Raw genomic sequence first — 72,089 nt, forward strand, 5'->3', positions numbered from 1 at the left:
AACATAATTTCTTCTCGACTGAACAAAGAAAAACATCAACATTTTGGATGACATGGTGGTGAGTAAATTATCTGGATTTTTTAAAGAAAATTGACTAATCCTTTAACGCAATGCTCCATCACTGAGCTATAAAAAATCTGTTTTTTAATTATAAGGAATGAATGTTTAGGGAGGGTCAGGGGTAGTCACAAACAAATAAATAATTAATAAATAATTATAATTAATTTGTTACATTTATATAACGCTTTCTGCAGCACTTTACATATGAAAGGGAGATTCTTCTCAACCACCACCAATGTGCAGCATCCACCTGGATGATGCTACGGCAACCATATTGTGCCAAAACGCCCAGCACACACCAGCTTATTAGTGGAGAGGAGACAGCTAACGCTAAGCAAACAGGAACTTTTTGGGGGGGTCCAGACCAGGGAACCAAGAGCACCAAACTACAAGTATGAACACTGCCTTACATTAAATAAAGATAAAGTATGTGCAAAACAAATCATTTTGATTACTCTTTAACTAAAGCATACTGTGACAACCAGTGTACCTATACTGTATATAAAAACAGCTCTAACAAAAATCCCTATCCATTACTGGTTCTGTTAGTTGCTCTTTTTGTCTCCCTCCACATAATCATTTCATACCGATGCCACACAATGCTTCACTTAGTTCAATCCGCACTAGCCACATACTGACATCTGATGGTTAAATAGGGTAAATTAATTTATTTAGCCCTTTTTTTCTCTGCCTCTCTCTTCTCCTTTTTAGCTCCTGTCGTGGATGGACGATAGCTCAGCTGTCCAGATGGAGGGTCAGAACCATATTCCATTACTGGATTTGCCACAGTATGATTGGAAAAGTAAGGCAAATGCTGTTAGATGACGGGATTGTGCAGGAATGAGGCAGTACGGGAAGTCAGCCTTGACAGATCTCCGCCGTAACAGTAGACAGTTACCCAGCCGTACTGCAGTTCTCAGCTCAAGATGGGCTTGCACAAGAAGCTCTTCAGAGCCATCTGTACCACATCCAAAAAGGCAAGTGTTGCAAAACTAATTGTAAACAAGAGAGAAGTTTTAAGTTAGCGTAACGATTTGCGCTCTGATTGCGGTTTGTGTCTTGCAGTTTCCAGTTCTGTCTGTTTATTTGATAGGTTTCTCAAGCATACCTCATAAATCACTACATTTGCAAATTGCAGAATCCCATCAGACAAATTTAAGGTTAGTTTGATGACAATTACGCCCGCTAACCAAATCAAAATTCGACCCCAGATATAAAATGAACAAACCACATCACTGTGTATGTTTGCGAGTCAACTCTGCATTCATCATGCAAAGATTTTCCACTTCTCGTTTCAACATCCTGTGAATTTGTCTGACAAATGCAGTTTTCTTATATACATATTTCCAACTGAATCAAGAGGTTTTGGCATGACTTATCGAAAGGCTCTTATTAGCCAGTCAGTTTTAGTTAGGTCACACATGGACCATGTTTTGCTGTAACTCAGTGTGCAGGTGATTTTAGGGACTGGGGAGAATCTATATGAGATTAGATGAAAATCTATACAGTGCTAGAGAACTGATTAATATGTATGTTTTTAAAAGATGTACATATACTGTAGATGAGCGAAATCCCACTCATGTGGTCTTTAAGATACACACTTTGATGCATCGGCAGTTCTAGGCACATGACAGAATAATTGTCTTCTTCATTTCTGCTGAGGTGTCTCTCTCCCCCTGTAAAATACAAGACAGGACCTCCGGGACTCCAGCTTATCTTAAATTTTGTCCTTTAAAATGATGGAAGTGAACATATCACTATGGTTGTCAAGGGATGACTGTGACCGCGTTTTCGCAATGGGAACCGTTCTCATGCCTGTCACTGATGTTTGATGTAGCAAGGGGAGAGCAGTGGGACTCAAAGCAGCACCATTTGAAGCTGTTTTAACGACTTTAACCGATGTCAGAGTCAAGGACTCCAGCAAGTAGAGCTCCGACAGCTACCTCAAACCAGCGGAGCAGCCAGACAAACATCAAATTAATGATAATTGACTTGGATCATGTGGTCTGTCTCGTGAGCCAATCTTTCTGCTCCAAATGTGTGGAAACACAGGCAAATCTTCTAATTAGAATCAGCACAACCCCATCGCGCAGTCGAATGAAGGTCTGTGACTGCGCAACCGCATGCCCAATTATTTTAATACCACGCCCGCTCCTCCTGAGCAACTGCTCCCGGGGTCTACAGTATGAGAAAAGATAAGGCAGCAGAAGACACGCACTTCACTGTCTGGAAACGGAGCCAACTCTGCTGCTGCGCGGCCCGGCTTCTGCCTCGCTGCCCCGGGGCATCTGCTCCGCTGGCCCGACTCCTCTAGGCTCCGGGAGAGCTGCCTAAAATAAGATGTCAGGGGATTTCACAGGCAGTTGTCAGTATTCCCGGAGACTGTGGATTAGACAATGCTATCATTTATTTACAGAACTAACCAGGATGGACAGTTATCCGTGACACCGGGAATGGTTTGTAGGAAAGTGAGCAAATGTGACACCTAGGCAACTTTTCTGCAGGTTTAAAATGCAAAGTGAAAAAAAAAACTTTTTGACATTTTTGTCGACAATATTGCAGTTCTGCATATGGATAACATTATTTATTATTAAACACAATAACCTGTATCAATCTTTTAATTGCTGAAAATGCTGTATTAGTTAATGAAGTATAATGTGCACCTCCAGATCACACACATTTTCCAAAACCATCTCTTCATTTGTGCTGAATGAGATGTTGACAGCCCTTACTGTGCGTGCACACCAGACGCGGAAGAGGCGGCAAACACAAGTGATTTGCATGTTAAGTCAATACAAAGACGCGAATCGGCATACTGCGGTCCGAATTGCGTCGAACGCACGAATTGAGGGTTGCTGCTGGAAACGCGCAAGTTGAAAAATCTGAACTTTGGCAGATATTCACGCCGCATTAACCAATCAGGAGCTTGTTTAGTAGTGACATGATTACAGGAAGCAAGCGTAATCGCAAAATCCCCTCCCATGATGCAAATTTCCACTAGAATTTGACTAGAATTTTATGTGCTGCTTTCACGCGCGAAACTCAAAATGTTCAAGCGTCCAACTACGTGTGAAAAGCGAGTTTTTGCCACCTCTACGGCGTCTGGTGTGAACGCACAGTTCGGCTGCGAAATCAGATGGTTAAACCATTACTGGAGCTGTGTGGTGTTTTCTTAGGACTGTGACATCATCTGTAACTGTTATTACACCTTGGTTCTGTGTCCGACGCAGTCATTAAAGGGTAAAATCACCTGAGTTATTAAACGGCTCATTGCTTGATTTTGATTGGCCAGTCACAACATTTGTAGGCTTGTTATTCCCAGATAAAAATTGCTCAAAACTAATAACACACTGTAACCCGGATGCAAATTATTTTGAAAGGGACAGTTTAATATTACACAACAATTAAATATAAATAATAAAATAAATGACATTATATTTACAAATGATTAAACCAAATAGTGTGTTTATGACATCTGAACATCTTGTCTTATCTTAATGAAGTAAATAGGTTTTCCTCGCAGAAGGTCTGCATTCGTTAAAGGAACAGTATGTAAGAAATTTATATAAATTTGCGGCCCTCAACTGATGTTTATGTTGTCATTTTGTGTATTGGCCCCAGTTGTGTGATCGCAGTACCAGTTTTAGCCACACGTTTTGTGATTGCAATACCAGTTTTGGCCACAATCCTACATACTGTTCCTTTAAAAATGAGCAAATAAAATATTTCAAATCCATATTTAATTTTCCTTACCTTACTTATGAGGTAAATAGACATGTAATAAGCAGGATAATGCACAGGCAGCTGGTTGTTATCGCAAAAAACTCCCTTCAGTGTTCGTGTCGAGTCCTGATCACACTATTATTTCTGCGATATCAACTGGCTGCCAATACATTTTCCCTTACATAACATGATCTTGTTACTGATTATTGGCAGGCACTGTAGGTTGAACAATACCCCTTTCCAAAGTCATACTGGAGCCGGTTGGTATTTAGCAGATAAATACATCTCCATTGACTTGTAAGCCAAATAATGATATAAATTACCATTTGCTCATCATATCCATGCCCACAAATAAACATGCTGCATTCCGGTTTTTGTTTATGGGTCTGTCAAGTTTTTAATCCTATTATCATTCCAGGTCATGTTTCAATGCCAACAAATGCTGCTTTTATAGAAAATGTCAAAAGTTATGACATATAAAATCCATATCAATCCATTCACACGTATAAATTACAATTTATATACGAACGGAGCAAAATGTCTGACGTTTATAGCCTTATGGGTTTTGTGAATGTGTGTAAATGGGCGAAACAGGCTTAAAGGTCCACAAGACAACCTCAGTCCAAGGTGAAGACTGGCTCTCAAGCGTGCACTTTCCAGGCAAGTAAACCAATAACAAGTCTGGTTCTCAGGGAAGAACGCAAAGCCATTTTTTATTACACAACACAGAACCCGCTCCCCCGAGCGAAACTACATTCTCACACCGTTGTCACATACATCTTGTTTTATTGAGACGGTTATTTTGGAAGCGCCGGCTCCTGATGTATACCTCAAGGATGCAGGCAATTATGTGAAGTGAAATGAGAGATCATGAGCAATAACTTGTGACCGCCTCATTCTGTTCCTCAAATCTCAGAGCGGAGTTTGTTTTTGAAGTAGTACGACCGTATGCTTTCAGAATGAAATTAAACATTAAAGAATGGACGAGATTAGCAGACTCACATTTTATTTTCAAGCTTGGAGTGTGAACGAACGAAAAGCGAAACGTCTCGGTTACGTATGTAACCCTCGTTCCCTGAAGGAGGGAACGGAGACGTCACGTCGTGACCGACGAATTGGGAACTCGCTTAGAGAGACCAATCTGCTTCGTACTCTACTAAAACGCCAATGAACTTGGCATTGAGATATTTGCATAATGCTGGCGCCGCCCCGCCAGGTGCGTATATAAGCAGCAGGTGCAAATAGGGAAATTAGCTTCTTTTTCGCTGAGAAAGCCGGAAAGTGTGACCGGCCGATAAACAGCAGGGAGCAGCCCTGTGGCGACGGGACGTGACGTCTCCGTTCCCTCCTTCAGGGAACGAGGGTTACATACGTAACCGAGACGTTCCCTTTCAGTCGGTCACTACGACGTCACGTCGTGACCGACGAATTGGGAATCCCTACCAAAACGCCACTGAGGGCTGACCTCTTCCAGTGTCTGCGTAAAGCCCTCCGGTTCCACTTAAGGATAAGGAGAATTAGGTTTTAAGGCAGAAGGCCGGGCACTAGATGTTCCTTTAACCCCACAGTAGTGCTAGCGACTGGGAAGCGCCCTATCAGAGCGGTATAGGGACGCTGCGGAAGCCACCGCCCCGTTAAGGGCTATTGGTGGGCGAAAGTCAACCGTAGTTGAGGTATAAATGACAGCCGTGGCTGTGTAAGCAAAGCAGTGCTCTGCTGAGGGAAACGTGGGCTAGTAGGATTAACCCCACGGAAAATACTCACAAAGGAACCCGGTGGGACGCAATGTGGATGCCCGAGCCAAACACAGGTTCGCGAGGATGCAGCTAGTGAGAGGCTGGCAGCGGATGCTCCGCAACATCAGGCTGCCAAGGCAGCGGAGGAAGGCAAAACAAATTATTACGCGTTTTTGCCTTGGTGGCCTTCCATACTGAGCTCAGTTTGGAGCAGCAGTCGGAGGCTGCAAGCCGACCTGCGAGCCTGTTCTCTGTGCTTCCCCTAACGAGGAAAGGGCACGAGAGGAGACAGGCTCGACACGAACACTAAAATCTAATGAACGTATTAGGTGTCGCCCAACCAGCAGCTCTGCAGATGTCTGTTAGCGAGGAACCACGAGCGAATGCCCAAAATAAGGCAACACTTCTAGTAGAGTGAGCTCTCAGATTAAATGGACAAGGAATGCCCTGCAGATTATAAGCAAGGGCGATAGTATCGACTATCCAATGAGACATCCTCTGCTTAGTGACAGCTTTCCCTCTCTGCTGACCACCGTAACAAACAAAGAGCTGATCTGAGGTCCTAAGGCTTTGTGTGCGATCCACGTAGATGCGTAACGCTCGTACGGGGCATAATAAAGCCATGGTTGGGTCTGCCCTCCTCCGGGGGGCAGCGCTTGCAAGCTCACCACCTTATCTCTGAAGGGAGTGGTGGGAACTTTGGGCACGTAGCCTGGTCTGGGTCTCAGTGAGACAGCAGGACCAAACTGAAGGCACGAATCGTCAACAGAGAATGCATGTAAATTCCTTACTCTCTTCACGGAGACCAATGCTAGCAGGGTCAGAGTTATCATTGACAAAAACTTCAGACTCGCAGACTGCAAAGGCTCGAACGCGGAACCTGTAGTAGGGCTTCAGCACCATGGACAGGTCTCAGGAGGAATAGAGGGAGGGCGCGAGGGGTTTAGCCTGCGAGCGCCTCTGAAAATCTAATAACCAAATCATGCTGCCAACTGATCTGCCGTTAATAAGCGAGTGATGAGCAGAAATAGCGGCGATATCAACTTTAATGGTGGAGGGTGACAGCCTACCATCTAACCTATGTTGAGGATATATAAAAGCACAATGTTAAGCATTCTCTGGGGTCCTCGCGTTGCGAAGAGCACCAGGTGACGAAAAGGGTTTCATTTAAGCGCGTAAGCCCGTCATGTGGACGGTGCTCGTACCGCGTCGATGGTGTTAGATACCGCTAGCGATAAATCACCTAAACCTTGCGCGCACTCAACGACCATACATGGAGATCCCACAGGTCGGGGCGCGGGTGCCATAATGTGCCCCTTCCTAAAGAAAGAAAGTCCTTCCTAGGGGAATTCGCCAGGGAGGGGCTGTCGCGAGGAGCGTTAACTCTGAAAACCAATTCCTGGTCGTCCAGTATGGGGCGACTAACGAAAGGCTCTCCTCGTCCTGCCTGACTTTGCACAGTGTCTGTGCAATTAAGCTCACTGGAGTGAATGCGTATTTTCGCGTCCCCCGCGGCCAGCTGTGTGCCAACGCATCCACGCCGAGGCTGCCCTCGGTTAGTGAATAAAAACCGGCGACAGTGGGTATCGTCCGGCGACGCAAACAGATATATCTGCGCACGACCAAACTTCTTCCAAATTAGCTGGACCGTCTGGGGGTGGAGTCGCCATTCACCGGGGCGCGCAGCTCGGGAAAGCGCGTCTGCCGCTGTATTGAGCGAACCCGGGATGTAAATGGCACGAAGGGACCTCAGATGCTTCTGACTCCAAAGGAGGAGATGACGAGCGAGATGCGACAGGTGACGAGAGCGCAAAAACCGCCTTAACGGTAAATAACGCAACAGTCGCAATGTTGTCGGTGTCGGCTAATACATCCTTCCCTCGCATCTCCATAGCGGAGCATACAAGTCCCAGATATACAGCGCACCGCTCGCGGCAGTTGGGGTGCTATGACCACCCCTGAGACTGCAAGCCCGTCATACGTGGCTGCTCATCCCGTGCTGGGGGCATTGTATGTGCTACAGAATGCCAGGAGACCCGACTCAGGGGCATATCTTGCTATCGGAAATGCTGGGTCTGCCACGGGGTAAAATTGAAATGACACGCAGGTGTAATGGTTACACAGTGTATGCCGTTGCGCCACGCTCTCCTCGAGACTCGATCGTAAAACCAATGCTGTAGCGGTCTCATATGAAGCAGCTCGAGCAGTGTCACAGCCGCAGCATGCTGCCATATGTCCAAGAGCTTCTGAAATTGTTTCAGAGGGACCGCGTACTTCCCTCGAATTAAACCGAGGCAAGTCAGAACTGACTGGTTGCGCGCTCTTGTAAAACACGCCAATAAATCGATCGAGTCTATTTCCATACTGAGAAAAGGATCCTCTGCACGGGGCAAAGTTGCTCTTTTCCCAGCTGACCTGATGACTTAAACGAGCGAGATGCTGAAGCATTAAATCTCTGTGTTCGCGCACGTCTGCCGAGAACGAGCCATTATAGTTGACGTCAATATAAGCAGAATACGAACAACGCTCTCTCTCTCTGATATTTTAATGCCATGACTAGCACTTTCATGGAGACACGGGGAGAGAGAGACAGCTCGAATGGTGTACTTAGTATTAGTATGTCCACTCCATGAACGCAGAGCGAAAAACGGTCTAAGGCGAGGGGAGATGGACACATAAAGTACACGTCTACAGGTCTATGCTGCAAACCGATCTGAATATTGAAATACGAGCCTCGGCGTATCATCCTAAAGGATCACACTTGTAGAGCCGGTGCGTAAATAAATCGGTCGTAACCCACCGCGTATTTTGGGTACTATGAGATAAAGGCTGGAAAAACCCTATCATCATTCTCGGTAAGAGGGACCGGCTCGAAACGTCCTTCGCCAGCAGGACATCGACTTTTGCACGCAGTACATGTGCATCGGACGCTTTCACTATAGTGAAACGAATGCCCGAGAATTTGGGGGAGTGCCGGTAATTGTATTACGTAACCGAGGCGGATAGTGCGTAAAACCCAACGAGACGGGCTGGGAACTGAAGCGAAGCATCCCGGGACCGTACGAGGAGAATTAACGACACTACCGAAGTACCCGCGGTGGGGCAGCGAAGCGAGACAGGTGATACTGCCGGTGCGTCTGCTGTGACAGCATAAACATCTACAGTATGTGTGTGTGAGACACTGACCTGAGCCCGCTGAGGGTGACGGTCGTCTGGTCTCCTCTGCGGAGAGCGCAGACTCCGATGAGGGTGCTGGTGGTCCGGTCTGCTCAGTGGAGAGCTCGGACTCCTCAGGACACCCGCTGGCGATAGAGGAGAGGTAGAGTGAGCAGGTGTACGCCCACGGCTCTCTCGATCCTCCGGAGACCTGGAGAGGAAAGAGGAATGCACTCTTATGTGTGGTTAAGTGGGTACCGGCTGGACAGCCGGTGGAACATATGCAAACCAAGGATTTTCCACCCGACCCTCTACCGGGGGAAGGAGCGAATCACTGTCTCCTGAAGAGTGATCCTCTGCCACTCCGGGTCGCCCGTCTCTGGCCACTTAAACTCCCGATTTTCACGGGAAGCGGCTAAGCGGGCGGGGCGAGCTGCTGACGACCGGTTCCCCTGCGCTGCCGAGATGGGGTCCGAGGAGGGGAACGGAGGTGGCCGCCGCAGGACGCGGACGGCGAGAGGCAGACTGAGGAGCCGGCGTTGGTGGACCAGGGCAGCTCTCATCCGCCGGGGCACGACCTAGGAGATCGCCTCAGTCTGCGCAGCGGAGCTGTACGACTCCCCGGGCTCGCCGAAGAGGCCGGTCTGTGAGACAGGAGCATTCATGAAGTTGTTCCGTCATATAAGCCAGACATAGCCAAGGGTGGCGATCTTGAACACTGTGGTGGACATCGCACGACTGAAGGTCGCGGCTTCCCTCGTATATCTCTAAAGCCTCGTTTGGTGAACCTGCAGTACGTTAATGCGTGCAGGGCTGAAGCCGCGTCTCCGCATGCCTGATGGGCAGCGCCCGTAACCGGACGACTGTCTATACAAACACGGGAGGGAAGGGTTGGGTGGTCCCTCCAGGAACGCAGCTGCATCGCAACCCCCCGCTCAACTGAAGGGATCCCCCCTTAGCGGCTCCGTTAGTGAGGGAGATGAGGGGTGAAGCTGAACGGCCGAGACGGCCGCAAATCACGTCAGCTCTTCGTGCCGTCGGGAAAGGCAGGCACAGGAGGTGAGGACCGTAGAGGCCCGGACAGCTCCGAAGTACCAATCATGTGGGCGGGACGGTTCGGGCGGAGAGGGATTAACCCCTCCAACTCTACCGTTTCCGCCGCTCGAGCGGGCACGGCCGCCATCTCCGGGACGACTCCGCCTCGGAGGGAAAAAATGGGCACCCCTCTGATGCTGCAGAAGTGACGGGACCAGAAGGAGGTCCAATGGATTCGGCAGAAATCGCAGAACACGACTCTGCAGTCTCCACCGGAGCCTCAACCGGCTGAGGATGAGAAGGCCGGTAGGTGAAGGACGCATCCTCCGTCCTACTCAGCGTAGTGATGCGAAGAGCGTCCTGCGAGCGCTTGACAGCCGCACCATGACGGCGTTCAGCACTGCAAAGGCGCGGACGTCGTTCCCGTAGAAACGACAGTCGTCTCCGCAATCCAAGAGGGTTATGCTCTCACAGAGAGAACAAAAGCTCTCCACGAACGCAGCCTCGGAGTGCTCGATGCCCAAGCACGAAGACAGCGCTCGTGACCGTCACTGGAATCCCTGTACTTCTCGCATCCAAGATCGCACAGAGGAAAAGCTATCCTGAAAAGGACGCTGATCTCCGAATATACGAGAGAGTGGCTGTCTTTAAAAAGACACAGAGCTCTCACGTATCACTCTTTAGGGAAATCACTCTTTAGGTGCTCAGCTGATGATGCGCACAGGGAGAGGCAACGCACACACTAAACTCAAAACAAAAAATATGCAGAGCAGTGGAATACTGCGAGCGTCCGCTGTGTCAGTACTGCTTGTCAATCAACTTCAGCAACCGTTCCCAGAAGAGCAGAGAGTAGCTTCTCAGTAGCAGATAATGCCGGCTTTCGAAGCGAAAAAAGCTAATTTCCCTATTTGCACCTGCTGCTTATATACGCACCTGGCGGGGCGGCGCCAGCATTATGCAAATATCTCAATGCCAAGTTCATTGGCGTTTTAGTAGAGTACGAAGCAGATTGGTCTCTCTAAGCGAGTTCCCAATTCGTCGGTCACGACGTGACGTCGTAGTGACCGACTGAAAGGGAACTAGAGTAATGGATCTATTTTGAGTTAGCACCACCGGGGGAGAGAAAGAGAGAGACGAGACACATTACCTCTCTCTTTTTGCCAATACACAAAGCTTACGCTTAATTGATTACCTGATACACTGTAATTGATTGTGAGTCTTGAAAATCAAAAGGCTATAAAGCAGAATGTGCAGAGAGTAAAACAGTGAATTCAGATTAAGGGGTGAAAAGCAACAAGAATTCGCTCTGAATAGGGATAACTCTTTCCTGATTGCTTTTGAGGTTGCAAATTATATCGAAGGCTTCTGGAAATTCTCCCAGCATCGTTAGAATGACATTAACACTGTCTGTGGATACGCCGTTAGGTGCAGATACGATAGAAATTAGGTGTTAGGTGCAGATACGATAAAAATTATGCCAATATAATGCTGACGGCAGCCCCAGTGGGAGGGCGGCTTGAACAATTTGTCATTTAAAGCAAGAGAACCATTAATCGCACATTTCTCCAAAAGCGAGAGACGTTTTCCCATGGGGAGGTGAGATGGAGGAGACCCACGTCAGCGGGAACTGAAATCCTCCCTATCAGAATACAGCTACCTGATGTTACAGATGGAGGATAAAAAAAGAAGGATTATGCATTTGCTGATTAGATCTGTCACTTTGTTCCTCCAGATAACAGGTTGTTATTATAATTATCAGAAACATCTTTTCATTGCTGTTAAAAGTGAAAAGAGTCGAATGACATTGAAAGTTTTGGCACACCCCTCAGCCCCACCTCCATGTTTTCACTATGACTACCCGTCGCAAATCTTTTACCTGGCTAACTTCACCAGACCAGAACGAGCCATTAATCACACAGACTTGTTTGTTTGTAGACCTTTCTCTGTCTGGATGAGTTCTCAGAGGAGCGTCTATGAAGTTGTTTCCAATTACAAAGCTTTTTAAGTAGCTGGGAATGAAGTATCCTTCCCAACTTTTTTTTTTTTTTTTACAAATTAAACAGACTCTTATACTTTCAGCCTTTGCCCTTGGATTTAATTTGTAGAAAATTCAACTCACTAATTCTAAAAAAACTTGCTAATACTTTCCATCTCCTCTCCTACGGCAGCAGAGAAAGTTGTTAACTTGGCACGTCGGCACCGTCTCCCACACAATTTTTATTTTACCTCAGACTGTCACTGCTTTTTAACATATTTTGTGAGAAGCAGTCACCGCCAAGAGGTGAGAGGCTGTGGGTGTAATGATATCAAAGCACACATAGAAAGCGAGTCCCTTGAAGTGAAGCTTGATGTGGGGGGAATCTGAGGTCAGGCCCCGGGCCATGTCAAATGCAAAAGACCCTTGATGCTGTCAGAGCCGATCTTTAGGGAAGACTGACCCTTTATTATCCTCTTTCAAATATTTGCAGCATGATTTTCACCTCGTCGTGGAGCTTTGGCTGCCAGACGGGTCAAAAACCCTGCTGAGCCATTTTTGAGTTAACTAGAGTTGTTTATCATTGGTCAAAGAGCAAAAAGTCCAAAGTTAGATGAGGACGTTCTTAAAACTTCTAGGCCTGGTTTCACAGACAAGACTTAACTAAAGCTAGGACTAGGCCTTAGTTAAATTAAGACGTTTAAGCATCTTTTATAAGCATGCCTTATGATGCGTTCACACCAGACGTGAATGAAGTGTTAACCGAGAGTGATTTACATGTTACGTCAATGCAAAGACGTGATAGACATCCGAATTGAACGTTTAGCGCGTCTGACACATGTAACGCATGGTTTGCCCGATTTGCGCAAGTTAAAAAATCTGAACGTTAGCGGATATTCACGCCCCGTTAACCAATCAGGAGCTTGCTCTAGTAGTGACATGATTATGACGTAGCGAGCTAAGGCAGAAAAACAAAACAACAATGGAGGACAAAATCATTATTGCTGTATGTGGACAGTCGGAGTTGTAAGACACAAATTCATAATTTTATAGAAAGATTAAAACTATAAGACAACAAAATAGGTAAAGCCGACAAATTGAGTTTATTCATGTGAATTTCGTGCACAATTTCAAGCATCCAACTACGCAAGTATAGCACAATTTATTTGCACAAAATTTGGTCACCCGCTTCGCGTTTTTTCTGCACTAGAAATGCATCTGTCTTTGTGAGAATTTTAAACATTAACCACTTCGTAACTAAAATGATGAGAAGTATGGACACAATCTTTCATCGCTCTTCTACAGCGAGTGCGAGCTTATGTAAATAAAGTGAAGAAAATTACAAAAACATTTAAAATTATCAGCAGAAGCAACAAGTGCTAAATAAAATTTTAAAATGTATTCAATTACAGTATTTCATATAGATGGTAATCAAGTATCCAGGCCATGTGAATGATCATGTAAATAATCACACATGCAGCACATTTCCAGGTGTTTCGAATTATAAACTCACACATCCATCGCAAATTTATCTTCAGCCGAATGCATGAGTTTTATCGCGGAGGAGGCATGCAAATATATTTTTACAGACTCATGAGAAACAATTACCATCCGAATAGGGCTTTAGTCTGTTAAAATATTACATTACAAACAGAAAATACAGAAAATGTGTATGCAGTTTAAAAAAAATGTTACATAAATCACTAAAAACTCAGCAGGATCTCTTACCCTACAATCTAAAAAATGCTGGGTTTTATTCAACCTAGCATTGGGTCAAAAAGGGACGAGGCCAGTCGCTGGGTTAAATTAAAGATCTCTGTATTTCACCCAACCATGGGTAAAATCAATCTAGCATTCTAGTCCATTCTTTTCCCTTTTTGACCCAAATGCTGGTTTGAAAATAACCCAATAATTTTTAAAGTGTATGAAAGAAATTTCTACTACTGCTTTCGATAACATTTCTAATGTATCGCTCTTACAGTGCAGCTTCACTAAAAAATTGATGTGACAAGTGAATAATATGCAGTGTCTTTTTATAGACATATTTTGATATTATCAAGTCTAGCAAATATTTTGCATTGTACCACTTGCTCCTGCAACTGATAACAACCTTGCTGATTGTGGATAATATACAGTATAAAACATTTTATACTTATCTAACCAATCCGTCAAAATACTATAGAAGTATAAAAAACCAAGCATTGGGCTAAAAGTCTCACAGTTCTCAGGTAGCAAGTATAATTACAGCAGGTGACAAGACTGTAAAATCACAAGGGTTGTCATGGGGAACATAAATGTTTTGACCTGTGGATTTAAGGTGACCTTCATCTGGAGGAACATCCTCTAACCTGCTGTCTCTTATTTCTCTAGGCAGCTGTAAAACTTACATTAACTATATGGCCATAATTTCTGCCCTCAAAAGGAAAATAAAGGCAGTGACTATATGGATGTCATCTTGAAGCTCATTGATTAAAGCTGCTTGATAAAAAGGTTCTCAAAGATGACCATCGCTGAATGTTAAAAGAAGAATTTTCATTATCTCAAATTAATTTGTGCAAATATCTGGTTGACGTTTCTGTTCATAAGAAATTATATATATATTTTAGTCATGTGAACATTTCTGCAGAATGCTGAGCATACAGTATATCAGAAGAGTGCAGTAACTTAACATAAACCCTCTTTTCATTTTATTTGACTTTTTTACAGATCCTATTTATTACTTTTTTTTAGAGATCATCATCTAGCATCTGAACCCTCTCAAACAAGAAAGACACTATATTTTTCCTTCTGAGACCCATAGTTGAAGAACCTCAGGTATCTCTGTGCTTCCTTTGCCCCACTCCGGAGGGGATCTGAACATATATTTACTGTGAGAAGTGGAATGGGAGGGAGGTGAGAATGGAGGGTTTGTTGAAGACCGAGAAGCTGAGAGCCACAAGAGTTTGATGGCTTATTTCCCCTCTCTATCCCATCTGCCCAGCAGGATCCCGACTGCCCTGATCTCAGCTTCAATCCCCGCCAACATTCCTCCCCAGGCCACAACCCGACATAATCAGATCCCCCGCACCAACCCCATCTCCAATCTTTACATGTTAATACATCTCCTGACCAGAGGGAGTGTGTCAAATGGGAGAAAATGATGGCTTGCAATGGAGCGGGAGGAGATGAAATACTGTAGATATATTCAGCATGCACGGCACCTGGCGGACACATGGTGGGTTTTTCGCAGCCGGTTTAAAACAAACATTTCAGGTTTACTAGGGACATTAAATCAAGGTCTTCTGTCTGTATGGATTGGGGGTTAGAGGTATATGATTTACAGCAAAGGTAAAGCTGAAGGACACGGCCAGAAGATGCTTGAATTCACTTGCACAAAAAGTGAACAATTCAACATGTGACATAATTGAATACATTTTCATTAAAATGTAGCTTAAAAATATTAGATTTTTATCACAGTGTCTTTGTTGCTTAAATAACAGAATATGGTGCTTCTGTAGCAATGCCAAAGTAATGGGTTTGAGTCCCAGGAAATGCATAAACTAATGAAAGATATAGCTGTAAATAAATGTGTTTGTGCATATTTTTGATATTGACATTTTCTTCAGCCTTTCATTTCTTAAAGGGCCATTACACAGCAAGAAGCTTTTTTCATTTAAAAAATAGCCATTATTTTAACATTTTAACTTAATCCTACACCCTCCTCATTCGTTGGAGAATCATTTAAATTCCTATTAACTTTTACTGCCATTTCGAAAGATATAAGCTTGTCAGAAGCTAGAACAATGAGCACATTTTATGAGCTCTTCATCTGAGTAAATGAACCCCCTGAATTCGAATTTACACATAGGCACTTGATGAATTCTTCATACTCTTGTATGGTAACACATTACACCCAATATGAACTGGAGCCAGGATGATGACACCAAGTGGAACGGGAACAAATCTACTGAAATATTAAAATGTATTATGACTTCTTCATGAAAGTGTTTAAGAAACACATCCCATTTTTGAACTTTTGGGTCGCACTCCACCCAAAAATAAATTGGCACAAAATAAACATGTTCATTTGCAATCTATCAAAAAAAAGATTATTCTCCATATTCTTTAACTATCAGTTATTTCATAGAAACTTCATAATGAGGAAAATAAGTCATACTTGCATTCTGATAATAATCTTTCAAAAAACTACAGTATCTTATTTTAAACTTTTGCCATCTTTGTGGCCTTTAAGAGTGGTTTGCCACATCTCCTGGTGTCACATTACTTAAAAATGCAAGTCACTTTTTATGTGTTTGCCAGTGTGCAGCCCATAAACCACACCATGCTGTTACACCCACTGCGGGTGTCCATCTGCTTTTTCCACTTTTTGAAAACTAAAATATGGTCCACTAATTTACAATAAAAAATTACAGCAATAAGAAATGAATGAGTAATGGAGAACTGTAGACAACTGTAAGAATACAATTGCCAGCGTTTTGTATCATGATATTGCAACGTGATCTCATGAGAATACGTGTGTATTTTTACGTTCCCTTTCAGTCGGTCACTACGACGTCACGTCGTGACCGACGAATTGGGAACTCGCTTAGAGAGACCAATCTGCTTCGAATACTACTAAAACGCCAATGAACTTGGCATTGAGATATTTGCATAATGCTGGCGCCGCCCCGCCAGGTGCGTATATAAGCAGCAGGTGCAAATGAGGAAATTAGCTTTTTATCGCTTCGAAAGCCGGCAGTATCTGCTACTGAGAAGCTACTCTACTCTGGTGGGATTCGATTGCTGAAGTTGGTTGGACTAGCAGTACCACAGCGGACGCTTCGCTTAATTCCACGACTCCACATCTTTATTTTGAGTTTTGTGTGTGCGTTGCCTTCCTGTGCGCTCATCAACTAAGCATCTGAGTGAATTTCCCTAAAAGAGTGATACGAGAGAGCTTTGTGCCTTGTTAAAGGCAGCCACTCTCTCGTATATCCGGACATCAGCGTCCTTTTCAGGATGGCTTTTCGTCCGTGCGATCTTGGGTGCGGCAAGTACATGGGTCCGAAGGACGGTCACGAGCGTTGTCTTTCGTGTTTGGGCATCGAGCACGCAGAGGCAGCGTTCGCTGGGGGTAAGTGTTCTCACTGCGAGAACATGTCCCTTGTGGATTTGCGCAGACGGTTGTCTTTCCTCCGGGAAAAACGCAACCCTCGTCATGCGAGTGCTGAACGCCGCCACGGTGCGGCTGTGAAGCTCTCAAAAGACGACCTGCGCATCACTGTGCTGAGCCGAGCGGGGGATTCGTCCTCAGGCTCTCAGCCTCCTCATCCACAGCCGGTTGATGTGCCGATGGAGACTTCAGCATCGTGTTCTACGATGTCTCTAGAATCCATCGTGCCGCCCTCCGGGTCCACCGACGCCGCAGCATCCGAGGGTGGGCCTCCTCCCCCTGACGTGGACCCCGACGCCCTTCCTCCCTCTGGTCGGGTTGGGACGCCGGAGTTCGATCCAGAGATGGTGGCCGTGCTCGCTCGAGCGGCGGAGACCGTAGGGTTAGAGTGGGTTCCCCCCCCTCAGCCCGAACCGTCCCGCCTGGATGATTGGTTCTTTGGAGCTGCCCGGGTTTCACAACCCTCTCCACCGGTGCCTTTCTTCCCCGAGGTGCACGAGGAGCTGACTAGAACCTGGAAGTCGCCGTTTTCCATGAGATTACGGCCGTTTCAGCCCTCCCCCCTCACCTCCCTCACCAGCGGAGCCGCTAAGGGTTATACGGGGATCCCTCCCGTGGAGCGTGCTGTCGCGATGCAGCTGTGTCCGGCACACGCTCCCTCTTGGAAGGACCGCCCAACCCTCCCCTCTCGTGCCTGCAGACAGTCCTCCGGTTTAACGGGCGCTGCCCACCAGGCATGTGGAGAGGCGGCCTCCGCCCTGCACGCAATGGCGTTGCTGCAGGTTCACCAAGCCAAGGCCTTGAGGGATCTGCACGAGGGAGGACACGACTCGCCTGTCCTTTCGGAGCTCCGGGCTGCCACTGACCTGGCTCTTCGCGCTACGAAGGTGACAGCGCAGGCGATTGGTCGTGCCATGTCCACGATGGTGGTCCAGGAACGCCACTTATGGCTATGTCTGGCTGACATGTCGGAAGCGGACAAGAACAAGTTTTTGGACGCTCCAGTGTCACAGGCTGGCCTCTTCGGTGAGTCGGTGGAGTCTTTTGCCCAGCAGTTCTCCGCCGCCCAGAAGCAGACAGAGGCGATCGCACAGATCATGCCCCGGCGCAAGCGACCTGCATCTCGCCCTCCAGCGCCGGCGGGCCCGTCTGCTCCTCGCCGAGGGCGCCCTGCGGCGGCTGCCTCCGCCCCCCCCACGAGAACATCTTCCAGGCCACGGAGGGGGAACAGCCGTCGACAGCCCGCCCCGCCCGCCCCACCCGCTTCCCGTGGTAAACGGAAGACGAAGCGGCCCTGAGACGGGCGACCTGGATTGGGATGGGATCACTCTACGGGAGACGGTGATGGCATCGCTCCCTCCACCGGTAGAGGGCCGGATGGAGAATCTTTGGTTTCCTTTTGTTTCTGTTCCGCCGGCTTTTCAGCCGGTACCCACAAAACCACAAAAAGAGTGCATTCCTATTCCTTCTCCAGGTCTCCAGAGGATCGAGAGAGATGTGAGCGGGCATTTACATGCTCTTCCTCCCTCTCCTCTATCGCCAGCGGGTGTTCTGAGGAGTTCCAGCTCTCCGCTCAGGAGACGGGACCACCAGCACCCTCTTCGGAGTCTGTGCTCTCCGCTGAGGAGACCAGACGACCGTCACCCTCAGCGGGCTCAGGTCAGTGTCACACACACACATACTGTAGATACTTATGCTGTCCCAGCAGACGTACCGGCAGTACCACCTGTCCCGCTCAGCCGCCCCACCGCGGGTACCCCGACAGTGCCGTTAATTCCCCTCGTACGGTCCCTGGGGGCGTGGCTTCAGCTTCCCAGCCCGTCTCGTTGGGTTTTACGCACTGTTCGCCTCGGTTACGAAATTCAATTCATCCGGCACACACCCAAATTCTCGGGCATTCGTTTCACCACGGTGAAAGCGTCCGATGCACATGTACTGCGTGCAGAGGTCGAAGTCCTGCTGGCGAAGGACGCGATCGAGCCGGTCCCTCCAACCGAGATGAGATCGGGCTTCTACAGCCCGTATTTTATAGTACCCAAAAAAGGCGGTGGGTTGCGACCGATCTTGGATTTGCGCGTTCTGAACAGATCTCTGCAGAAGAGGTCCTTCAGAATGATAACACCGAAGCAAATATTCAATTCAATTCGCCCCCAAGATTGGTTTGCGGCAATAGACCTGAAAGACGCGTACTTTCATGTGTCCATAATCCCTCGTCACAGACCGTTTCTCCGGTTTGCGTTCGAGGGACGGGCATACCAGTACAAAGTTTTACCGTTCGGGCTATCCCTCTCTCCCCGTGTGTTCACGAAAGTAGTGGAGGCGGCGTTAAAACCCCTCAGAGAGAGCGGCGTTCGCATATTGGCTTACCTCGACGATTGGCTTATAATAGCGCATTCTCGACGGACGCTGTGCGAGCACAGAGATTTAACGCTTCGGCATCTCGCCCGTTTGGGTCTTCGGGTCAACTGGGAAAAGAGCAAACTCTGCCCCACGCAGAGGATCTCTTTTCTCGGGATGGAACTGGACTCGATCGATTTATCGGCGCGTTTGACAGAAGAGCGCGTCCAGTCAATTCTGACTTGCCTCGGTTCATTCCGAGGGAAGAATGCGGTCCCGCTGAAACAATTTCAGAAGCTCCTGGGGCATATGGCTGCAGCAGCGGCCGTGACACCGCTCGGACTGCTCCATATGAGACCGCTTCAGCGTTGGCTTCACGATCGAGTCCCGAGGAGAGCGTGGCGCGCCGGCATCCACCGTGTAACCATTACACCTGCGTGTCGCCTAACATTCCCCCCGTGGTCGGACCCCGCGTTTCTCAGGTCCGGTGTGTCCATGAGACAGATCGCCCAGCATGCTGTTGTACACACAGATGCGTCCGACACGGGCTGGGGTGCCACGTACGACGAGCTTACAGCTTCAGGGGTGTGGACAGCACCCCAGTTGCACTGGCATATCAATTGCCGAGAGTTGTGGGCAGTATATCTGGGACTCGTACGCTTCGCTACGGAGCTGCGAGGGAAGGATGTACTAGTACGCACCGACAACACTGCGACCGTTGCGTATATCAACCGTCAAGGCGGTTTGCGCTCCCGTCACCTGTCGCATCTCGCTCGTCATCTCCTCCTTTGGAGTCAGAAGCATCTGAGGTCCCTTCGTGCCATTCACATTCCGGGCTCGCTCAATACAGCGGCGGACGCGCTTTCTCGAGCTGCGCGCCCCGGCGAATGGCGACTCCACCCCCAGACGGTCCAGCTAATTTGGAAGAAGTTCGGTCGTGCGCAGATAGATCTGTTTGCGTCGCCGGACGATACCCACTGTCGCCTATTTTATTCACTAACCGAGGGCAGCCTCGGCGTGGACGCATTGGCACACAGCTGGCCTCGGGGGATGCGCAAATACGCATTCCCCCCAGTGAGCTTAATCGCACAGACTCTGTGCAAGGTCAGGCAGGACGAGGAGAACCTTTTACTGATCGCCCCATATTGGACGAGCAAGAATTGGTTTCCAGAGCTAATGCTCCTCGCGACAGCCCCTCCCTGGCGGATTCCCCTGAGGAAGGACCTTCTTTCTCAAGGAGGGGGCACATTATGGCACCCGCGCCCCGACCTGTGGGATCTCCATGTGTGGTCGTTGAGCGCGCGCAAGGTTTAAGTGATTTGCCACAAGCGGTATCTAACACAATCAACGCGGCACGAGCTCCGTCTACGAGACGGGCTTACGCGTTTAAATGGAACCTTTTCGTCACCTGGTGCTCTTCGCAACGCGAGGACCCCAGAGAATGCCCTATTAACACCGTGCTTTTATATCTTCAACATAGGTTAGACGGTAGGCTGTCACCCTCCACCATTAAAGTTGATATCGCCGCTATTTCTGCTCATCACTCACTTATTAACGGCAGTACAGTTGGCCAGCACGATTTGGTTGTTAGATTTCTAAGAGGCGCTCGTAGGCTAAACCCCTCGCGCCCTCCTTCTATTCCTCCCTGGGACCTGTCCATGGTGCTGAAAGCCCTGCAGGCCCCCCCGTTCGAGCCTTTGCAGTCTGTGAGTCTGAAGCTTTTATCAATGAAAGCTCTGACCCTGCTAGCATTGGCCTCAGTGAAGAGAGTAGGGGATTTACATGCATTCTCTGTTGACGACTCGTGCCTTCAGTTTGGTCCTGCTGCCTCAAGCGTAACATTGAGGCCCAGACCAGGCTACGTGCCCAAAGTTCCCACTACTCCTTTCAGAGATCAAGTGGTGAGCTTGCAAGCGCTGCCTCCGGAGGACGCAGACCCAACCGTGGCTTTGTTGTGCCCCGTACGCGCACTGCGACTCTACGTGGATCGCACGCAAAGCCTCCGGACCTCAGACCAGCTCTTTGTTTGTTATGGTGGCCAGCAGAAAGGGAAAGCTGTCACTAAGCAGAGGATGTCTCATTGGATAGTTGATACTATCGCCCTGGCTTATAATCTTCAGGGTATTCCTTGCCCCTTTAAATTGAGAGCGCACTCCACACGGAGCGTTGCCTCATCTTGGGCTCTAGCTCGTGGTTCCTCGCTAACAGACATCTGTAGAGCTGCTGGTTGGGCGACACCTAATACGTTCATTAGATTTTACAGTGTTCGTATTGAGCCTGTATCCTCTCGTGTTCTTTCCTCACCAGGGGGAGCACGGAGAACAGTCTCACAGGTCGGCTTGCAGCCTCCATCTGATGCTTCATAACTGTATCAGTATGGAAGGCCTTCAGAACAAAAATGCGTAATGGTTTGAATTGTTCTTCCTCCGCTGCCTTGGCAGCCTTTGTTGCGGAGCATTGGCTGTCAGCCTTCACTAGCTGCATCCTCGCGAACCTACGTGTTGGCTCGGGCTCCACATTGTGTCCCACCGGGTTCCTTTGTGAGTATTTTCCGTGGGGTTAATCCTACTAGCCCACGTTTCCCTTAGCAGAGCACTGCTTTGCTTACACAGCCACGGCTGTCATTTTACCTCAACTACGGTTGACTTTCGCCCACCATTAACCCTTAAGACGGGTGGTGGCTTCCGCAGCGTTCCTATCCCGCTCAGGTAGGGCGCTTCCCAGTCGCTGGCACTTCCGTGGGGTTAAAGGAACATCTAGTGCCCGGCCTTCTGCCTTAAAACCTAATTCTCCTTATCCTTAAGTGGAACCGGAGGGCTTTACGCAGACACTGGAAGAGGTCAGCCCCTAGTGGCGTTTTGATAGGGATTCCCAATTCGTCGGTCACGACGTGACGTCGTAGTGACCGACTGAAAGGGAACGTCTCGGTTACGTATGTAACCCTCGTTCCCTGAAGGAGGGAACGGAGACGTCACGTCCCGTCGCCACAGGTGCTGCCACCTGCTGTTACGGCCGGTCACACTTTCCGGCTTTCTCAGCGAAAAAGAAGCTAATTTCCTCATTTGCACCTGCTGCTTATATACGCACCTGGCGGGGCGGCGCCAGCATTATGCAAATATCTCAATGCCAAGTTCATTGGCGTTTTAGTAGTATTCGAAGCAGATTGGTCTCTCTAAGCGAGTTCCCAATTCGTCGGTCACGACGTGACGTCTCCGTTCCCTCCTTCAGGGAACGAGGGTTACATACGTAACCGAGACGTTTCAGTGTGGTTGTACTATAAGTACATTTACTTACGTTTAAAACACACTGAAACTTATAATATCGACGTTTTGACAGGACTAATACGTAAATTATTTACAGCTTTACAAACATACAAATTTGTACGCAAGTTATTCCTATTCAGAAATATTAAAATCGCGGGCATTGGCGTTCTCATCAGCAAGCGTCAGATCGCACATTCGTTATAGGCTAATATAAATTTGAATTCAAATATCGCACCTCAAGAAGCTTTATGACACATTGCTTTACGGCAGTGATATCAAAAGCTTATTGGCTCTTTGCTTGCCATGTGACATATTTGCATCATTTCTGTTTCCGTTGGTGTACTCTTGAAATAAAAAAAATGCGCTGTGACAGAGGGAAGCCGGATCAACACTATCTTGGATTAATAGCTTTAATACTTCTCTTTACTTTACTTCATATACTCCTCCTTTAATATTTGCAATAAATAAGTTGTTGTGATTACACTTGTCTGTCTGTTATGCTTTTTGACAGTAACGGTAAATTGATTTTAATAAACTGTTTTGCGTAGGAGTGTAGTGGCTTACTAAAATGTTCCTAAACATATCTGTCAGTTATGTTGCACAATATTAAAAGAACAATAAGCAGGCTAAAGCACGCACATCAATTTAAATTGGGTGCTCGACCAAAAAAACGTAGTAGTAAAGCAAAGTCGGCAACACCAAAGCTCCAAAAGTATCAAAAATATTAATTATTTAAAAACAGTGCATGGCATCAGGTTACGTTTCGAGCATGCTGGCTCTTCATCAGACCAATGAAGAGCCAGCTGATGGTCTGATGAAGAGCCAGCGTGCTCGAAACGCAACCTGATGCCATGCACTGTTTTTAAATAATAAATATTTTTGATACTTTTGGAGCTTTGGTGTTGCCGACTTTGCATTACTATACAATATAAAAAGAATACATTACGTATTTAAACATTTTGTTTAAAAAGAGTTTGGGTTAAGCGTAAGGTTTGGGTTTAGGGTAAGGTTTGGGGTAGGTTTAAGGTGGTAAAATATCACTAAAATGGTTAAAGGAAAATTATACAGCAATCTTTATGGAATGAAAAATACGTAAATGTTTTTATTACAAAAAAATTTTAGCTGTAAAAACGTAAAAATGCTACGTTTTTTTTTTAAAGTTACGTGTAAATACTACGTATTAACAGTGAGACCAGGCTGGATATTGTCATTCAATTACTTAATTCCAAGCCTAATTTAAAGTTATATATCCCTGTGTTGAATCCCTTCTTTTTTTAGGGGGACAGCCAAATGTGTAACTTTTGAATAACTTTCCTCTGTCCATTTTTGTCAACTCACTGCCGAGTTCGAAAGGGCTTGACTGCGGACCCCTGGTTTGTACACATGTCCCACTAACAGGTATAAGACTAGAGCATTTTCAAAATGGAGAGCGAAGGGAGTGTCGAAAATGCTAGACACTGAGAAGTCCTCACAAACCCTTACTGTGTGTTTCCAAACAATAAATAAATTATCATAACCGCAGACAGGTGACAACCAGCCATTTTTTGATCATTGGAAAAATTCCCAGCAAACTGTCACTCCTACTCTGAGTTATAATGGAGTCTTACTTTTTATGACATCTTCATCATTCCCACAATAAAATACAGTGTCAAGGCTTGGCAAGTAAAAATTTGATGCAGTGAGCTGATTTGCACCAGAAACCTTTGGGCCCCGGAGGCACTGCAGTTTCTTCAAGTATGAGTGAGTCCAGACCTGAGGGGAACCTGCTCTGCACTCATAAATAATATCAGCCTAGTTGCTTAAACCGTGTGGCGCTCCAAAGTTCAAAAACGTAGCTGCTCGAGCATGTTGTATCGATACGATCAACACTCAGTGCTTGTACCCTTCTCGCTGTTTAACTTAGTATCAGATGTAAGATTAATGACATTAATAGGGTCGATGTTTGTGAAGTAAAGCAAGCTTTATTTACACATGCAGAAGAAATGACGGCAACAGAGCAAAAATGTTTCTGACCTTCAAAACACAGCTGTGTCTTGATACAACCTAATTTGCAGAATATAACAAATATTTACACATGTATTCTCTGTTCACTGTGATTTATGACGACAGGCTGGACGGGACCAGAGAACATGCGATTTACGTTACATTAGCACGTATATGAAAGCAACACATACGCAAACACATGAATTCCTTTGAATGGACTATTTCCTCTGAACACCATTAAATTATAGCACACCTCATTTTTGAGAGCCAGTTCATGTTGTCAGACTGCAATTTATGACTAGAATTTGAACTAAATGCATAAAACTTTCAAGCTCGCCCCTCCCTTGCTGAAAGAAATAAAGATGAAAGTCCCAGAGAAACTTCATGAATTAGTCGCTGTCTTTAAAAGAGGATGGGGAAGAAATGAAGTGCGTTTGATTTAACGTCCCTCTCCACACAGTGTGTGTGTGTGTGTAGGGGGGGTGATGTCAGCTCAGTGTTCTATAATATTCCATTTATAAATCAAATTGTTCTGGTCCTTGATGTTGGTTTATTTAGTATTAAGCAGAGGTACGGCTAGTGTTCATGTCACTACATCTTCAAACAGAAAGACAGCATTTTTAAGGGTTTTACCTACAATAATATCATGTCCTTAATACAGTATAGCAGTAGCAGTGTTCCTGTATAGCTCAACTGGTAGAACATTGCATTAGCAGTGCAAACGGTTGTGGGTTCCATTTCCATTTTCCATAACACACATACTGATGAAATGAACTGTACAGTACCTTCAGTGTACTTTAAGTCAATTTAAATAAAGGGCTGGTCGAATAGCCTTGTTAAAGGTGCAATGTGGGACTTTTGACAGAAATGCAATATAATATACATAAATATATATCGGCTGTTTCTCATTTCCAAGAACTCAAAGAACAGACTTGTGTTCTCGTGGAGACTGGTCTTGCCATGCGACCTCGGAAGAACGAACTCAGAAGGTCGCCAGAACACAGAACGCACCTGTGAGAATTGAGATGTGTGCGATCTTCCTGCTGGTCACGTGACTTCCCCAGATTTCAGTGCGCAAGTCTGCACTCGAAGCATTCTCGATATCAAGAACTCATCCGTGTATTTTCATGCGTCCTCTGTACTTGCGTTCTTGAGAATTGGAATTGAACTTCGACTGTTAATGATGACGTAGAGCGAGGACACAAGGACGCAAGATCGCTGAAGAACGCATATTGAGAAACATCCATTATCAGTCGTGTTTAAAGACCTTACAAAATTGACTGTATTGTTTTTATTGCAACATGATCTCACAAAGTTCCGTGGGATAGACTTTCTTTTCTGTGGCATTCTCACGGATTGGTTATTCAACTGCTTTTTCCTATTTTCAAACCATTGTTGCTTTGGTTTAGGATTAGATTTGGTGTTTGCGTTAGTATGTCACTTTAATTATTGGTTTATAGTATTTTTTCTGATTTATCCTTTTATATTTTCTAAACTTTAAACAATTGTCGCCTGGCGTTGGGGGTAAGAGTTGGGTTTGGGTAAGGATGTCATTTTATGTAAATCTAACCCTAAACCGAAGCGACGATGGTAAGAAAATGGGACAAAACAGTTGAGTACACAATACGTGAGAATGCCACGGGAATGAAGTCAGTGGTAGGGCCACAGAAAAATTTGGAGATCTGTGAGAATGCCACGGAAAAATTAGCAAAAAATTCAGTGACTATACCACGGAAATTTGTGAGATCAGGTTGTTGTATTACCTTAAAATAAAACTTGTTTTATCTACATACGCTGTGGGTCCCCTAACATGGAAGTCACCATTTTGTGCCGTCATGTTTCTACAGTAGCCATCAATGGACAAACTGTTCTATAGATCATGTTTTGTGACTACTTAGAGGCTGTTTACACTTGGCATTAACATGCCTTTCATTGATAAAACTACTGCGGGTGCTCTCCGTAGTTTCGCTTTGAAAGCGTGTGAAAGTTGCGCGATCCTATTTCATCAGTTGTGCTGAAAATTCAGACAAAGCTCCCTCCAGCATATAAACGTACAAAACACTGTGCAGCATGTATACTTGCTAAACAAGCAGCGGACTCCGACATAATTAGTTTGCGTCCATATACAGTCTTGTTCAAAATAATAGCAGTACAATGTGACTAACCAGAATAATCAAGGTTTTTAGTATATTTTTTATTGCTACGTGGCAAACAAGTTACCAGTAGGTTCAGTAGATTCTCAGAAAACAAATGAGACCCAGCATTCATGATATGCATGCTCTTAAGGCTGTGCAATTGGGCAATTAGTTGAATTAGTTGAAAGGGGTGTGTTCAAAAAAAATAGCAGTGTGGCATTCAATCACTGAGGTCATCAATTTTGTGAAGAAACAGGTGTGAATCAGGTGGCCCCTATTTAAGGATGAAGCCAACACTTGTTGAACATGCATTTGAAAGCTGAGGAAAATGGGTCGTTCAAGACATTGTTCAGAAGAACAGCGTACTTTGATTAAAAAGTTGATTGGAGAGGGGAAAACATATAAAGAGGTGCAAAAAATGATAGGCTGTTCAGCTAGAATGATCTCCAATGCCTTAAAATGGAGAGCAAAACCAGAGAGACGTGGAAGAAAACAGAAGACAACCATCAAAATGGATAGAAGAATAACCAGAATGGCAAAGGCTCAGCCAATGATCACCTCCAGGATGATCAAAGACAGTCTGGAGTTACCTGTAAGTACTGTGACAGTTAGAAGACGTCTGTGTGAAGCTAATCTATTTTCAAGAATCCCCCGCAAAGTCCCTCTGTTAAAAAAAAGGCATGTGCAGAAGAGGTTACAATTTGCCAAAGAACACATCAACTGGCCTAAAGAGAAATGGAGGAACATTTTGTGGACTGATGAGAGTAAAATTGTTCTTTTTGGGTCCAAGGGCCACAGGCAGTTTGTGAGACGACCCCCAAACTCTGAATTCAAGCCACAGTACACAGTGAAGCATGGAGGTGCAAGCATCATGATATGGGCATGTTTCTCCTACTATGGTGTTGGGCCTATTTATCGCATACCAGGGATCATGGATCAGTTTGCATATGTTAAAATACTTGAAGAGGTCATGTTGCCCTATGCTGAAGAGGACATGCCCTTGAAATGGTTGTTTCAACAAGACAATGACCGAAAACACACTAGTAAACGGGCAAAGTCTTGGTTCCAAACCAACAAAATTAATGTTATGGAGTGGCCAGCCCAATCTCCAGACCTTAATCCAATTGAGAACTTGTGGGGTGATATCAAAAATGCTGTTTCTGAAGCAAAACCAAGAAATGTGAATGAATTGTGGAATGTTGTTAAAGAATCATGGAGTGGAATAACAGCTGAGAGGTGCCACAAGTTGGTTGACTCCATGCCACACAGATGTCAAGCAGTTTTAAAAAACTGTGGTCATACAACTAAATATTAGTTTAGTGATTCACAAGATTGCTAAATCCCAGAAAAAAAAATGTTTGTACAAAATAGTTTTGAGTTTGTACAGTCAAAGGTAGACACTGCTATTTTTTGAACACACCCCTTTCAACTAATTGCCTAATTGCACAGCCTTAAGAGCGTGCATATCATGAATGCTGGGTCTTGTTTGTTTTCTGAGAATCTACTGAACCTACTGGTAACTTGTTTGCCACGTAGCAATAAAAATATACTAAAAACCTTGATTATTCTGGTTAGTCACATTGTACTGCTATTATTTTGAACAAGACTGTAAACTCATAATTACTACCCCTCGTGTTTGAATGACAGCAGAGAGACTCGCCCACCATCTCACGGACCGTCCCCTCACAGTATTCAGGACAGAAGCGGTCGAAAGTGGACAAAAGAGACGGATTTAAATACCAGGTGTAAACGTAATGTGTCTCTCTCGTCCACTTGTGATCCGATCGATAAAAACACATCTTAATACCAAGTGTAAACAGCCCCATAGTCTCAGACGATGATGTGTTTGTCCTGTGGCGGCTACTAGCTTCACTATACATTTCAAAAGAAAGGGGTTGAGCCATTGGTTGCAATTCACTCTCTCACCACTAAGGGGCAAGACACACAAAACTTTTTTTAAGCATCTGAAATCGCCTGGAGGATGCTGAATGCCAGCTGTTTTTTCAGCTGAGACCCAGCTTTCTTCAGCTGAGCACTTTAGTAGCTGTCATACTTGAGCTGTGAGCCGGTTTGTTGTGATACTTGTCCCGCCCCTCTTCCACTGTGATTGGACAGCCGTGTGAGAACTGACATTGACGTGCGGAGCTTTTCACACAAAGTTGAATCTCTTTTAACTCTCGATGCACAGCGCTGAGCGCGGAAAACCGCAGAGCACAGGGTTTCAGTGTGGAAAAAATCCGCCAGCTGCTGGTTGTTTTGAAAAACTTGGCACTTCCATTCGACCACGGGCGTAAAAGCTTTGGTGTGGACGCCCCCTAAAAGTCCTGCACTGCACCTTAAACACAATATTCTACCAGTTGAGCTGATAGCTATGTTGTTTATTCTTCCATATACTGTCAGAAAAAAATTGTCAAAATATTGGTCAAAAAATTTCCCCTAGCTGTCACTGGGATGGTATCCTTTGAAAATGTACACCTTTAATTCATATTAGTACTTCAGAGTTTTTATTTGTGTTGTAATCTACATCATCAGCATTTTTTTGCTACACGTTCACGCGAAACCTGCATGTCAGATGACTGAGGATGAGCAGGTTTGCTGTGTCTGTGTCTTCGAGAAAAATGCGGTATGTGTTGTTGGCTCAACACAGTTCTGCTTTACAGATGTGATAGTCGAATGTACGCTCACTTGGCCTTCAAAATTGATGCAGAAATCAATGCCGTGTCTGCCTGCTAAGTGAAACTCAGGATTGTGTGTGTACCTGAGATGCTCTAGGCATGGCTTTTAAGGTCAGCACTTCTAGTTTGATTTGGTATTATTAATAGACTTGTAAATGTTCTTCCTTTTATAGATATGATTTTTTGTTGTTTTCAACAGCGAGCCAGACACCAGCCCCAAAGACTGCATTGAGTATTATCCTTGAAATCGATTTAGGTCATGAGTTTATCTATTAAATGCTATGAGGCTATAAAGAATATCACTGTTATTCTGAACAATAGCTCCATTGACAGCTATTGTAGGAGGACAATGCATAATTGCATTGCTTCTTCGAAGACTGGCACAGAATTGCTGAAATGCATCAAAATGAGCATGTACTGTACTGTTTAAGGTGCGCTTGGTAACATTTACTGAACGTTTTCACTTGACTTTTACAGACTGCCTTTGTTTCCCTGCATCACAGACTCATGTTATTAACGCCAACCCATGCAAGACCCTACCCTCCTATGAGCCACACTGAAATACGCTCACGAACATCACTTTTAAACAAGGCAATCAAAAACAATTCAATCCTGCCATAAAAATGGCAAATAAGATTGTATCTGGGGTTGGTGCCACCGAGAATTGCTTTTATAAATGCATGATTTCATTCTTTCAGGAAATACATTGCCAGATTCAAAGTTTACTTGTCACAAGAGAAACATTTTTAATCATTTAGCATTTTCCTGCACAGACTCTTTTCAAAAACAGACAACAAAACGCCAAACATAATCATTAATTTTCACTTGGAATAAGCAGTTGTTGGTTTAAGTTTAACTAAAAATGCTTTTATTATGGCCTTAGGCACTTTCGAGGGAAGTTCTCAAATGGCTTTTTGATGTTGTGGTTGACATTTTTATAATGAAATGAAACGTTATTTAAATGTACCGTGACCCTGAAATGTAGGGAGGCCATGCAGAGGCCAGTCTATAAACATTTCAAAGGAAAAAGACTTTTGAGCTAATTTACACTTCATCTTCAGCTTAGATGTTCAACTTTTGACGTTTAACACTTAAAGGGATACTTCACCGATTTAGCATTCAGCTTTGTATCTGTAGAAACCCGGCAGTATTACTGAATGACCATGTTTCCCTCCATCATTTCCCCCTGAGAGGAGAGATATCTGCATTTTGGTTCTGCAAAAAAGTCCTCAGATGATGCAAAAATCGTCATATTACATCATCGGAGGACTTTTTTGATACCATCTTTTATTTTAGGTCCTACTCTAAACAATGAGTCCATTCACAGCATTTTCTTTGGTTGTGTGCATATATAATCCCTTGCTATTTATTATATGTGCAAAACAAAAAATTTATATTTATATGAAAAATGTATTTTCACACCCTTTATGAGAATAACTTTTGAATGCGACATGCTAAAGAGTTAATTCTTTTTTTGGGTGTTTACTGTCTGCTGCTGGTAACAACCAGAACTGTCTGCAGTCTGCTAGAGCACCCAGAATCAGAGTTATACACTATCAAAGACAGTATTTACAACATAAAAAATAAAATTTGGTGTTTCATCATATGAAAAACAACATAAATCACAAAATTTGTCACAAACAGCAGCTTTTTATGTAACTTCAAAGGGTTTTCTTTAAAATGATATAAAGAAATTGCATTTATTCCACTGTATGTGCACTGTTAACGATTTCCCTGTATTTTTACAGTACGGTACTGGCAGCACGGTTGCCAGTAAGTTACTGTATTTTGGTTTTACAGTACTGTACTGTAATACCATTTTACAGTACACAAACTAGTACTGTATAGTTACAAAGCAGTACTGTACTGTAATTTTACAATATTTTATTACAGTAGTCTATTTTTACAGTAATTTACTGTAATGTCTATATTGACCCATAAATACTATTTATTACTTATTACAGTTAATACAATAATATTATATAAAATAGCTAGATATTTAGGTTTAAATCTATAGTTATTAATATGGTAAAAATGCTATCCTTGACATGACATAATGAATTAAAAGGCAATCCAAGCAATGTTTGTGTCAAAATTTTATTTAAAAAACATTTAATCGAAACAAAACATATTTAAAACAAGATTTTAAACAATAATAAACATATAATCAAGTAACATAAAATAAAATCAACAAGTATAAACAAGTTTGGAGACCCCTGCTGTAACATATTTAACTCTGGCAAATAGAACACTCTTCCATAGTTTGAAGTTTTCAGTTTAAAGTCCATCATCGACTAAAAGGTAACATTTCACTGTGGTAAAAAGAACACTGGCCCATAGTTTTAAATATTCTACTTGAATTTCATTTAACACTAAAAATAAATGCATTAAACTGTGGCAGACAGACCACAGTGGCCTTTACTTTGAAGTCGTCCATTCGAACTCAATCAGGGACTGCATGAAGCTGTTCACATGGGGGTTAATGGCCACAGCTTTTCTCTGCACCAAGTTCCTTGTCTTTTTGCTTGCTCCTTGTCTGGATGTGCACTTTTTCCCATCTTTGGAATTAATTATATCCAGAAACCTGTTAGAAATATCATAAACATTAAGTCAACAAATATAAGATAGAAAAAGATTCTTAAAAAACTAAACTCAGCCTTGAATTTACTCCTATTCTGAAACCTTTTGCTCTTATTCTACTGTTCCACACCTAATTACATTAAAATACAGAAGATTCACTTACCGCTGAACAAACTCTTTCCTCAATGGACAGCATCCACCTGGATCATGTCATGATTGAATGTCCTGAACAGAAAGTACAATTGTTACTGATTTGGACACAACTTTTTATTCTGAAAACAAAATCTTTTGTCAATAAAGTCCAGGGACACCTCTGCTAAATAAATACAATTATTAAATTAAATTTCTTATAACCAAAGTCTGAATATTTCTGTTTGTATATTTCTACATGGCAAACTAAGACAATTGTGTACATGTTGTGTATGGTCGTGTTACAGTGTTGTGTGGGAATTGTGAATGAGTGTATACATGGGTATTTAAAGAAACTGTAGTGGTAAAGTGCAAACTTACCGAACAATGTGCTTGGTGTGTGTCTGGTGTCACCCGTTGTGCCTCCACATCTGCCTTAACTCCTGAAAAGTGCAATGACACTCATGTAAACTACAAATAAAAAGTGATCAGCACATTCCTGTGTACTTTTACATGTGACGTGAAAGCATTTAATATTGCAGTCAAAAAAATACATGACTTGTAACTGTACATCATGTACTTGCCTGGTGCCTTTAAAGATGATCCATCTTACCCAATCCGACTTACAAGCAATGGTAAGACTGTAAAAAAGACAAATGTTACAAAATCTGTTAGCCATAGAAATAAGTAGACATTGTGAAGGAAATGGTAAAAGAAAACTTAGTAACACTTTACTATAAGAGTTTATTCCTTAACATTTGGTAATGCCTTAGCTAATATGAACTAACAATGAACAATATATTTTACAACATTAATAATATTTGATAATGTTCATTGTGCAGAGACAAAGTGATTGATTTAAAAATGTATTAAGTGTTTAAATCTAATATCATGCTATGCTAACAAATAAAACATTACTGTAAGTGTTAAGTCAGTTGTAAAACATTATATATATACATTATATATATATATATATATATATATATATATATATATATATATATATATATATATATATATATATATATATATATATATATATATATATATTAGTTGTTATATTATATATAAATATCTAAATAAGTCTTTTTTAATTATTATTCTATAACATCTTGTCTACAGAAAATCTCTGAAAATGTCTCGTTTACTGCAGAAAATAGCGATTTATAGTGACAAGGTAAAAGGACTGTCCCTTTAATGTTTTACCCGGACGGCTGCGGTGTAACACTATTTCACGCAAAGTTTTTTAACAAGTTAGTAGCTAGCTGCTCACTTTAAAGATAAACATGATCGCCTAAATCTGAGCAATCCTGGTGATGCCAGTTTCCTACACGATGTTATAATGGACTATTTTACATCCAGAGTTGAAGGATCAGATGACAGAGACGAGAAGACAAAGGTACGTAAATGCGGAGCCCATTCTCTTTTCGTGCATTGATTTGATGCGTTTTGGAAACTTATATACAGCGTGTAATGCATCTGAAGTGGTGGAAACAATATGCCATAAAAATGTATTGGACAACTTACTGGGCGTGTAAAACGCTTAAGAGAAGATATTCTCTGCTTTTGCTGATATACCGTAATATAATAACAACAACAATAAGCGCGGCAATCCCTTTCGTTCATCTGATATTAAGATGAGCCCAGGTCTGAATTATATTTGGTCGAAGTTAAAGCTGCGATGAGTTCGATGCATGTATCCAGTTAAATATGAGGTTTCTTGTTTTCACTTCTGTGGAGTAGTTCGGTACTATGCTGTGTACGGGGTGTCAAGTCCTATCTGTTTTACAACCACGAGTCAGCCTTGCCAAACAGTCGAACTTAATACTTTTCTCTGACGCTAACTGAACGGATGAAACGCCGAGATAAACGACCGTTATGCTGGGACCGCAAGACCGCGCTGGCGGGTTGTCTTTGTCCATTTCGTTAAAAATAGTTTCATTGTCACCACACTTTCAACACAATATAAACTCAACAAACCGTCATAATTTAGTTAAAACAACCCTATATTCATTAAAAAAGGTGTAAAGCGAGTTAAAGCAGCGGTAGACATCTGTGTGTAACGTGAGCTTACTTTCTGAGGGAGATTGAAACTTTGTTGGCGACCGTTTTTCTCTCTCATTGCACGTTTAAAACAATATTGTGACAAACTATTGACAACATTCTTAAACTAAAAATTAAGTTTTCATGAAACAGAAATATTTCAAACTTACCGAACTGACAGAAATCAATCGTCCTCCTTCAGCTGCAGCCAAGAGTTGTGCGCTCCCTCTGTCTGTGTGATTTGACGTTGGCGCACTTTCTCTGATTATTGCAAGTACACCTGGCACATTACAGCAATGGCTACAGCAAGGTTACATCAAGACCAAAATATACTGTAAAATGTTCCCGCTCAAACAAATTTACCCAGAATGCATTATGAACTGCAGTACTGTACTGTAATGTACACATACAGTATAGTACTGTGGATTTTTACAGTACAGTGCTGCTAAATCTACAGCGACATCTAACAGTGTGGTTATGGGGACACTTCAAATGTTTTTAGGCAGAACTTGTATACAAAAAGGGTATTATTCCTCCCTTCAGTTGGAGTAAAATAACTTTTGCATAGATTATGATAGAGAAAAAATTCCTTTTTCCTCTGTAAGCTGACAATTGCTGGAATCAAACAAAACTGTCTGCAGGGACCTGAGATACCCAGGGCCAGAGTTATATACTTTCAAATAAAAACTTTAGAAAAAAACATCAAAAAGCGCCTATTTATTTTTGTGTTTATTAGAGGACTGATATCAAATACAACCATGTTGAGCACTTTTAACAGTGTTTTATGTAATTTCAAAGGGTTACCTGTAAAATGATACCAAACTTTTGTATGTAAACCTCTGCATGTGGGTATGGGATGCTTTTGAAATTGGGTAGGCCAAATCCAGGCGAAAATCCCCAAAATAGCTTCAGGGTGTTAAAGGGATATTTTGCCCAAAATAGAAAATTCTGTCATAACTTACTTAACTTCATGTAGTTTAAACATGTATGAACACAAAAGTAGCTACTTGAATATATGATGCAAAATGTTTAGCCATTTAATTTTTATTTCCGATTATTTATTTATTTTGTGCCATCAATGCTTATTTCTTCCCAAGGAAGTATGTGTAAGGGCATGTACTTTAATGTTTCTCATTCTAATGCCTCATCTAAATATGCTGATGTAGAAATGTCCTGCCCTAAACACAACCTTTGCTCTTCATTTGAATATATTAAAATGCGGTATATGCATATTGCATATAGAAGTGTGTTAATATCATAGCCAAGCCAGGTTTAAGATCTGCACATCTCAGCACTTCTTTGGTCCTTCAAACTTTCACAGAACAACATATGCAATGCCAAACCTGATTTATGACTTATTTGATGGTCTCTTTCACCCAATGTTTAAGTGCTAACACAACCAGTTAAGTCATATGTGCTACTAAAGAAAAAATGTCTTTAATATCATCTGAGCATGCAGCTGTGGTTTAGCACGTACAGCTAATTGGTCACAGATCACGGCTGACCTGATTTGTGCTATGCTTTTTTCTTACCGTGTCACTCCCTGTCATGTGTTACAGCAAATAAAAAGATGGGGAAAGAAGCACAGATGGTGTTTTATGGGAGAAGATTTCTCAGCAGACGGTTTTTGAATGCTTATTTAATGTTAAAGGCAATAAGTGGGGAGGCTGTAGGGAGGTTCGACAGCCTTTGTTACAGAGGCAAGTGCTCAGCATATTAAACAGCGAGGGAAAGCAAATGGTTTCACAAATACTAATAAACTAAACACACACACACACGCACGCGCGCGCGCACACACACACATATATACTTGGGTCAATGTCAAATGGGTGTCCCAGATGATAACTGGGAGAAATCTTAATAGAAATCTGCGTAGAAAGGTTGTGTTTGTATTTTTGTATGTTCATTTCATACAGTACATATCTGAAAATGTTAAATAATTGTAAAACAAGAAAAAAAGACACAAAACATAACAAGTGGTGTAACCATCAAGTAAATTACTCTTCTTGCACATTTAATACACCTTAGTAAACTTTATCACTGTTTTGAAACTCTCAAACATTAAACATTTAGAAAATATGACTAAAACTGAATTATATAAGTTACGTTGTGTATAGGTATACTGTATATATAATGGGAAAACAGAAAAATAAATCTTAAGGACCTTGACAAACAGCCAAGTCTGAAGGGTTTCATGGTGTTCTTGTCCCATGACAACAAAGCCACCAGTCACAGTCATATACACGCTACTAAAATTACTATATAAACCCCTTGTGTACGTGTTGAATACCAGGTCATGTCTCTGCAGAATTTCTCATGCATTTTACCAGGTGACACAGTTATTCTGCAGAGTTCACCTTTTGTCTGGGTGCTTAGAGTTTTATGATTTTTCAGATATTTCTTAGGCAGGTAAGCCTGCACGGTAAGCAAGTTAAAAAAATGCCTAATTTTGGTTTAAAGTCATCACGAAACAGAAGTAGCGATTGTTTTATTTTCCCTGTGGCGACATACACTTTAATTTTTTTGCGTTATGCTTTTAACATATTATGTGTCATTTTGTACGCTGCGCAGACCGATCAGCACCTGACTTGAAGCAGTGCATGTTGGTTAGTAATTTTGTCCGACTTGAGCTGGCGCTGAAGGCGCGTGAGTGTGACGTATGGTTTTAAAGTAACGCGAGAGTCTTTCGAAAGTAGCCGGCTACCTAAGTGGATGACAACACAGCTCTTTGTGATTGGTCGCCTCACTGATGACAATGTTAACGGGCGTCTCAAGTTTAATCCAACCTTCAGTTCCACTGATAAACATTATAAACTCGTGTTTTATTGTTATTTAAAGGAAAAGTTCGGCCAAAAATGATATTAAACCCATGATTTACTCACCCCCAAGCTGTCCGAGTTTCATATGTCCATCGTTTTTCAGACAAACACATTTTCGGATATTTTAGAAAATGTTTTAGATCTTTCAGTTCATTAAATGTAATGTTACGGGGTCCACCCATAGTCCATGACCTTCAAGTCCAAAAAAAGTGCATCCATCCTTCACAAAATAAATCCAAACGGCTCCAGGATGATAAACAAAGGTCTTCTGAGGGTAATCCGCGCGGTGTTGTTGTAGAAATATCCATATTTAAAACTTTATTAGCGAAAATAAATACCTTCCGGTAGCGCCGCCATCTTAGTCGCGTCCGCATTCAGGATGAGAGCTTACGCAGCCTACGGAGGCTACTCTGCTGCTGCTCTGTGCCCCCACCCTCCGAATTTGTCCTACGTCACTAAGAAAAGTGCGTACACTACGCTAATACTCGCTCCTGAATACAGTCCAAGATGGCGGCGCTACCGGAAGGTATTTATTTACGATAATATAGTTTTAAATATGGATATTTCTACAACAACACCGCGCGGATTACCCTCAGAAGACCTTTGTTTATCATCGTGGAGCTGTTTGGATTTAATTTGTGAAGGATGGACGCACTTTTTTTGGACTTGAAGGTCGTGGACCCGTAACATTACATTTAATCAACTGAAAGATCTAAAACATTTTCTAAAATATCTGAAAATGTGTTTGTCTGAAAAACGATGGACATATGCAACTTGGACAGCTTGGGGGTGAGTAAATCATGGGTTTAATATCATTTTTGGCCAGACTATCCCTTTAATTATAAATAAAAACATTAATATGCATAAATATGTTGATGGCTCCATCTTCAGCTCCTCCCTCGACTGCAAGAGGCAAACCTCGCTGATCGGTCTGTGCAGTGCCGCATGAACTTATACCCACTTATCGTTTTGAGTAGGGGAGGATATTAACATTTTTTATTTAAGAATATGAGGGCAGATGATTTAAAAATAAAACCAAATATTGAAAGTCACAGATAAGTCGTTTGTAAAATAAATGAAAGTTTTTCATTTCAATTTCATTTTAACTTTAAACAAGTGTACTTGAAGCTCCTGTTTGTGTGCAGTTTGCATCCATAAGCCCAGCATCATTAGTTTTTCTGAACTGTTATCCAGTATAACCTCTAATAAATGTATTAATACTGACATTTTTCATTTAGTCGAGATTTGGAATTTCAATTTTTTCTAAAGATTTTGTCAATGCTAAAATGAATAGTTTTTTAACGAATAAAAATGTATATTCTAAATAAGCTTTGATACAAGCGCTTGCTAAAAACATTTTGGTAGTAGATTATCTGCTGAATTTTTTTTTTTTTTTTTTTTTAATTAACTGATGTGTGGCACCAAATCCCGAACAGATATTCATCATATCATATTCACCAGATCAGTAATCTCAGAAAATTCGATTCCAGACTCTCATATCACCTCGAAATATGCATAATATGACATCACTGTAGACTTTTAGCATAAGCTGATTCCATGATGCTGAGATGCTTACTGCATAAATCTCTTGTGATCTCACTCCCACAGGCCAGTCCTAATAATATCTCGGTCGATGCCTTTATAACGGCCATCTTCCACATTAACCCCGGTCAAAGATGTGTATTATTCCCACCATGCTATTGCCCCCAGCAGAAATAACAGTTTAATTGTGTCTGCTCAAATTTACTGCTTTCCCATAATGTGTTATGAAAAGCATATAAAATGATTAGCAAACCATAGCAACCTGATTCGCTTCTATTAACGTAGCTGGTATGAAATTACGAAAGTAGCTGACAACACTAAAGAAATTTCAGCTTTCATGCTGTCAGCTGTGTAATATCTCTTCCTGCATTAGATAAAATGTGATTTAAATTGTCCTTTCATGCAAATATGTGAATATAAAAAGTATTATTAAAGCATCTTTAAGAGTTTTATTAAAACCAAATAATGTAGAACAGTGAATTGACCCCCCCATGACAAACAAAGGCAATTAACTTCCTCCTTGAAATGACACCCTACAAAAGCTATAAATTTAGCCACAGAGACGAAGACATATTGAAAGGGAACTCAGAATGATGAACACGTCTGAGCGTAATGAAGCATTTTGGGGGGAAAGCTCAAAGCCATTCCATGTTTTCATTTGGAGAGCGCAAAAGTCATTTGGCCTCTCCGCAGAAAGTTTTGGAACCCATCGGGAAGTAAATAGATTAACAACAGGGAGCTACTGAATGATCGTAGTGGTCAATCATAGAAATGAATCGTAATTGTCTCTTAAATGAGGTGGTGTGGGCCGGATTGCTGCTTTATGAAGACGGTGTGATGGATTCTTAAAACGTGAAACCGCCCCAGCTGCCTTTGATTCAAATCAGCCGGGGCCTGTGTCCTGGTGATATATTGAATTATTTTTAGTGGTGAAAGTTTTCGTGCCATTTCCATTGCTCTCAGCATCAGAAGGAATGATGGAGAAAGAGCTGATGTATGACTATTTTAAACCAAACATAAAAAACAGGCTTGAGAACTTCCATGGGCAGTATTTCATGACTTACTCCTTGAACTAAGTCATTCGGTCATATATAAAGACTACATATTTCCAAGCAAGGCACCAGAAATATTAAATGATTAAAATAAGGTGTTGGCCATCACTGAATATCAGTATAGTCATAAAACACGGGCACTTATCTTAAACACACCATCCACCAAGCAAGATTTGATTTTACCATGAATGCGTCAAGTAGATGTATTTAAACACTCAGATATATCACAAATAATAATTTAACAAAAAAGCCAGAAACAGCCTGCCTAGAATAACTGCAAATATATTGTTTAGGCTTTGTAAAAAAAATATGTAACAAATCTTGTATCAAATCAAGATTATTCTATATTTCATGTATTTATTCCATGCCTCAGGTGCTAAATCTAGCATATTACTGTATGATAGATTATCATGTCTCGCATAAATATTCCCATAAATATGAGTAAAAAATGTACCATTTTATGACATCACATTGTTTTTTCATCCTTGTCATCACTGCTCTGCACCAATCATGTCACTGTTACCATTCTTCTCACGCAATCGGATAGAGCCGTGTCCTCTCAGCTCATGAATATTTAAAAGATAAGCAAAGCAGTCGACGCCCCCTCAGGCAAGACAATTTTGAGTTCATCAATATGCATTTGCAAAGACTTCCAGAAAAGGCACTTCAAAGCTCGTTAAGAATTCCTTTTGTCTTCTCTGTGAATCCTGAACTTTTTCTTTCTCTCTCTATTTCCCTCTCTCTCTCTCTCTTTCTTTTCCTGACATCTATCAATAAATTATGGCTGAAGGCTTGATGTCTTACTCGGAAGATCTCAAGGCTGGTGAAATGTAAACACCGGCTCCTCAGCTGAGATATATATGTTTCAGCTAGTACAAAATTAAATAGTAACAGCGGCCCATATTTTTCAAAAAAAAAAAATCCAAAATGCTGATATACAATCAGATTTCGCTTGTTGTGTCCTCAAGGTAAGGCAGGACTTTCTTTATTTGTTATTAAAGTATCGCAAGACCCAGTGTGGGTTAATAAGTCAAGACACTGGAAAGTTTCTGACAGAAAGGCGAAAGTCATTCTCAAGCCAGCGGTAATTACTCATATATGACATGAGTGCTTGGGGATGTTTAGCCACTCAAGACGTTGTTTAAAAATGTTGAAAAGACCTAGAAATAAAAGCAAATTAGACGTGACTTTAGTTGGAAACATCAGCTTACAGCTACATTTTTGGGGGGCAACGTGCATGCATATTTAAAGCAAACTTTTCTTGCAAGCAAAAGTGAAATAAGAAGCCATGAGTCTTGGCATGGTTGAACAAAAGGTCTGGAAGTTTGCTGACTCCACAAGCTGTTACAGTAGGTAGTACACACAAACACACACACACACACAGAAACAAGGGGAAGTTATGATGAATCGAAGGTCATTGAGCTTTATTAGGACCTTGGACGTTAATAATGCATTACGGCCATAGTGTCTGATTGATTGCATTGAGAGTCAGGGAAATAATTCCATGCGGGGTCTCAGGGCCTTGCCTGGGGGGCTCTTCTTCACACAACACCTGCAATTCTGCCCATGCTACTGCTCTGGATGCAAAATACAACCTGTCATTTCCACTCCAGTTAGAAAAGAGCATCGCTGGACCCCATCCAGAAATCAGTGAAGGACACAAAGAAGGGAGTATATGAGTGTGTGCACGAGTGAGAGAGGAGAGTGTAGAAGCACGACACCTTAGAGTTAAGTGGCACTACACCACATTCAACAAAGTTACTGTAAAATGCACTGCAAGTCAAATGTTTGTGTCTTAAAGCAAAAGTTCAGAATTTGCTTAAACATGTGTTGTTCCAAATCTGTACTTTGTCTTTTGGACATCTGTAAAAAGCGATGATTTGAATACATTTCTGGTTGTGTGGTTAATTATCCATCAACTCTTTTGGTTCATTTTTGTTTATTCACAAAAAATGCTGGTCAAAAAGGGACAAAACCAAACCCATACGGCAAAAATATATATATGCTAAATACATTTTGGAGAATAAGCTTAAAGGAACAGTATTTAAGAAATGTATATCAATTAATCATAAAATGGCCCTGATATGTCACTAGATATTCATTTCAAATACTTACTGACAACAGTGGTCTGTCCAGGATATTGTCATTTAAAAAGTGGAGTTGCAGCCCTCAACTGATGTTTATGTTGTCATGTTGTGTATTGGCCACCAGTTGTGTGATTGCAGTACAAGTTTTAGCCACAAGTTTTATGATTTGAATACCAGTTTTGGCCACAATCCTACATACTGTTCCTTTAATTAAATATATCTTTGAATTTGAAAATATATTTCATTTTAAAATTCATATATTAACATATATTTCAAAATGTATTTCGGGGAAACACATACATTTCTAATTTTACTCAACTCATTTGGCAAAACAGATATTTTTCCTGGACAAAATATAAAAGTTTTTCTTTTAAAATATACAATTATGTATAAAATATTAAATTATATAATTAAAATTATACAATTATTGTATAAATTCTAAGTATAATTATTTATTAAAAATATTTTATTTATTTATATTTATTTTGAATATATTTAATTTTAATATTTTCAAACCTGTCATGTTTACAGGTTTGTAACATACAACGTTTTTCTTTCAATGCAACATGAATTTAAATGCTTTAAAATATATTTATTTTAAAATATATTTCAAAATATACAAAAATAGCCAAAAATATGAAAAATTAATGTTTGTAAACACATTTAAAAATTGATTTCAGTATTTCTTGGCCAATTTTTGTATATTAAGAAATTATATATAATATAAAATAATATATTTTTTGCCATATGGGAACCATAAAGTTATATAAATTAAATAAATTAAACTATGCAAGGTTGTTTTGACCCAATGTACAGGGTTGTTTCAACCATAGACTGTAAAAAATATGGATGTAGTGTCCGTGATGTCACCTATAGGTTTCTAAAGATCGTTTTTGAAGCCAAAAGTAGGCGGTGCCTGTCGTCGCCATCTTGGCCGTGCGTCACTGTGCATTACTCGCGGATATCCAGATATGGGTAAAGAGGAGGGATGTGAGGTGGCTGGTTGCTGAAACCACGCCCGACTAGCTCGACTCTAGTAACAGTTGTGGCTGTTCAACCGTCACTCAAGTGGTCACGCTCTTAATTATGCAGAACTTTAAGGGTTAATATAATGTAAAGAGGTGAGTTACAAAAAAATTCACCCCCTAAAAGGTGTCATGAAGGGCAAAATTAGTTATACAGACCAAAAACTATTTTTGTACCAGGCTGTAAACACATTATTTTTTGCTCTAAAGATGGGCATTTTAACATGGGGGTCTATGGAAATGTACTCCCTTTTGGAGCCAGCCTCTTGTGGCCAGCCCATTATTGCAGCTTAAATCACTTCCGTATTGGCTTTATCAAAGAGATCGGAGGGTTGCACCTCGGTTTTAACCCATGGGTGGGCCAAATATGGACATTTTATAGGTTAATTTAACCCAACTTTTGGGTTTGTTCTTTTTGCCCAACCATGCGAAACCATCCCAGCATGTTTTAAAGTGCAGTTAGTGTTTATAGGCTTATTATTGTGTCTGTATAGCCTGACGTTGTCATACTCAATTCTAGTCAGAATTTGAGTCTGATACCGCTCCATTGGGCTATGATTATGAGGCGTGTCTCAACCGAAAATGCCTCTGCACTCGATTGGATAGACCTACGACCAGTCAGAGCAACGGAGTGTGGGACGTATGTTTAAATGACGTCTTTTGCAGCCTGACCGAACTGCTAGTTATCGCTACAATGACACTAACATTGTGATTATACTAAGTCTGAATTAGCAAACATACATCAACACCTACTATGTTTACAACATTTCATTTATATCACAACATTAAGTCTTTACGAAGTCATACAGTAAAACTATCTCTTACCATTTGTACATTAGGTGAACTTCATCCACGACGATACCCATTGCGTTTGCTTGAAAAATATCGGAGCCTTGCATGTCCACTTATTCAGCAGCCACGATTCCGGGGTTCCGAAAAGAAGCTGGCAACGACCGCTAATTATATCCATCTCGTCGTGCACGCGGAGTTGCATCGCCGTGATACCCATTTCAGCTGCTTCTTTAACTTGGTCCTCCATAAGTGCGACCAACTTTTGCCGAATCCCGTAGGAAGGACTGCAAAAACATCTTTCCGATCAACAAATGCCTTGATCGCGTTTCTCTGTTCCTCTTTTAAAATCAATGCTCTGTCGTTATCTTTTAGAACAGACTAAATCCACACATCTGAATTCTACAACGGCAGCCATTTCGTTGTAAATAGATTCAACACACGCGCTCTTTGCTGACGTGGTTGATTATGTTACTGTTGATCATCTGTCCATCATCATAAAGACCGCCCTGACAAATTGATTGGTCGACCAGCTTTGGGTCTCACATGGTAGCTCCTCAAAGCAGAAACCCCAGACCGATCTTCCCGTCCTCAAAATGTTGTGGGCGGGGCTAAGATCGGCTGGCACCCAGGCTAGTGTCTGTAGCAAAACTGTAAAGTAATTGTATAAGAAAAGTATATACATTTCAAAATATTTTGTCAAATAAATTGCATTCTATCTGAAAAGCCCATTTAATGTAAACTGTAAGAGAGTTGTGTGAGGTTTTATGTGAATTTGCAGGGTTCAGAGAGCAGGCTCCAATCAAAACTTTCATTTTCAGTAACTAGCCAAAATGACACTTTTAAACCATGGGATAGAGTTTGTTGTTTTTTGAAAGATGATGGGTTAATGGAGTGTGCGAGGTGTGAAGGGACTTATATCAACAACAGCAAGGAACCACATAAAAAGCGGTGCAAGAGGAGAGCAGAAATTGATGTCTTCTGTCACAAAGAAAGCAAAGCAAAGGCAAAAGGGGAAAGTTAAAAAGATTTCTGGTTTCGTTAGTCAAGAGAAAAGTTGAACGTGAAATAAAAATTTGGACATGCCAAAGCAAACTGCCACTTACTGTAGAAGATACTTTAAAAGGAATTGTGAATAAAATTGCCCCAAATCATCTGCTTTCAATAGACTCCAGTACAGTAAATAACACTGTTTCACTTCCCCCTCAAATGTGTTCATGAAAAAAATGTACAGTATTTTAACCAAAATGTCTGTCAAACACACTCCCTGGTGTTTAATCATGAGAAGAAACGCAAACGATTGCATGATTTCCATATGGAATGGAACAGAACACACAAGTTTTAAAGACTACGTGTTGAAAACCAGTTAGGATTACATGGAAGATTATACTTGTGCTTATGAAGGTTGTTGATGTGTTGTTTGTACTGCAGCAACATTCAGCAAATCAAAAAGAAATCTGCTTAAGATCAATTCAAACCTGTTTCATAGGAAGTGGCCATAGCTGACCACATCCACCACATCTGCATTCATAAACATCCTCTTAATATTAAAGCCCTGAGAGGGAAGGTCATTGAGTCAAGGGCTTTGTGGGGGTCTGCATGGAAGTCATGCTCTATTATCCAGACCCTAAATGGATTGTTAAGACAGATGGAATCACTTTTATACAAAATAAAAATGCATCATATGTTTTTTTGGGGGGAAATGACATGAGGTCTTTCATCATAAGATCAGACCACACACTCATTTGCTAATCAAAGAATGCATGGGTCTGCATAAACTGTGAACTCCACCTCACGTACACACAGTGAAAGCAATTAAAACCATAGAGATGGGAACAGGAACAAGAATCTCACACATTCGGTCATGACATTGATTAATACATTTATATTTGGTAAATCTTGTTATCCAAAGCACATGTATACATTTTTGTAAGTATTTGTGTTCCCTGTAATTGAACCCATGACTTTTGTGCTGCTAATGCAATGCCTTACCAACTGAGCAACGGGATTACATAAACATGTGCGCAAGATGTGTAGTTTTCTATCAAGTAATAATCTACAGCTCATCATTTATTCAGTATTTTATCATCAACACCATTTCCTCTATAATAGATGTGCAGGTGCAAGAGACGTGAAATTGTAAAATTGCTGTTGACATCTGAAAGTGAAGCTTTATCCTGATTGAGTGACCAGGAAGTATCGCAGAGTTGTTCTACGAGCACCTACGGCATGTCACACGAGTGAGAATGAGAGAAAGAGAGAGATATTAAGAAATAAAAAACGAATAAGAACAGAGAACGTGAACGCCATTGAGACTGGCATGTACAGATGTCCATGATGCTGCTGTTGTGTGATGCAGGTAGTCAAAATAGTCAAAAATCAATTCACATATCACTTCCCAGTCTCATTTTCAAAAATATTCTTCCTTTGTCTCTCTCCATCATTAAAATATTATATTATATAATTAACATATTGTATAAATTAGGTGAATAGATGGTGATGCTCAAGGTTTGAAATTAACTTTTTCACTCACCAGCCAATTTGGCTACTACATTTTTAAGTTACCAGCCATTCAGAACTTCTACTAGCCTATCAAAACAGAAAAAGAAATAACCATGTCACAGAGAGTATATATATATCTCTACAGAGAGTATACGAACAATCAAGATGGCAAAATAATCAGGCAATTTTGTTTAGATGCAGCACAAACACAACCTGCATGGCGCCATTGTTGTTTTAATTTTACTTGTGCCTGCCCGTAAAAATTCCTTGTTGCAATTAAATTTTTAAGTTAAATCAACAGGAAATTACCAAAAAAGTAAACTTTCACGACTAGTAAGGAGTTGCTATAATTAGATTCATTAGACTACGATTGACATGCATGCGCATGATGTCAGATATGATGTCGCATGACATTCATGTTTAAGTGCCTACTATACATGTTTAAAAAAAAAAAAATGCCAAAATGCCATTGTCACGTAAATAATCAGCCAACCCGTATATAAACTTTACCACACCGTATATATACTTGCAAAAATATATAACACATTACATATCAATACATGTTATTTTGTATAGATATCCTTCAATTTGAAGAGGGATATGTGAGCAGCAATACCGAACACCAGTAGCAAAGTTTGTTGCAGTTTGTTGGTTAATCAAGTGCATTTCATTTACAGCTACTAAAAATACACAGCATTGTTTAATCCTGGCAAAGGAGCACAGCTGATGGCAAACACTTTAATTGGCATTTCAACTTGCAGACATTGTCACATCGAGATAATTCACTGGGAAGTTTTTAGCCTGGCTGTGTTTAAGTGTTCAAATTGGTCTCGGCTCAGTTGCTCCCATTGTGTACCCGTAATGAGTCATCCTTTCAAAACCTGGTGTCGATAACCGTAGTCAGAACCTTTCTGAAAAGGTCCAGACTGCACACGGGGCGCCATCAGCAGTGAATGCCATTCACACTGTGTAAGGGATAGGTCAAATCAATAGTGTTTCCCTTATTTTCCTGTCAACCTCCATTGTTTTCCTCATTGTGAAAGCTTGAAAACACACTTACAAAAAGGCTGCCAGCCCCGAGGCTGTAAAAATAGCAGGCAACCTGTGCAGCGAGCAGAGGATGGGAGAATACTTGAGAAGTGGCAGAGAAAGTGACGCCAAGATCAAGCGATTAACACAGCACAGGGCAATGCATATAGCGATGCGTGAGGAGGGCTGGCAGAGGAAACAGCGCACCTGCTCAAACTCAATCTCCCCAGTCTGAAAGAACTGAAAGAGTGAAGAAAGAGAGAAAGAGAGAGAGAGGGAGGATAGAAAGTGTGAAATTGAAAAACAAAATGTGAGGGAAGGAAAGAGGTGTAGATATAGGGAGGTTGGAACAATCTCTTCCTCTATCATGTCTATTTTCAACACACTCAAAATCTTGACTGCTATCCACAGGTGGCCAAAAGTGGCCATCAAAGAGAGTCATTTTGAGTGTGTATATACAGGTTTGCTATGCCTTGTAAATACAGTATAAATGCATTGTACTGTGGGTAAAAAAAGAGGAACAGAAACGAATATGTCTAAAGAAAGTCTAAAGAGAGTCTATGAGATGCATTCACAAATATAGACAAACAAATCAGTGCAGTGATGTTACTTTTTTATTTTTGCTGTATGAAAAATATGATATGTGAGATGTCATTAATCAGTTGTTTCTCTAATGCAGCAATGAGAAAAATGAAAAATGTTGCTGTAGCCTCCTGCTTTTAAGTTTCTCCTGAAAAAAGCCCTAGAAGTCTTACATAACAGATCTAAACAATATTTTAAACTGTGCTCAGATTTTTCAAGAAAACAAAACACACTGATTTCAGTATATACTCCAACATTTTTCTATTAACATATATTTTAGATTTATGTATTTTTTTATTATTACATTTTAGATTCACTTTAAGTCTGTAAGTCTGTTGAATTCCCTTGTTTTATTTTTTGCAAATGCATGCTTTTAACATGCATGATACTAATCAATGCAATACACTGTCAGTTTTTTTTTTTAAATAGTCCCTAGCTGTCACCGGGGTAGCCGCAATACCTACACTTTTGCACCTAAAGAGTTCAAATTAGTAGTATAAAGTTTCATTATTTTGACGTGTCTGTTGCATTTTTTTTTATAGTATTTAAAAGTATTTGACATAGTGTTAACACCTAATGACCTTTTAAATGAAGTTTAATGTAGTGTTAACCCATAAAGCTAGGTAGTTTAATATAAATATTTCAGTTTAATAATGTTATGAATGGTATTGGTTTATGTCAAGTTGTCATAACAAAGAAATTTCAAACAATATAATTTTGCATTAAAAATGACATAATTGAACAAATTACACATAATTGTCATAAATGTGCATAAAATCTCCTTTATGTTCATGACACGTGCCATGTCATGATTATGAAGGTGTCATGGCAGTCTTATGAACGCCCCTTCAAGTAAAGTGTTACCAAAAAAATTATTAATAAAAAAACATGCAACAATTATATTTTTCTATACCCAACTAACTAATTTCAAATAATCAGACATATGCCTTTAGATCAATAGTTTGTTAAGATCGTGGAAAATATATCAGGCTATATAGGCTATATACTGAAAATTATTAATTCAATTTACTCAATTTTTTAAGGTAAGTGGTTGCAATCAATTTATTTAAGCTACATTTAAACAAAAGTTTTTTATTTTATTTTATTTTTCTATTTTTTTGTTTGTTTTGTTTAAATGTAGCTTAAATAAATTGATTGCAACCACTTACCCTAAAAAAAATGAGTAAATTGAATGAATTTTTTTTTTCAGTGAGTAGATAATATTATTATTAATGTCACAGTCAATGCACTTGTATGTAGTTAGCAAAGTTAGCCTCAAATACAAACAACACATACATGCACAAACGCCATAAATTTCCGTTATCTGATTGTACCATGAATTGCTAGTGTTTTCCAGTCATGTTTAAAGGGTGACGGAGTCGCTGAGATCAGCCTGCAGCAAGCAGACCACTGAAATTGAAGTCGGCAGTAAGCAATATTAAAAAAGGGCAGAGGGATCCCCATGGGCTTCCCTTAAAACATTGAGTCAGTCAGAACTTTAATTAAACTTTCAATACACACACAAAGTGTACTTTAGCTTTTCATAATAAAACAGGCAAAGTCTGTGCTAATGCAAATTCCAGTTGAAAGGTTCCTGTAATGCTGAAGCAGATTATTGCAAGTGGTATGTTTATGTCCGAAGGCAAATATCACAGAAGACAGAATGTGATTTGGCCTAAACATTGGTCAGTGAATTCAACAAAGAAAATATGTACTGGCTTAATGAAGTTTGTGTTATTAAGAATATTTTCAGTTTTACAGGTCATTAAAACCCATAATTCAGTTTAAACATGCTATTTGTGTGATAAGTAATGTAATTTAAATGTGTGTGTGGGATGTAGACAACAAACAATACGAGATATCAGCTACATCACCTTGCATCACCCATCCATGTTATTACAAGTTGGACAAATTCTCAAAAGTCGACCTGAAAACCTCACAGACCATATTACTCAATATTTAGAGGAGTATCCCATTATTTATTCATCAAAGTGTGGTAAGGTATGAAACGCTACCTGATAGATCCTTCACCGTTACAGCATGAGGTAAAAGCCTCTGTCTGACTGCCCCTCAGATCTGTCTGTACCCCTACTGTTTGCTGGAGGGGGCAACCAGGAATGTGGCAATTCCTTTCACACTCTTCACGAATATGTTTGTGTCTGCAGAGGTTCCTGGGGTGAGAGAGAGAGAGAGAAAGCACATGCAAACATGTGAACGAAGGGTGCGAACAGCAGTAGCACCACAAATCATCAATGCTGTGTTTTAAATTAGTCCAGTCCTGGGCAAATTTCCACATAACACCAGTTCTAGCAACAACATTACAATTACAAAGAAAACTTTCAAAGAAACTTAAAACATACATACAAAAAAATTATAACTGAAAAGTGTGTCCAAGATGTTCTTTTAAACAAAACACGTATTCTGTTGTTTCGTTTGTGGAGTACAAAAGGAGAAATGTATAATATTTCAATGAAGCCATACCAAAACTCTGTATAGGGACAGATCAATAATAAAATCAATATTTGCTTAACATCTCCCCATCTAAAGCAATCTGTTAACTTGAAGAGCCACTGACATAAGGCTTCGGGAATACATTGTAAGTCATATGGACTACTTCTTCGTGAATCTTGATAGGTGTTGCAAAACTGTTATACAGAAAGTACACTTGACCCAATAAATAATAGCAGAGTTCCCTTTCATTCATAAACTTTGTATAGCAACCAAAATGATTGATTCAAAATCAGGAATGTTCTTTAGTCTTACGGCATATGACCTACAGTAAAATCATGATGCGGTACAAAGGCGATCACATCCACCTCTGGTTCAGCATGAGATGTGCTGTGATGGAGTGCCTCACCCCAGTGTTTAAAGGTGATATGTGTGGGTGACTGGACTGTGTAACTGTCAGTAATACAGATGGAGACAGCAGTGTGTGTCCTGGCAGCAGACATATAAATCTCTAAGCAGATCGACCCGTGTGTCACAAATACACATGAATCTAGGTTATATAATATAATATATTATTATATAATAATCCATGAGTAAAAATGTTGATTAAGGTCACTCTTTTCCATATACTGAAAGTGGACTTTTTGAACTTTCTGACCTACTGAAGGTCTGGAAACCATGGCAGCTTTGAATCGCCAAGGAATGGTGCACAAAATAAAAGTGGATAAAAAATGAGAACTATATTGTATGGCGGAATAGCATGCCTGAGGTCGAAGTGCTCTTCCGCTATAAAAAATAGTTCTCATTTTTTATCTGCTTAAAAAGTCGCCACGTTTTATTTTGTGCCACCATACTTACTCGTGTAAATACTCATGTAACAGTCTTTAAATAGGGAAACATGGAAGTATTTGGTGGCTTCTAAATTCATCCCTGTTTGGAGCCAGAGGAATGAATGGCGCTAGGCTAAATGCTAACACATTCACGACGTGCTGTACAAAGATTTAGTGCACGCATTGAATAAAGATATAGATGTATTAAATTATCTAAGTTGAGGTAAGAACATAGCAAAATATTGAAAAACAGTGGTGTTTTCCTTTACGTTTAAGATAAAAGAAAAGCATTTACTCAGTAATTGACATCATAAGCATAAAATTTAGATTTATAGATTTATCAGTTTCTCTGAAGATTATTAATAAAGACGAGGATTCATTAAGTGCTAGAATTAAGTGTGTGTTTTTAAATAGTTTATTACTTTCTTTTAAATGCTCAAAGTCATGAAACACACTTGGGATCACATTCATGATTTTATGGTAAAATTATACTTTTTCGCATCAATCCACGAGCATTTAAACCATAAACAATTCACTGTCACTTTAATTGAGCATGAGTAGGTCAGCAAAAAAAGAGCCGACGCCAAAACGATCGCAGTATTGATGCTTCAACGCCGCTCCTGCTACGCGAGCATGCACTGCTGACGTGTGCGGTGTGACTGCTTTGACTTGTTAACATGGGTTGAAAAAAATGTCTGCCGCTTATGTGCTGCTCCCAGGTTGCAGTGTGAAACCAGCATGACACGTAAAGCAACCAATCCGCATCATGTTTAGGGGCTTAGAGATGTCGCAATGTTAAAGATCGCAACACACCCATCTCCGGGAAATCCTGTATAATTCAACCAATCAGAGGAAGACTTTGAAATCCGCTGAAGTGTTTCCAGAAAAGTTTTCCATAGGCATTAGACGTTCAGCCAACGGTCTGTATAGGCATAATGTCTGAGGCTGAGACTAAAGTGGACTAGGCCTGATAGAAAAACACTCAAAAGCACCATTCAAGTAATCTATAAAACTATTCCAGGCCATTTGAAGTCATATATGTGTGAAAACAGCTTTATGTGAGAAAAACACTACACATCCCAGGAAACACACGAGATGATAAAATAAAGCAATAAACCCCGAGAAGCAGTGGGTTACCAGTGCATTTTATAACAGCTAAGGGGCGTTGTTAGGCACGACGCGAAGCGGAGTGCCTAAACCCCCTTAGCTGTTATAAAATGCACTGGTAACCCAACGCTTCGAGGGGTTTATTGCGTTTATAAAACGGTTACTTCATATGCATAACGTTAGCGGGATTTTATAAAATAAAACCCAAAAAAGTTGTAATTATATTAGTACAAATATTACTCTTCCGCCAAACAAAGTAGTTCCTCAGAATCAAGTGTGACTGAAACAGAGCGCAGTTCCCAACCAACACAGACACAGCAAAGACACAATGAAAATATGATTTAAGACTGTGGTGTTTATTTTATAAATCACCATTCATCTAATTTATACATTAACATTTATATCGTGCAACTGTTGAAGTGATGATCAAATATGCTTGGAAGCATGCTGAACTCTTTCCCCGTCAGCGTTTTTTTTTTTTTAAGTTGCCATAGTTTAATGCCTTCCAAAAAATTATCTTCTTTATATAAACATAAAATATCAAATTAAAGAACAGACCATCCGCTTTGAAACAAAAACAAACAAAAAAACATTTCATCCTACCTTCATTTGATCTCTTATCACCTCTCAATTTTTTTTATTAAAAGCGGAGATAATTCCATTTTTGTGAAGAACTTTAGTAAGAGATCAGATTTAGACGGAGCCATGAACAGTACTACACGGTGTTTTCAGTGAATGCGTCAGAGTTTAAGTTGGGTAAGATCGCCACCCAGTGGATAATAGCGGACGTATGAACTTGACTTATAAAATCCTCAGACAACGTTTTCTCTTTATCGACGAGATGACTCAACAATATTTATTGACATTCATCTGGATATCGCCATTAATTGTGCAATTGTAGACAAATTAAAAATATGATTTAAGACTGTGGTGTTTATTTTCATAAATCAATACGCAGTCAGTGGCGCAGTGATACTTATGTAATGTGGTCTGAACCGTGAGGTTACCGGTGTATTTTATCACGGCTTAGAACGCGTTTCAACCAATCAGAATGAAGAACCAGAACTGCCCGTTTTATAATGTACAGTTTAAACTCACTGTGCAAATCACTCTGTAAAAAATTTCTGCCGAAAGCATATAAAGATATAAAAACTGTTTTGTTCAAGTTTAACTACGTGACATTATGTCTTCTCTAGAAAAACAGTATGTTTGTGAGAGAAAACATTGAATATTTTAAGCTTATTTAGTGAATTATTAACTTTGTGGACAATGAGGAAGATAAGGAAGTGATATATCTAGTATGGTATAAGGGCAAGTGAGTAAATTTTTATATTTGGATGAACTTTTCCTTTATATTTTGAATTTTTCCTGTTGTAACCTACAGTATCTGGTTTCCCTCTCCTGTCCGCATAACAAACGCCTGTCCTCAAACAAAACTCAAATCACCGTGGCTCCTGTTTGTTTGAGATTAAAGCTTTTTGAGTAAATGAATAATTTAAGTGCAATACCTTTCATACATAAATCAATGTCAGGTTAGCATCAGCCATGAGCAATAGGTGAGTGCTCAGTAAACTCAATTTAACATCGAATAAACGTCACCCAAATCAGATCATGCAGCGTGCAAGCAGGGTAAAGGGCCGATTTCAGAGGTCTCCGAAAGTTAATACCAGCTCACCTTTCTGCCACCTGATTTCTTGTTCACTGCAACGTATGCAGGCAAATAAACAAATCAAGTCCTTGAGCAATCATACTGTAATCATTTTTCCAATAAAAGCAAAGCAACAGGCACGGTGGCCCCATTGTGTACCAAATTGTTACATTACATTTTGATCAGAGCCTCTGGAGTTTCCCCTCGCACCCGTGAACGTGCGTTTCTGTCACCGCCTTGCTTTCTTCTCGTTCTGCATGCCTAATGGAAGACGCAGATGAGGCTTTAAAAAGGTTTCACGGAAAACGCTCTCCCCTCTGTTCTCCGGAGAGACGAGAGACTGGAGAAGAGTTTCTCATCTGCCGTTCCACTTCATTTGAGGCCAGGAACGCAGTCAATGGATATGTAATTGTTCAGAGGCCGCAAAATAATGGGATCACTTTGAAATAAAACACAAAGTTAGACAATGGTAATTGAATACACTTATTTTGTATGAGAGTGTGTGTGCATGCAAAGTATGTTTCAGATCTTTGGTCCTGGTTTCTCTGAAATCTTTATTGATTTATAGGGTCGCAACAAGCCTAACCATTACATAACGTAATGTGAATATAACAATGTGATCTTAACAACAAAAAAACTGCTTTTCTGGAAGATAAGTAATTACTGTATATGTGATCCTGGCTATCCAGGCTAAGGGCTAAAGTTTTTTTGGGTGGGGGCATCAAAGATTGATTTCACTTTCATTTCAATCTTTGACATATCCTTCCTCAGTCAATATTAAAGAGCACCTAAAAACAACATTATTTTGTGTATTTGATATAATACAATGTGTTTGTGTGGTTTATGGTTCAACGCCCGGTGCAATTCGGATTTCAAGGTTATATTTACACAAAATGTTCTTTATTATGTAGGATGCTTTTTCAGTATGTAGAAAACAGTAAATCACATAAAAATCACATGCTGAATCCCTCAACCTAACATCAATCATTTCAATGGACAAATTGTCACATCTGTAAGCATGACAAATAAAACTTTAAAAACGACATGCACGACAGATAAGCAGCTTTTATCTGCCAAACACATGGCACATATGCAAAGCAGAGCATTGCATTAACATTGTAGCTGCAATATGGAACGTTAAAACCAAATGAAGTGCTTAAACACAGTGTCAGCTTGTTAATTGTGGGAGCTGTGTATAAATTGTTGCTGGAAGGTGTATGCTCTCACTGCCAGCAGGCATGTTAATAATTCAGTTCCTGTGGATTAACAGACAGACATTTCAAACTCATGGGGACGTTGAACACTTGTGTTAACACCAAAATGCCTTTTGACAGAATCTCTCTGGTCATGCTACAGAATCTGTATGCAAACATCAAAAGTATAGCGCTTCAATGATTTACAATTATAAATAAATGCCGCATTAATTATTTGGAATTGTTTCTACAGTACATATTCCATCTAACTCCAATACGGAATATCACTGTACGGACTGGGAACACAATGAAACGGAACACATGTGGGAATATATTGTACTATGTTTGGCATGAATTGCAAAGAAATCACTTAAATATCAATTAAATCAATCAGTCACGTAACTGACACATCTGTGCGCTCCAAAACACACATACCATATGGGAACCAAAATAAATCTGTCAAAATACCCAACGGCTGAGAAACCATCAACAACCTTGATAGACCAGTGATATGCAGCATAATTTTTTATACTGCGCAAGATTAATGAAAATAGGCACCGGAAAGAAAAACAGGGAGCATTTATAAAAAAAACCTGTAATCTCAGCTCGGGTCTAGCAGCCTTTCTGCACATGAACAAGTGATGATTTCCGACAGTCTTTTCATTAGTTTACTTCCCATCTCGGAAAGTGATTCAAATATATTCCTCCTGCGATGGCATTCTTGCACCTCTGTTAAATCGGAGTTTGCTTAATTAATGCAAATTTCCCTCATCTGAGAACGTGCTGGAAGAGAGTTGAAGTAAACTGTGATAGCATCAGCAAATAGCTTTAGGACATATGTGGCTCGAAATGAGACGCTAAGAAAACAACTTCAACAAAACAAAGTTTTTATTTTTAAGGTCGCTCTGACATAATGATTGGATTTTAAACTAATTCCATCTGTGAATGCTGCACTACCTCACCACGAAGCATGTTCACATGTGCCTTAACTAGTTTAATTTAGAGATCCTACTTGTGATGATTAAACAATTATATTATCATTCCAATTGTCTACAACTTTGTTAGCGCAATTGTAACAATCCCATTTTAGCTTTGGGGTATTATTTAACATTACCAAAGTGTTTCTCTATTTAAGAAAACCCAATCATTTTTTATTGCATTTTATTAGTCTTCTTTCTCATACCTTGGAATGATTGAGTTAAAAAATTGATTGAAACCTTTCTATCTTTCTGTGATGGAATATAAATGTCCTAAAACTTTTATTGGACATTTAAGTTACTTCAAGGAAAATATGCTCATTTAACAGCTCCCCCAGAAGTTAAACATTTGATTTTTACCGTTTTGGAATCCATTCAGCCGATCTCTGGCATTACCACTTTTAGCATAGCTTAGCATAATCCATTGAATCTGATTAGACCGTTAGCATTGCACTCAAAAGTGACCAAAGAGTTTGCAGCAGGCGCAATGATATTATGCAGTGCCGAAAATAGTCCCCTGCTATTAAAAGTTACCAAGGGGACTATTTTCGGGCACTGAGTAATATCACTGTGACTGCTGCAGCCATGTTACAGAAGCAAAGTCCTTGATTATTACGCCAGTTTGAGAGTATAGGCCCTAAGCCATATCTGCCTAGATAATCGCAACTTTTAATTTTCCGCCGGTCTTAGTACACGATATAACTACAGAAGAGTTAAGTTTTAAATAGGACAAATATCTAAACTCTTTGGTTATTTTTGAGCGTGATGCTAATGGTCTAATCAGATTCAATGGATTATGCTAATCTATGCTAAAAGACCCAGAGATTGACTGAATGGATTCCAAAACTGTAAAAATCAAATGTTTAACTGTAGGGGAGCTGGAAGTGTCCCTTTAAGATTGGACTTACTAAACAAATTCTTTCACAGTGTTTACTTACATTAGCCTACATGTTATCTTATCCAGACATTATCCTCCACTAGATAGGAAGGCAGGGGCAACTTTTATTATGTGATCAAAACTGTGTATGGGTTGGCATTTTGCTTCTCTAACTTAAAAAATAAAACATACTGCAGTGTTATTTCTGCCAGTGAGCTTGGCTCATATTCAGACACACAGTACAGTATATGGTTGGGCTGATATCAAATCGATCTTGTGGAGTGTGGGTGTGTTTGCTCATAGTCCAGACTCTTGACCTTTCAAAAGGTCAACTTTTAGCTCTAAGGAAATGAACAGGTTTTAGTTTATTAAAATTTGAATCAAGAAATATAAAAATTTCTTGTGAAAACATAGAAAAATCCATCTCACCCTAAGTATTCAGTTGTTCTTATAGGAGAAGCCTGTGATTTCTATGCCCATGGTTGAGTTAAAAAAAAGGGACAAACCCACAATACCCAGAAAACCTGTACTTAAAATCACGCTTTAAATCAATTTGCATCATTAATACATCATCTACATTCAATGTCCACTGAACCAATTTTACCATGCCGGGATGCTCAAACAAACAGCCAACAATACACAGAGCCAGTGTTTTGGGTGAATCACCCTTCCAATGGCCTACTTACAGTAGTCACTGTACTGTAAAACTATTTTTTACCCATCAAAAAAATATCATAATTCAGTTGTAAAACGTCCCACAACATTCATATTTCATCAGAAGGTATGAATGAGAAGATGGTTTCCTGAAAAAAAGAGCAGTAAATGAGCCCTAAACACGCATTATTATCTCAGGTTTACAGCACAGAGATAGGAAAGAACATTCAGAGGAGAATAGCGAGCTGTCCATCCAAGTGGAATAGAGACCTTGTATGGAGGTGTAAAGGAGAAGAAAACCAATTATGTTCCAACTTATCACAAGCATTTCAGGTCATCACACCAGTTTCACATCTGTAATTCAGACAGGTATGCAGATACACTATTATTGTGTGAATGTGTGTGTAATCCACTTCCTAATGATAGGCTGGCGGTATAGTAATGCGCTACTCTGTCATGTGACGTTGTCCGCTTTCTTTCACTCAGATGTCAATGGTTTCTGTTTAATTGAGCAGCAGTTACAAGTCTGGCATGCTGCTGTGCACAGATTCATCTGTGCTATAGTGGGCTGAATTCTGTTTGGCATGGCAGAGATAAAGTTTTGTGCAAGGGCGCAAAGTTCCTCCAGGCGTCTTTGTTTCACAGCTGTCATGATGTCAAAACAATGTTTACTGCACAAGAATACTGAATTCCCCCAAGCTCAGCGAAGCTCTGCACTGAATCATGATTTCTAGTGATCTTTGAAGTTTTAAAGCTATACCGTGTAAACAAAGATGACATAAGCATGCATGTAAAGTATACTGTATGTAAATTATTTTGTAAGTGTATAAATAATGATATAGAGTAGCTGTTTTTCTTAGCCCTTTTCTTAGGAATATTTCATCCAAATATGAAAAGTTTCTCATGCCATCCCAGACGTATATGACTTTCTTTCCTCGACTTTAGACAAATATTTCTATATTAAAATGCTATCATGTTATCATCTTATATGGGTGTGAAGTGCAGTCGAGTGAAGTCAAGTCAACATGAAAGTGACTCAAACTTAGGGATTCAAAAATGCTCTCCAGAATCTTATGGGTGATGTCACAGACACTACGTTCTTGTTTTATACAGTCTATGGGCTCAACAGGGCAAACTCTAATAGGGCTTATGAACATTGTGAAAGTAATTAAAATTAGGGGTGGGCCAATTCAATACTTTAAATCTAACAACTGGGCAGACCTCTGTCACTACCAGTCTCTTCTCTTTCTCTGCTGCTGTCACTACAGCTAAATTTTTTTTTTACTACCAATGTATATAAAATAAAGGATATCCCACACACTATTAACTTGCAAAATATTAAAAATATATATTTTTCGCGAAGTTTTGATCACAAGATCTTCCTCAGGCATATAAACATGATTATGGTTTCACAAAGTTTAAAAAAAAAATGCATAGACCAATCACATGAGACAATAGTCACCGACAAATCACAGTATCGGACCTTCAATGACCAATCACATTTGTCTACAATTTTTTTCATCACATCATCAACCTGAATATCATACATAAATCAGATAAAGCCTATATGGACAAGAGAAAAAATCAAAAACAGTACATACTGCATGAAAAATTAGAATAAATAAGCATAATGCAAAATTCCATATTATAACATCACATTGAAAAGGGCTTCATCATTTAAACCAAGAGGCGATAATGTTTGCAGAGTGAAAATCCAAAATAATTCACGTCTCTGTAGGAGTATGTCAATGTCTCCGCCTCTCGGTGGCATAGTCACTTTTTCTATCCCACAAAAACTTAAAGAAGAGACATCATGATTCATGGCCATTTACTACCAATGTAACTAACACACCCAACATATTGCAGCTGTTCAAGGACGGTGAAGTGGAGGGCATCAAGTAAAATAGTAGTTTGAATCCCAGAGAGGCATCATGGAAATGGCTGACGCAGTCTCGTCCCCGTCTCCCCTTACTCAACTGGTTTTTGATGACACTCGGAAGGTAATGATTTGTAGTGTTAAGCTCACTGGTCGGGGGTGGGACTCAGTGCGCCGACCTCCAAAATATGCGCTGGCCAGTTCTCCCTAAACCAGGGGAAGATGTTGTATCTTCAATACCTAAACTAACTCTTTCCTCTTAACAGGTAATGTTTTAGAAATACTGAAAACTTCTATCTTGTTATAAGCACCTTTTGTGTTATTGCCTCCCGATGACACATCAATTTTATTGTTTCCCAATCTTTGTAAGTCACTTTGGATTAAAAATCTTCTGCTAAATGCCTAAATGGAAATACAAGATCTGTGAGAATATGCTTTAAGCAGATTATCCTACACCCCGAAAGCACAGAAAGGACAGGATGATTCAAGTGCATCATTCTTCTCCCAGGATGTGCATAAGCTATAACTTTGGTAATTCTTGTGACCAGGGTGCGATTTGCCGGGGGGATGCATGGGATTTCCCCCTTTCTGGTCAATGTATCCCTGCCTCTGCTTAATTATTTTCATCCCCGGTGGGGATAAATTTATCCCCCCCCCCCTCAAAGTGATCAGTGCTACTACAGAAGTGGCGAGGCGCGTCACAAAACTTATCACAGATCCGTGGTTTGATTAAAGTCAATTTTGTTTTAAAATGCGTTGCTTTGGCTAGCTCTGATATAGCTGCCGAGCAGCCTCTCTGTATTCACCACTCTGCAGACTTGCTCAATGTCCCGCCCACGGCGCTATCTGATTGGTTACACACCCGGTTACAACTCACGAGTAATAGCCTATCAACACTTGCGAGATGGTTATGGCGCTGTGTGTCGAAACGAAGGAGGCAGCATATTCCACATATTAATAAAGCAGGAATAAACATCACAATCTGATTATCTGTTTATGATGACAAGCAGAGTTAGTGTCCCAGTCACACCACTAAGAATGGCCGAGGTTACCCATATGATGGCGTTTAGCGAGGCGCGGGCACGTCCAGTTCGTGACGTAATGCATCTCTCTTTTCTATCATTTCACTGTAGCTCAGCATCGCGGTGTAACTTAAAGTTAATGTTATTACTTTAAAAGCAGCAGTAAAACCTTTTCTACTGTAATGGTTTAACTTTGCAAGCAATCCATTGTTCATATTTATGTTTAAGTTGACACTAAGTTGTGCCATATAATTTGGCCATTCAAGATTTAATTATTGCGTGTTTTTTCGTTGTGCATGATCACAGTTCATATGTGTGGGGAAAGAAAAGCTATTAGAGTAAAAATATTGCGTTAGGCTGCTTCATGAGCTAATAAGAAAAAAGATTTTACAATTCTTGCAAATGCAGTGATGAAGTTCATGTTCTCATGATTTATTTTTATGAATTAAAATGTTTTGAAATGTGCTGTGGACAGAGAAGCATTCATTCGCGCAGGTTATGTTTGGAAAGACGATGTCCTGCAGGCACAGCCCCACTTTTCAACAGGCCCACCTAAAACTTTGTTTTTCCAAAAAAAAAATTTTTACTATATTCTCATTTTGTCAAGAATTATAAAAAAAATGTTTAGTTTTAAAACCATTTTAAAAAGCTGTTTGTATTTTGATGTTTCTGCGCAAGTTCAGCAGACAGTGAGGTTCGGGTTTGTTCCGATCAGAGCTCGTGAGCTGAGAGCACATGTCTGAATATAAAACATATTTTAATTAGAAATATAATTTTTTCTATATTATAATGGATTTTTGTTAGGTCGGACAATGATTACCAAATTTCTCTCTCATGCTCCTCATAACCACTGAAAACAGTCAAAATTATTATGGACAGAAGTTAAAAGTGTTGGGTACAAAATGACTCATGACGAAATGTCACCGAAATAGATGCCTATGAAATCATCCCCCCCTCTGTTTTTTTCACAAATCGCACCCTGCTTGTGACAATTAAGCTTGTTTTAGTTGGTTGTGTGTGCGAATCTATTAGAAACCTTTTAAAATAATTTGAGACCAAAATGTGTCAATATGTGTGATGCATTTTTTGCATTATGATTTCCTTATATGAATACAATATACATGGGTATTAAAAAGAAAAAAAATTCACTTTTACATTTTAGTTTTACGCTATTTAAAACATTGTAGAATTTATATTAGAGTTAACAGACTAAAATTCATTCATCCATTCTCCAAGCCCACTTGTCCTCTGTAGGGTTACAGGGGTGGGTAGCCTACAGACTAACATTTCATTTAAGAAAAAAACAGCACAGTTGTCCAACATCTGTAAGTAAAAGCTATTGCCAACATTAATTTCCCATCATGCTTTTAGTTTGTGTGGTTGGGGAAAAAAAGCGGCAAAAAATCTGAGAGCTTTCAGAACAAGAATCAGTCTATCATCGACCTATTCCCCAACATTGGTCAAACCCACACAGATCAGTGACTCATGTGATATAATTTAGCTTTGCAAATGTGCTTTAGTGACATACCCAGCTTCCTCGTGTCTTTATTCCCTGCACACCGTGTAGTGTCAAGGTTTTTCCCTCTATAAAACATCTGGCATTACTAGCGACTTCCAAGAGAGGCTGTTTTACATGGTCTCAGGAGGGATGGTAAAGAAAACAATGGAGAATCCAGATTGCGAGGTAATAAATCTGTTAAACCGGCTTCATTGTTCTTCCCTGAAGTCCTTGTTGCCATGAATTATGTTGACATAATTGCCAACATGCCTCCGAGCATGTATAAGCTACATCAGAAAACAAGGTCATGTTATATTGCACAATAATTCTCAAACGCTACACAAACGCACGCAATGCTAAAATACCTTGATCAGTCAATAAGCTGACAGTACTTACTGTACAAGTAAGCAGCTTGTGTACACAAGCGTCTGTATCTACAGTACACTGCTTCCCAACATTATTTGGAAATATAAAAAATGCACACTTATGCCGAGTTCAGACTGCATGATTTTCAAACTAGTCAGGTCACCTGTGGTTTCACACTGCATGATTATCTGGGGTAGCATTCAGTCGCTGCGCTGTTTCAGACTGCATGATGGATTGGTGACAGGGGTTTCCATACTGCATGACTTTACCGAAAGAAGAATCGCCGATAACTTTGTCCCAGTCCGCAAACTATGTCTCACAATCAAATGCACGCGAGAAGGGACGCGAAGGAAACAACGCAAGGTCAGGCGTGCAAGACCGGAGTTCTCACGTGAGACTGGGATTATTATTAAAAATGGTAGCTCGCAAGAAGCTAACCATTCAAATTGCATATGCGCTCATTTGCAGCAGAAAGAAGAAGAAAAATTGATTATGAAGGAAGAAATGTTTTGAGAGACTCCTCCCTGAACTTCCAGCTCCCCTGTATGTTGCTCTCTCATTGGCTGCAGGTCATCGCCGACGTTATTGTCAGTCAAAACACATTTCACATGGCATGATTTAGAATCGCCGACCAGTCTAGATATTTAGCATGCCAAATATCTTACAGGTGTCGGCGACTCGTTGGGGATTCTCTCAGAACGCATCTTTTATAATTCAGACTGTGTGATTGCTCGCATGCACGAGCATCGATTTGCCTTTAATTTCGGGCATTTGTCTGCGATTTCTCAAAACCTGTCGGTGAGTCAAAATCAGGGCTAAAATCATGCAGTCTGAAAAGTTCATAAACTGTTAAATTATAACAAATTTATGTAGACAGTTTATAAATAATACTAAACATTGCATGTCATCAATTTAACAGGTACTGTATATTTAAAGATTTGCTCACAGTGTCTCAGTATACACAATATATACAGTGTTTGCCAAAAGTGATGTTGGGGGTGGGGGGCTGTGTGGTTGTGTTGAACAGTATTTGCTTTTAATACTCCTTCAGGTTAGATTAAACATTCAAAATATGAGGGATGTGGTGTATTGCAGTGGTTCTTAACGTTATTCCTGGAGGCCCACTGCCCTGCATGTTTTGTATGTCTCTTTTATCTGGCAGACTCAGTTCAGTTCATTGAGATCTCTTCTAATGAGCTGATGATTTGAATCAGGTGTGTTAAATAAGGGAGACATACAAAATGTGCAGGGCAGTGGGCCTCCAGGAATGACGTTAAGAACCACTGGTGTATTGTACAAAACACTAAACACTACACATATATATTTATTGGACAAAACTATTTGGCAAAAAAGGCAAACCACAGCCTAGGGAATCTGGGTTTTATTTGAATATACAAAAATGCATAACAAAGATCTCACAGGTAATAAAGCATACACTTACTACAATTTTCTTTTCTTTTGTGGTAATATTTCATAGTCATTGTCTTGTGCTATGTCTGTATAAACTTTACACTTTTTTTGCCAAGCCTCCTTAAATTCTTCTCTAAGCAGAAGTACTTCAGTTAATATTCCATCAGTGCAACACATTTAAAAAAAAAGTTTAAATAAACTGTGAAGAATACTATTGTTCAAAGTTGGACATAACTTTTGGCCAGTATATGTTTATAACATGCCTTTTTATAAGATTGGTGAAAATTCACTAGAAACTCTAGTTTTTGCCTTTTCATTTTCACATGCCATCCCAATTTTATAGCACCAAAGTTGTTAAAGGAGTTATGCAAATCTGGCAAAAGCAAAAACACAACCACAAAATGTGTGTTAAATGCAATTTGCACAGCACAACAACCCATCCTTCATGCTAGATGATGCACCAGTCTATCACAACCGGGTCTGTGAAGGGAGGGCCGCTAACATTCTCTATGGTATAACTTGGTCATCAAGCCAAGAGTTGAGGGGGCCCTCCCATAAAAATGTTGTCCTGGGCACAATAAATCTTTGCAACAGCGCTGACTCCACAACGCCCACTTAAAGAGTCCCACTGAACTCCAAAACAAAGAGAAAGTGGTGAAATTAAATTACCGAATCACCAAAGGGAGGAAACAACAGCAATAAAGGGGCTAAACAAAAGCAAAATGTATGGAAAGCAGCCAACCAACCGCCACATCACCAGCTTCTATGCTGCCTGCTCGACTCATAACACAGACTTTATAATCTGTCTGTACACCAGCACAGCTGCTAATAGTCATTATTACTGTAGATCTGCATATAGAAGTAACCAAACATTGATATGGTCTCCGACCACCACTTCCGACTGCAAATCCACTGAAACTGATTTGGAAACGGACAAACACATAACACTCACGTCATAATCTGATGAATAACAAATGCCATGATCGATATAAAATGAAAGCTATATCACTAAATTCTGTTTAGGGTAGTTGAAAGAGCCCATACATTTCCTTAAAACAGGGATGAACCAACTAATTATTCATTAAAAGTCAAAAGTCAACTTTATTGTCAATTCTGCTGAATGTATAAGACATACAGAGTATCAAAATTACGTTCTCTCAACTCCGCAGTGTACAACAACTTACACAAAAACAAGTTTTTTAAAAATTTGAAATGAAAATAAAAAATAAATAATATATAGTATTTAAGAAAAAAAGACATAATTTAGCAAAGTGGCTGTTGCAGTGTGTGATTAGTTGTTTGTGCATTGTGGAAGTGGTGCTACAGTTTGGTGCTTCTGAGGACAGGGAAGGGAAGGGAAGACAGCCTGGTGAATGAAGCTGTTTTTCAGTCTTGTGGTTCGGGCCTGGAGGCTCCCGAAACTCTTTCCAGAGGGCAGAAGACTAAAGAAGCAATGTGGGGGTGGGTGGGGTCACCCACCATGTTGAGTGGTTTCCGGATCAATCTGTTATTGTACATGTCCAGAAGAGAAGGGAGTGTGGCACCAATGATTTTTCCTGTTGCCATATGTGCTGCAGGGCTTTGAGGTTGTGGGTGGTGCAATTTCCAAACCACACAGTGATGCAGCTGGTGATGACGCTTTTGATGGAGCCCCGGTAGAATAAACACATGATGAGTGCAGGGGCCCTGGCTCTTTTCAGTTTTCGGAGGAAATAGAGGCGCTGTTGGGCTTTCCTAGCTAGTGATGCAGTGTTGGTGGTCCAGGAGATGTCCTCTGATATATGTATAACAAGAAACATGGTGCTGCTGACCCTCTCTACATTATTACAGCACTTTTTACCCATGGCTAGATAAAAATTTTAAATTTTTAACAAAAGTTGAGTTGGTTCATATTTTACCTAAATATGGAATAAAAAATGGCATTTTTATACATCGTCATCATCATACTTTTATGTTTTTTTGAAGTTCATCAAAGTTTTGGTAACCAAAACAATGCTAGTTTGTTTTAGCCCATGGCTGGGTCAAGTACAGTAGGCCTTTGTAATTTTTCTAAATTTAAACCAGCAGGTTTATACAAGTTTTAAAATAACAAATTGTTTAAAAAAGTTGGTTCAACTTAAAAAAGTAAGTTACCTTTTTGCCTTAAAATTGTTAGTTTACACACGTTTTTGAGTCATCTACACTGAAAAAATTATTCATTCAATTTACTCATTTTTTTAAGTAAGCAGTCCCAATCAATTTATTTAAGCTACATTTAAACAAAATTAAGTAATTTGAATGAATAATTTTTTTCAGTGGGTTTTAAGTTAAATTAACTCAAAATTTTAAGACAACCAGGTCTTCAATCAAATCTTTTTTACAATGTGGTTTACAAGTCTGTACATTTAAAATTTGACAAACATCTGACATTGCAAGGCTAAAATGTGTTATGCATTAAACACACATCCTATATGGGAATATGGACAGCAGTAAACATTTTAAATCAATAAGACTAAGTGCAGTCTAGACGAGGAGCATATTTAGGCTCTATAAGGTTTAAAAGCATTTTTTTCAAGTTTCAATCTCTGATCTCACCTTCTTAACTGGCCACCACTTACTTTTCGTCTTCAATGTCACAAAGCTGATGGAGCCATAACACATAAACACATACAGTATACCACCATGATATATTCCCTATGCTATGTAAACTAGAACAATATTTTCAAAAGATTGTGCCATTAGGGCCAGACCTGTCAGGATGGTTCCTCGCAGGTATAAACTCATAGGGAATATGCTGATGGATGAAGGCAAGAAATGCTCTACACGTCTCTACTGGGAATATCTTCATTCCCTTTCTCTTCCCCTGTCGCCCCTCACTCATGGGAATAGAGCGGTAAGGGAAGGATCCTCTGCTGCTTCCAGCACATTAGCTCTGATCAAACGGCTTCACGCGTTTCCCATGATGCTCTTGGTGCCTTCTGCCCTTAACAGAATGTGTGCATGACACTGTTAGGTGTGCTGTGTGTTATAAATGTTGGTGGGCATATGTTTACAAACATTTTTATGGATGCAGAGGCATAATAACTGCTTTAAATGATTTTCTTTTTTGTGTATGTGTTATGTTGCACCATGATCTTGGTTTTTAAACTCTTTCAGTCTTCAAAATCATTTCTAAAAATAAAATTCATTTATTAGAAAGAAGCACAACCTTGAATCGCAAGGACAGGCAGAAAAAGAAAAAACACATTTCTGATTTCTGTTTGTGTCATGAATATTTATTAGAAGGCAATGAGTGCAAAGTAAAGACACCAGCAAAAAAGTTTATCAAAGCACACACTTTTCATCAGGCTGGTAATGTAATTAGTCCAGGGTGAATATGGTGTCTTTAAAAACACCTTGACCTGCTATGGACTGAGGGCAAAGTCAGGGTTCAGGAATGGAGATCTGGCAACATTTACTCATAAATAATGGTCCACTCATCATCTCCAGGTCTTATGCTGATCAACCACTCTTAAACTAACTGAATAACGCTGAAGAAAATGCCGGTACAGATTTCTAGCGTTTGTGAAAGTTTCAGCTCTGCGGTATAAACTTGGGAGATGCTGAATAGACAAATAAACATACAGGAGCTATGCTTATAAAGCCAAGCAAATATGCTGAGACCCAAGAATAACTTTATCATCAAGTATAACTTTTCTTACTTGCCTCGTATTAAAGTGCCACAATTTAAGGTTTTGATGTATATTTTATCGTATTATTTTTTCATATTTTGATAGCAAAGAAGCCAATCAGGGCATGACACATGCTGGATTAAACCAAGCTTTTCCTGAGTGAGGATCAAATCTCAATGTGTCTGCACCATCTGTAATGCCAGGGCTCTAACAACATCATGAGCTTTTTATGTGTATTATGTAGTATTTATCCTAAATCATTGGCATTACATCATGCCAATCCTGAGTCCCGATATCTGAACTCATCTGCATCATAGTTCTGACATACAGAAAAGGATGCCTATGTAGGTAGTAGGCTGCAATTCAGCTCAATAGGTTTTAGAACAGAGCTTTTCATAGAAAATGTAAGGAATAATGTAAAGATTATCAGGTCTTGATGTCAGGGCTTATTTCACGATAACAACCAGCTGCCTGTACATTATCCGGCTTCCTACACTTGGAGATATGTTTTACAGTAAAAAAGTGATTTACACTTAATTTACACTATCAACCCCCCCCCCATATTTTTTATATCATTTAACTCTTTTGCCGCCATTGATGAGATGATGAGATAACTCGTCAATTAAGAAAAAACACTTCCCTGCCAATGACGAGAATTTCCGGCTTTCTGCAATACTGCTATTTTCCACCAGGTGGCGCACTTCCGCAACTTATATAACCCGGAAATAGCGCCTCACGTGAAAGAGAAAGAACTCCGTGTATGTTTTAAAGATCGCTCTGCATCTGATCTCTATCAAAAGTCCTTCACAAAAATTGGTGTTTTTGAAGAAACCTACCCATATTTGAGAGGAGATAAAAAAGATAACTAATGAAGATAGGATGAAATGTTTTTTTTTTTTTTAAAGCAGAGGGTCTGTTCTTTCATTTGATATATTGTTTGTTTCTATATTTAAAGAAGAACATTTTCTGGAAGGCATAAACTTTTGTGAAAATCATGAAAAATGCTGGCCCTGACTGGCAACTTTTTTTAAAACACTGGCAGGGAAAGAGTTAATATTCACATATTTCATATTTTTCAAGTATGACAAACATGGGCAAGTCTTATATAGAATGAAAGCTCTCACTCTCAGGAATAAGGCTACATCGTTAGTTTCTATTAGTTTCTATTATCAACACATATCTAACAATCGTTGGATGAATAATGAGGTAAAAATGAATAATCCCTATTTATTATATGTGCAAAACAAAAAATATATTTTTATATGATACATTTGGTGTTTCATCATATGAAAAACAACCTAAATAACAATATTTGCCACAAACAGCAGCTTTTTAACTTCAAAGGGTTTTCTGTATAAATGATATAAAGAAATTGCATTTATTCCACTGTATGTGGTTATGGGGACACTTCAAATGTTTTTAGGCAGAAATTGTATACAAAAAGGGTATTATGCATAGATTATGATAGAGGAAAAATTCATTTTTCCTCTGTAAGCTGATAATTGCTGGAATCAGGTTGCTGGAGCACCCAGGGCCAGAGTTATACACTTTCAAATAAAGACTTTAGAAAAAAACATCAAAAAGTGCCTATTTATTTTTGTGTTTATTAGAGGACTGACAACACATAAAACCATGTTTAGCACTTTCAACAATGTTTTATTAATCTTTCAAAGGGTTTCCTGTAAAATGATACCAAACTTTTGTATGTAAACCTCTGCATGTGGGTATGGGAAGCTTTTGAAATTGGGTAGGCCAAATCCAGGCGAAAATCCCCATAATAGCATCAGGATGGAAAAAGTTAACGAATGCAGATCTTACGCGAGGAAAACCTGTTTACTTTCAGTTTTAAGTTTAATAATTTGTAAATATAATAAAAAATAAATTGCAAATAACATTTTTTGTCATATATGTTATGAAAAAAACATATTTACTGTATATTTAATTGTAATATACAAACTGTATCTGTCAAAAAGATTAGCAACATTTGGGTTACCGTGTGTTATTTGTTTTAAGCAGTTGTTATCTGGGAAACACAAAAAAATGCAAATGTTGTGACTTGCCAATCAGAATCAAGCATTCCAATGAGCCATGTAATAAGAACAAATAAATATGAACAAAGAATTCATATTGCTCTTGGGTACCCTGGTGAAAAAATAGTATGCTAAATATATTTAATTTTGATATACTTAAGTATACTTGCAGTAACACTAATGACCAGTATACTTAAAGTGTGCTATTGATTAGTTTATTTAAAGAGTGCTATTTTGGAACAACTAATTTTGTACTTAATATATTTTAGTTGTATATTAATTGTAACAAAGTACAACTTTAAGTGTATTTAGTGTACTTTTGTGTGCTAAAGTGGAACAACTTTAAGTGTATTTAGTACAATTTAAGTACATGACTGTTTTTGTGCTAAATTCATGCTTGATAAGTGGATTTAGAGTTTGTTTTATTTATGTTAGGAGTACATTACAAATGTAATATGAGTGTCTTGCAAACATACAATCAGTATATCTTAAATAGTCTGTTTGCGTACATTCTATATATTTTTGGCCAATCCAAAATTCTAAAAACTGCCCTGGTGAAAAATGAATATGCCAAGTACATTACATTTTGTATACTTTTACATACCTGCAGCTAGATTAGTAATGAGTATACTTCAAGTGCGTTAATAATTAGTTAACTTAAAGAGTGCTATTTTGGGAATAGATTACTTTAGCTGGTAACATAACCAAAATAATTTTTTCCAAATAAATAAAAGCTGATTAAAACAGTCAAAAACAATTCATTTTAAATATATTTAAAATATAGTTTTATTCACAGCATTCAAAGTGTACAGTATTTGCCTAAAAATTGAACAATTACTCATTGAAGAATGTCAAGATGATTGAGTTTACAACGTCTTTCTCTCCCAAATCAACTTTAGTCTGGCAGGTTTTGGTTCAGCCTAAGGAAATCTGAAAAAGAGAGACAATAAGCTCAATTAAAAAGTGTTTAATATTAAAACATTACATTTATTTAAGACTTACTGTATTAAATCTATAGTTTACTGGCAGAGATTGTATAGCAGATATATTTTTACCTAAACTAGAGCTTGACTTAAATGTCATCATATATATTAAGGGGCGGTTTCCCAGACAGGAATTAGACTAGTCCTAGACTAAAATAAATGTAAGAGCTGTCCAAACTTAAAACAACTTGCTCTGACATATCTTAAAATACATCAGTGCCCATTGTTTTACATCGTTATGCACATAAGTAATGTTTTTAGTAAGGCATGTTTGTTAAAACTATCCTAATTAAACTAAGGTCTAGTCCTGGATAAAGCTAATCCCTGTCCGGGAAACCACCCCTAAGAGTTTTCATTATAATGACTTGCCTATATGGGCTGCAAAATCCTCCTTACATAAAATACTTCAGCTCCTAAAGAAAGATTTTATTGTATTAAATTTAAATGTAAAAATTGTCAGAAAGAAAATGCAACAAGCAGACAATTGGGTGTTTCCTGGAAAGGGATTATTTTAAAACAGGACTAGGCCTTAGTTTAATTAAGAAATATAACCAGTTTCAAAAAACATGCCTTAATAAAAACATTACCTGTGTGCATTTTGAGGCAAAACAAAGGACACTGGTGTATTTTAAGATATGTCAGTGCAAGTTGTTTTCAGTTTGGACAGCTCTTACATTTATTTTAGTCTAGGACTAGTCTAATCCCTGTCCGGGAAACCGCCTCAATATGTATAACGTTATCTAAACTGAAGCTTGATTTACTACTACGAATGAATTATTATATCTTAAGAGTTTAAAATGACTTACCATTAGCTGCAAAGTCCTCCCTACAAATGTCTTTGAAAAACTTTAGCTTCTGAGGAAAGAATGCAGCATCATTAATACTAAATACAGTTAGGTAAAAGCCTTACAACCTCTAAACAGTCAATAAATGGTTAACTTTCACGCTACATTTAAAAAACAGATTTTCTGACGCTACCTTTTTTCATTAACATATACATACACACCAATACATATATTTAACAAAACAATCGGGTGTACTAATTCGATATAACAGGCTGACAGTGCTATCTTTCAAACCTTTAACATTAGCTATAAGCTAAGCTAAGCTACACAGCAGCTTATCACTAATAGCGAGTTAGACACCGCGTTATTGACAACATTTCGCATTCAAAATATGATAGTCTACTGATAAACTTCAGAATGGTCAAACGATAATCAAATATAATTAATCTTAAGATATTTTAACGTACCTTGGGACTGAATCCGTCCGCCCTGAACGACTGGTAAAAATCAAAATACGTGCGTCGTGACGTCATCACACACACGTCAGATGCATTATTCAAATCTCAGAATTCACTTTTCTCTGAAATGCATTTACGAAAACTGTTTAAGTTTTGTACAGCTAAAAGCGGTATGCAATTGACTGAAAAACTACAAAAAAACAAACACTCATATTCCCCTTACGAAAATGAATGTTTTTTTTTTTGTGGTAAAAGTTTAGTAACCATGTTTTTTTGGTGTATTGATTATTATTAGCAAAACCACGGTTATTTTGTGGTAAAACACAGTTAATTGGTTTATCCAATGCTTGACTATAGTGAAGTTAAAGTGTACCTTATGTTAATAGTATATTAAAAATGTATACATCTACAATATAAAATGTAACTGAACATACTGCTCTTTCGTAATTTTAAGCCCACGTTATTTCTCCATAAAATAATATACATTTGTACACCCCATATACTTTCAAAATGTACTTAAAATATACTGTTTCTAAAGAATACTAAATAATGTATTTTAGAAATATACTGTCAGTGCATTATTATAATGATAACTTTAAGCATACCGATAAAGTATACCTAAAATACATTTTAAAATAAGTTTAAATTTAGTATACTTTAAAAATTGCACAAAACTTTAACTTTAAGTATATTTTTCTAAAGTATACTTTTAGAAAATATACTAAAGTATAATTATTTTGAAGTATGTTTAAAGTTTAATTGTAAAAAATACGCGCAAATATGTTGTAAGCATACTTTAAATATGTTTAAAGAAAGTACATTCCTTTGTAAGTATATTTGTAATGTACTATTGCAAAGTTAAATATAC

The 72,089-nt window shown here is 39.9% G+C and overlaps 2 long non-coding RNA genes across 3 annotated transcripts; both read right to left on the reverse strand.

Annotated features, from left to right (window-relative positions):
• Positions 1-31,326: 31,326 nt before the first annotated feature.
• LOC135738906 (uncharacterized) lies at positions 31,327-34,456 on the reverse strand. Its single transcript, XR_010528794.2, has 5 exons — positions 34,153-34,456; positions 32,524-32,580; positions 32,321-32,382; positions 31,974-32,035; positions 31,327-31,814 (listed from the first exon to the last, which is right to left on the reverse strand). It is a non-coding gene; the product is annotated as an uncharacterized lncRNA (long non-coding RNA).
• Positions 34,457-69,752: 35,296 nt separating this feature from the next.
• LOC135738655 (uncharacterized) lies at positions 69,753-71,261 on the reverse strand. Of its 2 annotated transcripts, XR_010528736.1 has the most exons (4): positions 71,231-71,261; positions 70,785-70,833; positions 70,348-70,391; positions 69,753-69,925 (listed from the first exon to the last, which is right to left on the reverse strand). It is a non-coding gene; the product is annotated as an uncharacterized lncRNA (long non-coding RNA). The 2 variants fall into 2 exon arrangements; XR_010528735.2 differs by lacking the exons at positions 70,348-70,391; positions 71,231-71,261 and having other exon boundaries at positions 70,785-71,137.
• Between the last annotated feature and the right edge of the window lie 828 nt (positions 71,262-72,089).

Source organism: Paramisgurnus dabryanus, chromosome 12, assembly GCF_030506205.2.
Source record: "Paramisgurnus dabryanus chromosome 12, PD_genome_1.1, whole genome shotgun sequence".
In the NCBI taxonomy this organism is placed as follows: domain Eukaryota; kingdom Metazoa; phylum Chordata; class Actinopteri; order Cypriniformes; family Cobitidae; genus Paramisgurnus; species Paramisgurnus dabryanus.